At 44.3% G+C, this 60,948-nt stretch overlaps 3 protein-coding genes and 1 non-coding gene across 10 annotated transcripts; 2 read left to right on the top strand and 2 right to left on the bottom strand.

Moving 5' to 3' along the window:
• Positions 1-635: 635 nt before the first annotated feature.
• Positions 636-19,451, bottom strand: LOC127482595 (uncharacterized). Of its 3 annotated transcripts, none has more exons than XM_051835277.3 (4): positions 13,313-19,450; positions 12,691-12,940; positions 10,499-10,625; positions 636-4,960 (listed from the first exon to the last, which is right to left on the bottom strand). In XM_051835277.3, exons 3-4 carry the CDS (start codon positions 10,530-10,532, stop codon positions 3,057-3,059), a joined length of 1,938 nt encoding a protein of 645 aa, XP_051691237.2. In that variant the 5' UTR covers positions 10,533-10,625; positions 12,691-12,940; positions 13,313-19,450; the 3' UTR covers positions 636-3,056. The 3 variants fall into 3 exon arrangements, with proteins under 3 accessions (XP_051691237.2, XP_051691235.2, XP_089176067.1); XM_051835275.3 differs by having other exon boundaries at positions 12,902-12,940; XM_089319941.1 differs by lacking the exon at positions 10,499-10,625 and having other exon boundaries at positions 12,902-12,940; positions 13,313-19,451.
• A 16,690-nt stretch (positions 19,452-36,141) lies between these two features.
• Positions 36,142-36,264, bottom strand: LOC127488026 (U6atac minor spliceosomal RNA). Its single transcript, XR_007917977.2, has one exon. It is a non-coding gene; the product is annotated as a U6atac minor spliceosomal RNA (small nuclear RNA).
• A 7,169-nt stretch (positions 36,265-43,433) lies between these two features.
• On the top strand, positions 43,434-44,375 carry ORYCUNV1R1649 (vomeronasal 1 receptor oryCunV1R1649). The gene has a single exon (NM_001167331.1). It carries the CDS (start codon positions 43,434-43,436, stop codon positions 44,373-44,375), a length of 942 nt encoding a protein of 313 aa, NP_001160803.1.
• Positions 44,376-49,596: 5,221 nt separating this feature from the next.
• ZNF416 (zinc finger protein 416) lies at positions 49,597-57,597 on the top strand. Of its 5 annotated transcripts, none has more exons than XM_089319912.1 (5): positions 49,631-49,873; positions 50,190-50,274; positions 50,429-50,467; positions 53,134-53,260; positions 55,410-57,597. In XM_089319912.1, the coding sequence occupies exons 4-5, from the start codon at positions 53,227-53,229 to the stop codon at positions 56,990-56,992; spliced, it is 1,617 nt and encodes a 538-aa protein (XP_089176038.1). In that variant the 5' UTR covers positions 49,631-49,873; positions 50,190-50,274; positions 50,429-50,467; positions 53,134-53,226; the 3' UTR covers positions 56,993-57,597. The 5 variants fall into 5 exon arrangements, with proteins under 5 accessions (XP_089176037.1, XP_008247213.4, XP_089176038.1 ...); XM_089319913.1 differs by having other exon boundaries at positions 49,734-49,873; positions 53,176-53,260; XM_089319911.1 differs by lacking the exon at positions 50,190-50,274 and having other exon boundaries at positions 49,597-49,873; positions 53,176-53,260.
• The last annotated feature ends 3,351 nt before the right edge of the window (positions 57,598-60,948 follow it).

Genomic DNA, 60,948 nt, shown 5'->3' with positions numbered 1-60,948 from the left:
CACTCCCTAGTTGGCCGCAGTGGTTGGACTGGTGCTGATCCGAAGGCAGGAGCCAGGAGCTTCTTCTGGGTCTCCCACATGGGTACAGGGGCCCAAGGACTTGAGTCATCTTCTACTGCCTTCCCAGGCTACAGCAGAGAGCTGATCAGAAGTGGAGCAACCGGGATTCGAACCGGCACCCATATGGGATGCCAGCGCTGTAGACTGGGGCCTTATAATCCACTGTGCCACAGTGCCAGCCCCTACTGTTATTTTATTTGTATGTAGCTCTACATATGTGCTTGAGTCTACTTCTGGCTACCATTATCAGTGTGGTGGAAATGAAACGCCTTGATGTGCTACTGCACAACTCTTCCCAACTTTATGTTCACTGAAATTATTTTGGCAACTTGGAAATGACCACAGTGGGAATGTTTACACCAGAGATGTTAACAAACACCAAAACCAAGGTTTGTTTTTTGAATGGCTAAAGAACATGATGTAGTATATGTTAGTGCAGACTAACCTTTACATAAAATTATGGTGTCTAGGTACTATGAATATCACAATAGTAAAGCAAATAACTCTTCTAGGATTCAATTATTCCATTTAGCAAGTAAGTGACTCACATGGTGGAAGAATATATTTGCAACATGTTTTGTTGAACATGTTTATTTTTAATGAAAATATTAACCAACCAACTAAAATAGACCAGTAGTAATAGAAATGTTATGAAAATCTTATAAAGGTAGCAAATAGACAGGTGAAAAATGCTCAATATAATGAAACATCAGATAAACACAACCAAAACCACAGTGAGATGACATTACACATTCAACAGTCAAAATTAGAAAGTCAGACTACCAGATATGGACACTGCTGTTGGGACTTCAATGGACACGAGTTTAGATCAGAATTTTGCATTTCTTAAAAAGTGAGACATTCAACTAAAGTATCAGCCACGGAGAAATGAAATATGTTTCCATATAAAGAACTGTATGCCTGTGTTCACTGCAGCTTTATTTGTAACAGCACAATACTGGAAATTATGCAACTGTCTACTAGTAGATGAATGGATAAACAGTTGCACATCCATTGAACAGAATACTACTTAGCAATGAAAAGAATGAAGTATTTACATTTTCAACAATAAGCTTTAAATACTGATCAGGCATGAATATAAATCAGAAAAAAGTACACACATTTATGACTGAATTCATATAAAGTTCTAAAGAATGCAAAATTACACCTGCAGGCCTGAGGAAGGCAGAGTGACTGTAACATGTTCACTGAGATTATGATCGGTTCATGAGTTTATATGCATAAAACTTCAAATTGCATAACTTAAATGCATATACATTATTGCACATCAATTATATAAATTTTAAATGGTTTATTTATTTATTTATTTGAAAGGCAGAATGAGAGATCTTCCATCCACTGGTTCAGTCCCTGAAACCAGGGGCCTGAAACTCCTTATGGGACTCCAACATGGTTGGCAGGGGTCCAAGTACTCGAGTTATGTCATCTACTGCTTTCCCAGGTACATTAGCAGAACTGGCCTGGGAGTGGAGCAGCTGGGACTCAAACTGGAACTCTAATACGAGATTCTGGCATCACAAGTGGCTATTCAACAAGCTGCAGCACAACACTGGCTATGGACAATAAATTTTTGAAGGTGCAAAATAAAAATTCTAGATGCCCCACTTTGTGGAAACCAGGTCTGGCACCCATAGTCACAGTTACCTCCCCCCTCACACCTGGGGAAAGGCAATCCCAAATCAGTGCAATACTGGGGAGCAATAAAGGCTGCTTTGATCGGAGACAACAGACAAACCTGATGGACAAAAATAAAAAAAACTCATCTTTTTGCATGTATAGCATTTAGACTTCAGATGTACATTCCAAAAGACAATGGGAATTCACCAAGCCTTAATATTTTCTGTCAGTGAGCTCAACCATAGGACAAACACAGATTTGGGGGCATAGTGACTGCTCACAGCCATGGTCACTGGGATTTAGTGTACACTGCTATAGGAAGCACAGACCATTTGTTTGGCCGCCAGCTCCTATATTCCGTGTTCACTGCATCTTGTATTTCCCTTTCAATGGCACACACCTAGCTCCAATATTCTAAACACCGTTGCCAGCATCAGGGCATATGGCTCTTTATAAGATCTGATGAAAAGCTTCTCCTCAACAATGCTGGGCATTATGTGTGAATAATGGAACAAATTCGGGCTATTTCAAGTAATACTGAAAATAGTAACAACTGACTCCTCTTTAGGGTGGCCTAAAGTCTTAAAAAAGAAAAAAAAAAAGAGGCATTGAGGACAAAAAAAATCGGACCATAAAGCCCTGCCCTGCTTCCCTGGGTAGTAATGTAAACAAATCACAACAGAACAGACTACTCTGTCATTAATGTGCCCCTACTAAGGCACACAACGTGGAGACCCCATAAAAGCTGCCCAACCTTTCATACAGAGCCCAGTTCTGAATTCCACCTATCCAAAGCTGGTAACAGAGCTCCCTGGTAGAAGATGAGGAGAAAAAAAGAAAAAAATTTATTAGTACACAAATAAGAGCAACGCTACGTAAGAAGTTACCATTCAGTGATTTGGGGTCTGTAAACATCACCTGACCACCTGGGCCCCTGAATCTCCATGAAGGTGAGCCTTCCCATGAGCCTCGACCTGAACTCACATGAGGCCCTCTCAGCCGGAACGCAGACCCGTGGCACCACTCCAAGGGCTCTGGCTACTCAAGATTTCCTCTAAGACATGGAAGAGAACAGACATCTGCCTTGCCTCAGCACATCAGGGTGACCGATGCACGTTGTGCAAGACGCTACAGGAGAGGTGGCTTCTGGTAAAGGCCCAGTCAGCCTAGGGCGTGCAGAGTTCTTCCTGGAGCTCCTGGGACTCAGGAGGAATTTCACCCCCCTGGATCCCTGTAAGTATGAGGTTCATCTTCAGGTCGACGGATTCCCCATAAAGGCTCTCTCTGTGTCATTACAGTAAACAGAGAACACATTTCCTGCAGCTCTAAGGCCTTTCACAAGCGTGGACTTCCTGGTGCTAAACGACATTAGGCCTGGAGTTGAGGGATTTCCCACATCTCCTGCCTTCACAAGGCCTCCCCATGGTGTGACATTTTTGGTGCTGAAAAAAGCTGGAGCGTTGGCTAAAGGACTTCCCACACTTGTTGCATTCATAGGGCCTTTCTCCAGTGTGAACTATCTGATGTTGAATGAGGACAGACTTTTGCCGGAAAGATTTTCCACACTGGTCACACTCATATGGTCTTTCTCCAGTGTGAATTCTACAGTGCTGGATAAGGCTGGTGCTCCGACTAAAAGACTTCCCACATTCACCACAATTGTAAGGCTTTTCTCCAGTGTGAACTCTCTGGTGCTTTATGAAAGCAGCTCTTCGGCTAAAGGATTTCCCACACTGGTCACACTCAAAAGGCCTTGCTCTGGTGTGAATTCTCTGGTGTTCAACGAGGCTGTAGCTTTGCCTAAAGAATTTCCCACACTCACCACACTCATAAGGCCTTTCTCCTGTGTGAGTTCTCTGGTGTCGATCAAGTTTGGATTTGTAGCCAAAGGCTTTCCCACATTCTGCACATTCATAAGGCCTTTCTCCAGTGTGAACCCTCTGGTGTCTAATGAGGGTGGCTCTTTGGCTAAAGGCTTTTCCACACTGGCCACATTCATAAATTTTTGTTGTAGTGTGAATTCTACGGTGTTCAATAAGGCTGAAGTTTTGTCTAAAGAATTTACCACATTCTGTACACTCATAAGGCCTTTCTCCAGTGTGAATTCTCTGATGTCTAATGAGGGTGGCTCTTTGACTAAAGGCTTTGCCACATTCTGCGCACTCATAAGGCCTTTCTCCAGTGTGAATTCTGTAGTGTTCAATAAGGTTGGAGCTTTGACTAAAGGATTTTCCACATACCCCACACTTATATGGCCTTTCTCCAGTGTGAACTCTCTGGTGTATAATTAGAGTGGCTTTTTGACTGAAGGATTTCTCACACTGGCCACAAGCATAAGGCCTTGCTGTAGTGTGAATTCTCTGGTGTTCAACGAGGCTGAAGCTCTGTCTAAAGAATTTCCCACACTCAGCACATGCATAAGGCCTTTCTCCTGTGTGAGTTCTCTGGTGCCGAACAAGGTTGGACTTGCACCCAAAGGCCTTCCCACATTCCCCGCACTCATAAGGCCTTTCTCCACTGTGAGTTCTGCAGTGCTCAATAAGGTTGGAGCTTTGACTAAAAGACTTATCACATTTGTCACATTTATATGGCTTTTCTCCAGTATGAACTCTCTGATGTATGATAAGGGTAGCTTTTTGGCTAAAAGATTTTCCACATTCACTGCACTCATAAGGTCTTCCTCCACTGCGGGCTCTCTGGAATGGAACAAGTGAGTATTTGTCACGGAACGCAGTTCCACATTTGCTTGACTCATAAGTGCTTTCTCCAGAACATACTCTTGGGCGCTGAATAGCAGCATGTGTCTGGCTGGAAGCTTTTCTGCACTCATCTGACTGGTGATGACTATCCCCGCAGTGAAAAGTCTCCCTACAATCAGTGGTCTTGTTTGGCTTTTCCGCTTTGGGAATGGCTGGGGAGTGAAGAAGGCCCCACTTGGTGAGGAAGTCCTTTCCAATCTTTCTACAAAAGGAGGGCTTCTCTGACAAATGGTATATGAAGTTCTTCAGAAGGGAGGCTCTATCCACATGTCTTCTGAGTGAATCCTTCGCACTACAATGCTTCTGGTCCTGGCGAAGGTGTGCATATATTCCAGAAGAGTTCGGTCTCTGCCCAGGTAGATCAGCTAGGTGCAAAACATCTTTCAGGATTGGGACACACATTTCACAAGGGTGGGTAGACAGTCTTTTCTTTAAAGTCCTGACTTGTGACATTCCTTTTGCAGAAATACTCTGTTCTTTATCCTCAGTTCCATGCCAACACACTGAAAGAAGAGAAATATTGATGAGAAGCATGCTATTTATAGTGGGAGAGTCTTGGCCATGTTTGAAAAATTCTTTGTACGATATGATGTTTTGACACCTACAAAAGACATGGCTGGGGGTGGGTGTTTGGCAGATCAGCTAAAGACACCCCTTGGAGCACCTGCTTTCCATATTGGGGTACCTGGGTTTGGGTCCTAGCTTCACTCCTAATGCATGCACTGGGGGTGGGGGGGACGGCCATCCAGAGCCCATATTGCAAACCATGTCCTTGTTGCTTGTACCCTAGAGGCAGTATTCCTCTTCCCTAACCATCCTGTGGCCAGGTAAGGCCAGTCCCCCCTTCCCAAGGCCCACTGAAATTATTCTCACCAGCCAGTCCTGAGCTGTTTACTTGGCACTGCCTTTCCCACAGAAATCCCAATGAAAGGTGTAGCCCAGTGTTTTCCCCTTGCTCTTGTTTCTGCCCCTCATCCACCAGGTGCTTCTCTATGTTACCCTATGTGACATGGTGTGTCCCCTTCTCTTAGATGTGTAACTAATAAATTTTTCTTTGAGTGGCATTTAACTGTCAGTAGCTTTTGGGTATGTCTACAAATTACAGTCCCACAGATACTGCATAAAACTGATGCAGTGAACAGATTTACTCAGTGTTGCACAGCAGGAACATACTCTGGGCTACTCTGTGCCTACCACTTGATTGCACCATCCAACACATTCTCTGATAAATTACTGTTAGGAGTAGGGGCTGGCTCATACCACTTTGGACTGGGTCCCTCTTTTCCTGCTTTGCTTTCTAACTTAAGTTGTAGATTGACCCCAGGTCTTAGCACAGGGAGGTACAATGTATGCCTGTTCTGCTTCTGGGTAAGAGTTGTATGCCTCCAACATGTCTCTAGGCCATGGTATTTCTGGATACCTATGCTAAGAGTTGGATGGCTTTCTGGTGTTGATCCAGAAAGCTAGACTTCTACATGAAAATGTTCAAAAGAAATAGTGAAAAATTTCCCTCTCTAGAATTGAAATGACCACGGATGAGGCTTTTTTTTTTCCTTAAAAAAAGATATTTATTTATTTATTTGAAAGGCAGATAGAAACAGAGGGAAATCTTCCATCTGTTGGCTCAACGCTCAAATGGTCGTGATAGCTGGTGCTGGAACAGGCTGCAGTCTGAAGCCAGGAGCCAGGAACTCCATCTGGGTCTCCCATCTGGGTAGCAGGAACCCAAGTCTCTGAGCCATCATCCCCCACATTCCCAGGCATACTTGCAGGGAGCTGGGTCAGGAGCCAAGCAGCCAGGTCACAAACTGGCATTCTGATATGGGATGCAGGCATCCAAAGCAGTGGCTTAACTTGCTGCACCACAGCACCCACCCTGCAATAGTCTCCTTGCTCTCTGACTAGGCTGACGTCCTAGACTTCATGTAGCACACTTAAGATGGGTAGGCTCACAAAGCTTCCAATCAAGCTAGCCACCAGGGCTATTAACTTCCAGTCTCTTCATCTTTCAGTTCCCAGTATAACCAGAGCTAAAGAGAGAGAGAGAGAGACAGACAGACACGTTGCCCCAAGTTCTCAGTTCAGGGATAGGTCTGATCCACTGAATAGTTGGCACTCACTTGGCAAAGGGTACCATGGAGGGTTGTAGGCTGGACACTGAGCTCCAGGTAGCACATCCCATTGACTCTGCAACATTCTCTGACAGCCAGGGCAAATAAGGTCCTGAATTTATATCCCACCTAGAAACAAGACTGAATGCCTGGGACATTGTACTCCCAGAAGCACAGTCTGCTGGCTTGGTTCTAAATGAACCAGAGGCCAACCCCCATTTATTACCCACCAAGTGCAGGGCACCCTCCCCATGGAAAGTCATGTGACCCAATAAATACAAATGTTTCCAAGGTAAACCTCTTTGTTGCTGCTTGCCTTGGTTAATGCTTGTCTCCCACCTGGAAGCACATAAGGAATTCCATTCTTGGAAAATTGTGGCTCAATGTTTAATAAAGAAAAAGGAGAAGGGACATTTGTCCCAGCTCTTCCTAAGACACTGGAGAAAGGTCTTCAACTTATTAGACTTGTTAGAGATCACCTGATTAATATGTTTGGGCATATTTAAGTGCTGCTGACATGCTAAGAGTCTCCTTCTTCAAATCAAATTTTCACAAAACAGATAATTTAAAAACAAAGCTGAGACCACCACTATTCTCTAGGATGTAGGCACAATCAGGATGATTGGGAAATCCTAGAAAGGAAGGCCTCCATTTACAACAGAGGCCATTCTTCATGACAAGGGACATATCAGGAAAACACCTCACCCGAATACCCTCCCCCACAAAAAAAAGGAGGGGACACCCATCTGTTCTAGCAGTTAAGACCCCCATGTACTATATGGCAGAACCTGGGCTCGATGCTGGGTTCCAGCTCCTAACTCCAGCTGCCTGCATGTGTAGATCCTGGGAGGCGGTGGTGATGGCTCAAGAAACTGTGTTCCTGCCACCCACATGGGCGACCGGGCAGTGCCTCACTCCAGCCCAGTATAGTGTTGCAGGCATTGACTAATGCCTAGGCACAGAAAAACTGGTTAACAGCTGTCTTTTAAGGACTCTTTATATTTCTATCTGTGACATTTCTTACTCTCATAATTAAAAGCTTTCTATTTAGGAAAACTTATGCTCTAATTCCTCAAATTTTCCACTATCACCACCCTATGGTTTCCTTAATACTGCATCAGAGCATCAGAGAACTGATTGTATTAATCTTATTTTAGACTTTTTTTTTAGGGGTGGGTAAATGGCACAGTGCTTCTTGGGATGCCTGAATTCATTCTTGAAGTGTCTAGATTTGAATCCTGGTTCTCTCAACCCCCATTTTCTGCTGATGTGTACCCTCAGGGCCAGCAGGTGATGGCTCAAGTACTTGGGTTCCTGCCACACTTGACGGGGACTCAGACTGAGTTCTTGCTACTGGCTGTGGTTTGGTCCAGCCCTGGCTTTTGCAGGCATTTGGGAAGTGACCCAGCAGGTAGAATATCTCTGTCAGTCTGTCTCTGGCTTTCTAAATAATAAATATTCTGTATGTTATTGACATCTGAAGAAACTTTGAGGAGAGGCTGTTCCCAACTTTAGTCAATTCTTAGGAACAGCAAAGGGCTTGGCCAGGAGCATGCTGGTAAGATGCTAACTAACCAATCTGAGTCCATACTCCAAATGACTTATACTATGTGACAGAATATTCTACTCCAGGAGGAAATACTCCTCTGCACCAACCATCCTGGGGCCAGACATCCAGCAACTAAGCTCAGCTCCTGTGCCTCAGAACGCACCAAATTATCCAATCTCATGGAGTTGACCCTACACCGCTTTTCTGCAGAAACTCCCAATAATGGCCATGGCCTGACGCTTTGCCCCTCATTCCAGCTTCTGCCTCCTGACTGCTGGGCACTTCCCCACATGGCCCTGTGTGGCATGTGTCTTCTCTCAAAAAAGTAAATAAAAAATTGTTCTTTCAATCTCATTAGCATCTTCTTACCATGTTGGCATTCAGTGGACTCCATAATTTAAAGTATATGTATGGGCATATTTTATTTATTTTCATCTACTTGATAAGCAAAGCAAGAGATATAGGGACATATATATATATATATATATAGAGAGAGAGAGAGAGAGAGAGAAACGTAGACATATAAGACAGACATGGTGATTTTTCTCTCTATCGATTCATTTCCCAAATGCCTGCAACAGCGGGGACTGGGCCAGGCTGAGGTCAGGAGCCCAGAACTCCATCTGGGTCTCCCACATAGGAGGCAAGGGCCCAAGCACTTGGGCCATTATCTACTGCCTTCCCAGGTGCATTAGCAGGAAACTGGATTGAAAGCAGAGGAGTGGGATCTCAAACTGGCATCCAGATATGATATGGGTACTCCAAGGGGCAGCTTAACCTACTGTACACAAAGCCTTCCTTGTAGGGGTATATTTTAAAACACTGAAAAAGAAGTTCTGTCATACAGACAAGAGACCATATTTTGTTCTGAGGATAAGGGAACTGGAGGCAGCTGGAAAAGGGGCTACATGGCAGCACTGGCCTCCTAAGGCCACAGAGTAGGAGAGGCCTCACAGATGAAGGACATAAGGATGCAGCTTCCAGTGGGAGGAAAGGAAGGTCTCAATTTATTCTACTGCAAACACTCGTCAGCGGGACCTTGACAGCTGGTGACATGTACATGCTGTGCGGAAGGTTGCTTCAGTACAGGCACAGGAAAATCCAATTGGAATTGAGTAGGAAGGTTTCAAAACTGTTCAATGGCGACATGCAATTGATACATTAGTATGGGTCAGTGGTGGAGAACATTGCAGAGGGGCCCTCTGAGACACAAGTGATGCATGCAGACCACAAAATCTAGGGGAGCCATGAACCAGAAGTCACAGATAAAATGACAAATTGACCAAGTGCCAGGAATAAAAAGCCAAAGCCCTACTGCATACAAAGCCCTATTGGATACACTGAAGGTTCCTGGTGTGATTTGAACATAGCCCTTACTTCATGTCTCCCCCCAGCTTTCACACACCAGGGCCAGCCTTCTTTGGAGATCACTGTGCATGTCTACCCTATGAAGTAACCAGGACTATCACCATAGCCCCAGTTGTTCAGCTACATGGGACCTGAATGATGCAAGTCCTCAGAAAATACAGGGAAGCTAAGTGGTGAGCAGTGGCTCAAAGCAGTTCAGTATTTAATAGATCAAGAGAAAAAAAATAGTATCAAAAAAAATTTTGGAAGAACAGTCTGGAAAAACAGTCCATCCTCTCCATAAAAACCAAGCATGGCAATACTTGCAATTCTTAACAGGTAGCTATGTTGAAATGTTAGCAAGAAGAGAAAGAACTAGGGGCAAAAGATATCATGGACCTGGACATAGTCACCCAACCAGGGAGAGGACACAGAAGGTGAGAGCCAGTAGGCTGATAAGACACGCGCCATTAAGATCTTTCTCTGAATGCTTTAAAGAGCAGTAGATGTTATGGCTAATAACAGAGAGGGCTGCTCACAGCAATAGACAGGTACCCACAGAACACAAGTCAATAAAATAGGGATGCCAGCACTGCAGCTCACTAGGCCAATCTTCTGCCTGTGGCGCCGGCACCCCGGGTTCTAGTCCTGGTCGGGGCACTGGATTCTGTCTCGGTTGTTCCTCTTCCAGTCCAGTTCTCTGCTGTGGCCCGGGAGGGCAGTGGAGGATGGCCCAAGTGCTTGGGTCCTGCACCCGCATGGGAGACCAGGAGGAAGCACCTGGCTCCTGATCAGTACAGTGCGCTGGCCATAGTGGCCTTTTGGAGGGTGAACCAACAGAAGAAAGACCTTTCTCTCTGTCTCTCTCTCTCACTGTCTAACTCTGCCTGTCAAGAAATTAAAAATAAAGAAATTAATTAAATAAAATAAAATAGGGAAGTTCGTAGAGTCCGTGGTCTGGCTGTGGAAGTGGCAGAGCTGCCAAGGAAGAAAAGAGGACACACAAAAACCAAGAGTTGGTGTGAGGGCCTTACCCAGTGAGGTTAAAAGTGCAAAGTTCTCCAGCATCACATGCAGGTATAGGAGTCTCTGAGCCTCATCCAGGAGATCCCATTCCTCCTGGGAGAAGTAAATGGCCACGTCTTCAAAGGTCACACAGCCCTGTCATGATGGGGACAGATCATTCAAGGATTAACTTCCCTCCTGGGATTATAAATTCTTCCTCTCACATACACTTCCCCTGTTCACTCTCTTTCCCATCTCACCACCTCTGAAAAGATACCAGGCCACAGTCCCACTGATCACCATGGCTTCCCCCAGCATCAACAGACAGCTGGACCCTCTTGTCAGATAATTAGCCCCAGATTCCCTTGGTTGCATCTCCTGGACACAATTAAACAGAGGCTTGTCTTTCATCCTTATGTCTTGAATGCCACTGACCTAGAGCCGTAAGTTCACACTCCCTTTCTGTATATATATTTCTCTTTGGATTACATCTTCCTCACACAGTCTCACTCCTACAGCTACTTCGCCTCCCCTGCTCCACACTACAGGCATTCCTTTGGTCTCCCAGCAATACTTGGTACAGCACATCCAGAGAGAGCTTGGAAAAGAGATAGGATCAAACGCTAGCCAGACATCTGATGGTTCCTACTAGCATCCTGCTCTAGAAGTCCTCCTTATCTGACTCTATTCCTTGCTTCAGCCTTAGCCATCGAGAACCACCCAAGTGGTTACAGACTCCCTCTCTCCAGCTAACTATCACTCAACACCTAGCCCTAGAGGTCCTCCACTCCGGAACTGGCGACTCTCCCAAGTGAACACTTGTTCCCTTGAGCTAATACACCAGTCTGAAACTCCCCCAGACACACCCAGGGTCACTTCTAGATCACAGTGAGTTAAAAGCCTGGTGAACAGGGACTACAACTGGCTGCAGCGTCATCTTGATTCAATTAATATGTTTCTGCATAACTCAGAAAACTTGGCCATCTACAAGATCATCCACTTTCTTTAAAAAATAAAATAAAATTTATTTGTTTATTTGAAAGGCAGAGTTTCAGAGAGGCAGAGGCAGAGAGAGTTCCATCTGCTGGTTCACTCCCCAGATGGCCACAATGGCAGGAGCTGGGCCGATCCAAAGCCAGCAGCCAGGAGCTTCTTCCGGGTCTCCCACGCAGGCACAGGAGTCCAAGGACTTAGACCATCTTCTACTGCTTTCCCAGGCCATAGCAGAGAGCTGGATCAGAAGTGGAGCAGCCAAGACTCGAACTGGTGTCCACATGGGATGCCAGCACTGCAGTGAGGCCACAGTGCCGGCCCCACTTTCTCATACCATTCTGACAGCTACTTCACTCCCTTGGCTATGTTTGTGGTATTCATAAACTCTACCCAGATGCCCAAGCATGAGACTCAGTTCTGTATCCCGACCTTACTTTTCTGGGATTCTAATAGCATTACAATCAAGAGCAAGATTCCCCTTACTATGTGTGAATCAAGTTATACCCCAAGGCAGACATCATTCACCAACTTTTGGATGCCTTCATTTTCAATCCCTCTCCAGAGTTCCATATCTTTGTGGCTAGCTACCAGATATCTCCACTACTGCTCTCTAACACATCTCACTCTTCAAAAAGTCAAAAACAAAACTCCTTATATCCCCAATGAAAATTAATCCTACTACCAACTTTAACATCCCAGTTAATGGAGCGTCCATCCTTCTGGGTGCTAAAAATCAAAAATGCTGAGGTCATCCAACTACTCTCTCACTCTCAAAATGCAAAATCCTATGCACACCTAATGAACAATCAATCCAGAATCCAACCGTTTGGCCACTGCCTGCTCTAGTCACATCAACCTTCATCAGGACTATGCAGTAGCCGCCTTCCTTGACTTTTTTCCACCTCCAGGAGGCTTTTATTTAAGGAACACAAACTTCGTACATTCCATAATTACAACTTGAGGAACATGCTGATTCTTCCCACCCTCTCTTGGCTTCCCATCACCTCATTCACACCATAGGCTGTTCTTGCTGCAGGCACAGGGTGTCTGATAAGACTTATGTCAGATCACCTCATCTTTTGCTTCAACCTCCCGTTTCTCCCACCATCTCCAGAACAGACATTCAACATTCCAGCCCTGACTTCTGCCCTCTGCTTTAATTTTCCATGAGAAAGGAAACATTGGGTTCTTGAGTTAACTCCAAGAACCCACACATTTGGGGACTTACGTATCTCTTATCCCACTGGTTGCCAAGAGTCGCACTAGAAACCACTCCACATAACCGATACACTTTATGGATTTATGCTCCATGATGGGCGGTTTCTGCAGGGTTCCCAGGCCCAAGGTGTCAAAGAATGGCAGACAAAGCGTACTAGGACATGGCTCCAGAGGAAAGAGTGGGGTGACACCAGCGAGGCCCTGGAACATCATCCGCTCACCTGAGTGCAGTCCATAAGCGCCTTTGCAGTCACGGGAATCTGCAGAAAGAAAGTTGTGAGGAGCAGGTAACCCTGGTGGCGGCTTTGTGGACTCAGGCATGCCTGCTAGCCTGCCCAGCCCTGGGGCTGCGCGACTTCGGATGCCCGAATGATCTCTGTGCTGACTCTTTCTTGTGCAGTGTTGTTATCCCCCTTTCCAGGCTGTTCTAATTGACGCAGCTGTGGGGAATCTGCCACGCCTAACTCCATACACCCACCCCTCTCCCTGTCAAATCCTCCCGCACAGGCTATCAGAAACAGGGACCCCGCCCTCGAGAACGTGACCGTTCTGGACCCCAGCGCCTGCGCCGCAGGGACCTGAGCAGGCACTCAGGGAGTCAGAGTGTGGGTGAGAGTGAGGGCAAGGCTTACCTGAGCAAGGTCCCTCAGCGCGGCCGCCGCCATCGGACTCCGGGCGGAGAGGCACCGGAGGCTGAGGGAGACTTAGCGGGAGATAGGGGCAAGGAAGGCGGAGAGGGAAAGCAGCGGGAGAGGCGTGAGGACCGTTAGCACAGTCGTTCCCGCCGCCGTGCGATGGCGACGGGTTTCCCTCGCGCCTTCCCACCCTCGTCACCTTGACCCGGCGTTCGCGCTCTGCAACACCTGCCGGCGGAGACGCACTCCAGCGCAGCTACACTGACAGCCCTAGCCGCGGTGACGGCGTCCTGACAGGACTTCCGGTCCAAACACGGAAACGACCCTTTCCCGAGCGCTCATTGGCTTAGCGTCTTGCCACTCGACTCGAGGCATTGTGGGTAATGTGGTTTCCACGGCGATGGGCGCTCCACGGCCGGATCGCTGAGTCCCAGAGGCTGCAGCTGGGGCTGCTTTGGCCGGCTGCATCCTGCCTGCGGGCCGGGTCCAGACTGGCAGGTGCGTGGGAGACGGGTCAGGGGACGATCCCCACCGGGGTCCGCGCACAGAGGGGCAGGCTGGCCCTCACCGGCGCCAACTGACGGGGGTCGTCGTGGCCAGTCTGGAGCTGGAGTCCAAAAGCGCAGCGGCGAAATGTCCTGAGCCCCCTCCCAGTACCTCGCCCCGGGGCCGAAAGCCCAGCCTTCGCCTTCTGAGTCTCCTCCCTGAGCAGGGTCTGCACGAGCTTCGCCTCCCGGCAGGGGCGAGTCGGGGGCTCCCCTCCTGCCTAGAGAGCCCGGGTGTCTCCGTGCGACCCGCGACGGCTTCCGACGCTGAGAAGGAGAGGGAGACCCGCTCCCAGGGAGTGTCCTCAGACTGGAGATGCAGGCGCGTTCCCTGGACCTGGCGCTCCACTGCCCCACCGCCTGAGCCAGCTTCAGACCTGGGCATTGTGAGGTCTGCAGTTCCCTCCAAGGTCTCTCTCCACCCCATTCCCCTTCGCACCCAGCCGGTGCTGTCCCTTCCAAGTGCAACTTCGGGGCATACGTGGTCCCACTGAATGGAAGTGCTTTGGTGCGTGGAGGAAAATAGCTCACCAGGGTTACCTTGGAAGACAGAAGCGACGAGAGCTCGGAGCGCCTATGTTTCTTTATACAGGAAAAAGATCATGGAGACACTGCCCCAGAACATGCATCCCAAATAGGAAATCGGTTGTGAAGAATAGAAATAAAACTAGAAGCTTTGCAGATCTAACTGGATTGAGCAATGAACGCTGTCCATAATTTGTTTTCATACTAAAGTTTTTGCTGTACCTTGATAGGAACAAACATAATTACAGAGAGATGCAAGACTCAGGAGAAAAAAACCAACACAGGCTAACACACTCGGGGATTTTAAGTTGCATTCGCATCGAGAAAATGGTGCAAAGCTTAATGGCAAGGAAGCCACTCACTGAGGAGGCAGGGGGAAATGGCCGCTCTGAAAATGGAAATTTGCATCAGCCTCACCAGGAAATATTTTGACCTTCAAACTGCCTCTGTGTGAAGTATCCCATTGGAGAAAAACTTCAAAGAGTTGGCTGAGACCGGTTGATTGAGAGCAACATCTGAGTCTCATATTGTGTCCAGTTAGGAAGGTGAAGTTGTGAAGACAAAGGACAGAATTTTCAGGGATCTTACTCCCAGCTGAGTGAGGAAGAGAATCCTGTTTCCAACTTGGCAAAAGCCATCATATCAATATCCACCAGAGCAAAGAAACTGATTAATTCCTTAGTGGATTGGAGTCAAAGGAATGGTAGTTTAACAAACAGAAATAGAAGTGACCATTACCAAGCTTAGTAACCTGCAATGCTAAACCTAACACATACTGCCTTAGTTTAAATGTACAGTGAGTATGTATGCTTTTGGGTGTTGAACGTTCTTGAGTGCTGTTCTTGAACATTCTACTTGGAGACAGTTTTACATGTCTATCTTTGTGAACTGATGAGAGATTTATGATCCATATGCATAGCAAGTTTTCCAAATCTGTTAATAGAGTCAGAAGGTTGTCTACGTACTAGTTACCAAGTTGATGAATTCTGAACTGAAAAGCCGGATATACAACTGTATAGGCTATGCTAATTTTTTCCAACTGTGGCAGAATAAAAATACAGGCATATGACATATACAGAATGGAGCAGAAGTCAAACTAGTCACTTAAGAAAAAAACTTATGTGGTTTTGTTATAGAAATGTTAGTATTTTATTTAACCGAGTCAAATTAAAATCAAGTGTATAAAAACACAAAATTCAAATGTTAAACCTGATAGAATATCCAATTTGAATCCTCTGTGTGGAAAGGATATATATACTTCAACTAAAATGAAACTGCAAAATTTTGACTTTATGTATGTTTACACACACACACCCCCATGTGTATATATCAAGGTAAAACTACTTGCAAAGATCTTAAAATATGTGTATTTATTGATCTATATGGTGTGCTATTTTTGAAGCAAATATATAAATATAAATGGAAAACAGTGTTTAGATGTAAGTAAAAGTAAATGCAAATATAAAACTAAAGAGTTTGACTAAAACTCTAAAACCTACATTTGATGAGAATAACCATTTTGAATTCAAAGAGTATTTCCTTTTTTATTTTATTTTTATTATTATTTTTTGACAGGCAGAGTGGACAGTGAGAGAGAGAGACAGAGAGAAAGGTCTTCCTTTTCCATTGGTTTACCCCCCAATGGCCGCTGCAGCCAGCGCACCGCGCTGATCCGAAGCCAGGTGCTTCCTCCTGGTCTCCCATGCGGGTGCAGGACCCAAGGACTTGGGCCATCCTCCACTGAATTCCCCAGGCCACAGCAGAGAGTTGGACTGGAAGAGGAGCAACCGAGACAGAATCCGGCGCCCCAACTGGGACTAGAACCTGGGGTGCCGGCACCGCAGGCAGAGGATTAGCCTATTGAGCTGCAGCGCCGGCCCAAGTATTTCCTTTTAAAACATACGTGCATCTCCTTTCTCCATATTGCAAAAAAACAAAAAACAAAAACAAAACAATTATGAAAACCATTAAACAGAGTCTTAATATAGTTTCTCAGTATAATGATGTAGAGTGTCTTGAAGAAACACACACACACTAAACAGCTGATTCCAGGTTAGGGAGGGGAACTTTCCAAGTGTGGCAATGGGCCCATGCTCATGGAACTCACTGGTATTACAATGTAACCTACCATCCTAAAGCAGCTAGCCTGATATAGTGGTGATGGCTTTTTGAAAATGACACCAGATAAGTAGCAGTACATTCCAGGTCCTGGGCAAGGTTCTCAAGAAGACTGTGTATGCTGGTAATCAGCATATGACATATAACTTGGTCTTTCATAGCCAGGTTCTCAAATCCATTAAACAAAAAGTGGAAAGAGAGAGTGGCACCACTCAATATTATCCTAGTGGTCCACTAGCAACAGTTTCTCTGCTTGTTCCTGTGTCTTTATTATCCGCTGTCACAGAGGTCTTAGATCCAGAGTATTTGTCATGAGTATTTCTTCCTTGTTTTGTCTTGAGTATGTGTGTGTGTGTGTGTGTGCGATTATAGCAAATATCTTTGTTTCCCCCTTCTCTTATTCCCTTGCTATCTAGTAAGAAGAGGTATTGACTTTATATCATATTGATTTTAAGTATTATTAATTTTACAGTATAATACTTACGATATGGGCTATCAAAAAGAGGAACCATCACTCAAGGATTTTACTTCTTTTTCTAGGGGAGAAGTTCATGCATTTTTCCTTGTATCTTGTTAACTGCAATTACTACCTTACTATTGTCCTTGTTTTGGTATAAGAATTGCTTAAGGAGATGAGTATGGGTGCCAATTTAGCAATGATTGGATTTTTTTTTTTTTTTTTGACAGGCAGAGTGGATAGTGAGAGAGAGAGAGAAAGGTCTTCCTTTTGCCGTTGGTTCACCCTCCAATGGCCACCATGGCTGGCGCGCTGCGGCCAGTGCACTGCGCTGATCCGAAGGCAGGAGCCAGGTGCTTCTCCTGGTCTCCCATGTGGGTGCAGGGCTGCCACTCCCTTGCCTGCAAAGGAACGACACTGTTCGCAGCTTATCGGTCTTCAGCAGACTTTTAATGGGAAAATAACAGGGACAGAGAAAGAATGAAAGGAGGAGAGTGGACAGGAAAGCCCCCTCCTTCCTCAGCACACAGCTTATATACAAAATCCGGCCAATTGCAAGTGGGCTCAAGTCCATGCACGGAACACTCCAATCTGCTGTCTGTTCACGCAGTGTGCACGCGTCCTCGGGCCAATCAGATGAGGTGTCACGCAGCAGGCAGGCTCACCGCGCGGTCCTCGGCGCCATCTTGTTGTTTACAACATTCTCAACTCCTCTGGAAAGTCCCGACTGTGGGAAAGCATTGCCCTAACCGAAACTAGCAACATTCGCCTTGTGATAAAGACACAGCAACAGCTATCAGACCGACCTTGACGTGGGGGCTCCATGGCTGCGCATCCCATGGAGCCCCACATCTCCCCCTTCTTTATTATTTAAATGGCATGGAAACGTGCCTGTCTTAGGTACCCAATGGCGCGCTACCTGCTTACCCGTCATGGAGGTAATAGGAAGCCTGTCCTACCCTCTGTCTTAGGTTGCTAGGAGCGCCCATCAGTGTTTACCCGTCTTTGACTACCGCTCCATCACGCTAAGCCATACTTCTTTATTGGGGTGAGATCGCAAGGTGGCCAGCATAGCCTGCTGGATTATCAAGTCGGTATTCTGCTGACGGAGTGCTAAGGCTCTGATCCATCTGGCTATGAAGGCAAGGCCCAGTAGTATCATGACACACAAGCAACCGATAGCGACCCATTCTTTAACTTGAGCCCTGTCTTAGGTAGGTACAGGATGTGGAGTGTCTTACCCGTTTTTGAGTACCATTTTAGCCCAACATTAGGTGAGAGATGAAACATACAGCCAAATATTAATTATTTTTGATTACAAAGGAGGTTTGGTACAAAGTTTTAAGTGATGAATGTCAGTCCATACAGACTGTAAGAAGATAGCACAAATTGTAGAACACATGGAAAACATCCCATACAAAGTATGAAAAGCAGTAACAATCCAGCCCGCATTAATAACCAATGAATCCATTGAAACCCTTCAAATGTTAGTGGGTTAGTAATAAACACATGTTGCATTTTACTCTTAAGTTTATCCATAACAGACTCTATATATGGCATTGTTAGTAATGTTAAAACAACATTCCCCTGGAACAGATTTACAGCTTACATGATCTTTTAACAGCAAATAATCGATAGCTGCTCGGTTTAAGAGTACTCCTGAACGAACTTGATCCAATTTTTTAGCTATATTGGATAGCGCAGTAGCAGTACAATTGATTGTTTTGGTCACCAAACATGTAAGCCTTTGTAGTCCACAATTATTTCCATAAGCCAATCCAGGAACTCCCACTAGCTGTATAGCCATGGTGAAAGCAGGTCTCCAATTAAGATGACACCATCATCACAGTTCTCAGGTAATGAGCATCACTGTTGTGCCTTTGGAAATACAGATGTTAGCATTGGGGCCACACGGCCCAATGAGCAGTTGTGAAAATCATTAGGGGCTAACAATGTAAAAGCAAATTGGTTGCATAAAAATACCCATCCCTTAAGAGTCCATGTCCCATACCAGTACTGGATCAGGTCCATTCCATTGATTGGTGATAGGATCCTTTCATTTTACCATTGTTCTTACCCCAGCTGTTTGTGGATGCCACTGTTGATCGGCTGCAAAACGACCATCTTTATCCAATGTGAAAAAATTTAAAATGAATAAAGCATGTGAGAGCCATTTGTTAGGAGAATGGGCAAGAACCCTAAACTCCCCCTTTTGTTTATATCATTAAAATATTGTTTTAAAGTGTGATGTGTACATATAATAATGTCTTGACCCTGAGGATTATAAGGAATGTCAGTAACATGAGATAGAAAGTTACACAAAAATTTCTGAAAGAGGCAGAAATATAAGCAGGTCCATTATCCATTTTAATCTGCTTTGGAGTTCCTAGGGAAGCAAAAGCTTGTAAGCAACGGGCAATAACATGTCTTGTAGCTTTACGTGTATGTAAGGAAGCAAAAATAAATTTAAAACAAGCATCAATAGACACATGTATATATGTTTGTTTACCAAATTCCATGAAGTGGGTGATATCCATTTGCCATAGTTGATTGGGGGAATAAATTACGAGGAATAATGTGAAAGTGAGGTACTGGTAACTGGATGGAGCAAGTAGAACAGAATTTTACAATTTGTCGAGCTTGTTCTTGAGTAATATTATGTTTTAAGCATAATGTATGAGCATTTAAATGATGTAAAACGTGATCTTTTGTTGCTGTAGCAATAGAATATATGCATAGAGCAGAAGCTGCCAAATGATTACCCTCTACCAATGGTCCAGGAAGGTTGGAATGTGCTCGAATATGACCTATAAAGAAAGGGCAGGTATGCTGTCGAATGACAGTGCAAATGCGAGAAACCAGAGGAGAAGCAGCTGAGGATCCAGGAAGGAATGAACAAGTGTCCAATTGAGGCACTGATAGGAACACATATTTGCTATTGGTGTATATGTTAACCGCTACATCCAAAGTAGACCGCAATGTAAGTGCAACAGCAACTAATTCAACTAGCTGTAGAGATGAAAAAGAGGTGTTAATAACTGTATGGTGACCATCACAAATTACAGAAGCTTGACCTCCTTTTAGGATATTGAATAAAGGTTTAAGGTCTCCTGTTGTGAGGTGGAGATGTGCAGAAAGCAAATTAATATTCCCTAGAAGTTTTTGAAACTTATTTAAAGTCTGTAAAGAATCCAATTGTAAGGAGACTTTTTGTGGAAGTATTTTTCATGGGTACAATTGGAAGCCTAGATATTGATAAGGATATTGAAGTTGCATTTTCTCAGGGGCTATGATAAGACCAAAAGTAGATGATTGCTCTTTCATTACTGTCAGACATTGTATCACCAAAAATTCCTTGGGTCCAGCTATTAAAATATCATTTATATAGTGTATAATATATAAATTGCTATATTTTTTGCAAATTTTTTGAAGAGCAGCATCAATGAATTGTTGGCACAAAGTAGGGCTATTAGCCATTTTTTGAGGTAAGATCCTCCATTGGCATCTTTGCATAGGTTCTTTTTTTTTTTTTAATCTTTTATTTAATGAATATAAATTTCCAAAGTACGACTCATGGGTTACAATGGCTTCCCCCCCCATACCGTCCCTCCCACCAACAACCCTCCCCTTTCCCACTCCCTCTCCCCTTCCATTCACATCAAGATTCGTTTTCGATTATCTTAATATACAGAAGATCAGCTTAGTATACCTTAAGTAAGTATTTCAACAGTTTGCTCCCACACAGAAACATAAAGTGAAAAATAATAGATGATTTTTTTTAAATGATGATGAAATCAGATCAGACCTATTGTCATGTTTAATCCCAGTGAGAGTCAAGTTGGGAATTGAAAATTTCTTTCTTTTTTTTTTTTTTTTTTTTTTTTTTTTACAGAAGATCAGTTTAGTGTACATTAAGTAAAGATTTCAGTCGTTTGCACCCCCATAGAAACACAAAGTGAAATATACTGTTTGAGTACTCGTTATAGCATTAAGCCTCAGTGTACAGCACGTTAAGGACCGAGATCCTACATGAGGAGTAAGTGCACAGTGACTCCTGTTGTTGACTTTACCAATTGACACTCCTGTTTATGGCATCAGTAATCTCCCTATGCACCAGTTATGAGTTTCCAAGGCTATGGAAGCCCCTTGAGTTCTCCGACTCTTATCTTGTTTAGACACGGTCATAGTCAAAGTGGAGGTTCTCTCCTCCCTTCAGAGAAAGGCACCTCCCTCTTTGAAGACCTGTTCTTTCCACTGGGATCTCACTCACAGAGATCTTTTTGCCAGAGTGTCTTGGCTTTCCATGCCTGAAATACTCTCATGGGCTTTTCAGCCAGATCCGAGTGCCTTTAGGGCTGATTCTGAGGCCAGAGTGCTATTTAGGACATCCGCCATTCTATGAGTCTGCTGAGTATCTCACTTCCCATGTTGGATCACTCTCCCCTTTATTTATTCTATCGGTTGGTGTTAGCAGATACTAGACTTGTTTATGTGCTCCCTTTGACTCTTAGTCCTTTCATTATGATCAATTGTGAACTGAAATTGATCACTTGGAGTAGTGAGATGGCATTGGCACATGCCACCTTGATGGGATTGAATTGGAATCCCCTGGTATGTTTCCAACTCTACCAATTGGGGCAAGTCAGCCCGAGCATGTCCCAAATTATACATCTCTTCCCTCTCTTATTCCCACTCTTATGTTTAACAGGGATCACATTTCGGTTAATTTTCAACACTTAAGAATAACTGTGTGATAATTACAGAATTAAACCAGTCATATTAAGTAGAACAGACAAAAAAAAATACTATGAGGGATAATGTATTAAGTTGTCCATTAGCAGTCAGAGCTATGCTGATCAAGTCACCATTTCTCATAGTGTCCATTTCACTTCAGGAGGTTTCCTTTTTGGTGTTGAGTCAGTTGTCATCGATCAGGGAGAACATATGGTATTTGTCCCTTTGGGACTGGCTTACTTCACTCAGCATGATGTGTTCCAGATTCCTCCATTTTGTTGCAAATGACTGGATTTCGTTGTTTCTTACTGCGGTATAGTATTCTAAAGAATACATATCCCATAATTTCTTTATCCAGTCTACCATTGATGGGCATTTAGGTTGGTTCCAGGTCTTGGCTATTGTGAATTGTGCTGCAATAAACATTAGGGTGCAGACCGCTTTTTTCTTTATCAATTTAAACTCCTTTGGGTAAATTCCAAGGAGTGGGATGGCTGGGTCGAACGGTAGGGTTATATTCAGGTTTCTGAGGAATCTCCAGACTGATTTCCATAGTGGCTTGACCAGTTTGCATTCCCACCAACAGTGGGTTAGTGTCCCTTTTTCCCCACATCCTCGCCAGCATCTGTTGTTGGTAGATTTCTGTATGTGAGCCATTCTAACCGGGGTGAGGTGAAACCTCATTGTGGTTTTGATTTGCATTTCCCTGATTGCTAGTGACCTTGAACATTTTTTCATGTGCCTGTTGGCCATTTGGATGTCCTCTTTTGAAAAATGTCTATTGAAGTCCTTGGCCCATCTCTTAAGTGGGTTGTTGGTTTTGTTTTTGTGGAGTTTCTTGATCTCTTTGTAGATTCTGGTTATGAACCCTTTATCTGTTGCATAGTTTGCAAATATTTTTTCCCATTCTGTCGGTTGTCTCTTCACTCTCCTGACTGTTTCTTTTGCAGTACAGAAACTTCTCAATTTGATGCAATCCCAATAGTTGATTTTGGCTTTGACTGCCTGTGCCTCCCGGGTCTTTTCCAGAAATTCTTTGCCTGTGCCAATATCTTGAAGGGTTTCTCCAATGTTCTCTAATAACTTAATGGTGTCAGGACGAAGATTTAGGTCTTTAATCCACGTTGAGTGGATTTTTGTGTAAGGTGTAAGGTAGGGGTCTTGCTTCATGATTCTGCACGTGGAAATCCAGTTTTCCCAGCACCATTTATTGAATAGACTGTCCTTGCTCCAGGAATTAGTTTTAGATCCTTGATCAAATATAAGTTGGCTGTAGATGTTTGGGTTGATTTCTGGTGTTTCAATTCTGTTCCATTGGTCTATCCATCTGTTTCTGTACCAGTACCATGCTGTTTTGATTACAACTGCCCTGTAGTATGTCCTGAAGTCTGGTATTGTGATGCCTCCGGCTTTGTTTTTGTTGTACAAGATTGCTTTAGCTATTCGAGGTCTCTTGTGCCTCCATATGAATTTCAGCATCATTTTTTCTAGATCTGCGAAGAATGTCTTTGGTATCTTGATTGGGATTGCATTGAATCTATAAATTGCTTTTGGGAGAATGGACATTTTGATGATGTTGATTCTTCCAATCCATGAGCATGGAAGATTTTTCCATTTTTTGGTATCCTCTTCTATTTCTTTCTTTAAGGTTTTGTAATTTTCATCGTAGAGATCTTTAACGTCCTTGGTTAAGTTTATTCCAAGGTATTTGATTGTTTTTGTAGCTATTGTGAATGGGATTGACCTTAGCAGCTCTTTCTCAGTCATGGCATTGCTTGTGTATACAAAGGCTGTTGATTTTTGTGCATTGATTTTATATCCTGCCACTTTGCCAAACTCCTCTATGAGTTCCAATAGTCTCTTAGTAGAGTTCTTTGGATCCTCTAAGTACAGAATCATATCGTCTGCAAAGAGGGATAGTTTGACTTCTTCCTTCTTGATTTGTATTCCTTTGATTTCTTTTTCTTGTCTGATGGCTCTGGCTAAAACTTCCAGAACTATGTTAAATAGCAGTGGTGAGAGTGGGCATCCCTGCCTGGTGCCAGATTTCAGTGGAAATGCTTCCAACTTTTCCCCATTCAATAGGATGCTGGCTGTGGGTTTTTTATAAATTGCTTTGATTATATTGAGGAATGTTCCTTCTATACCCAATTTGCTTAGAGTTTTCATCATGAAAGGGTGTTGAATTTTATCAAATGCTTTCTCTGCATCAATTGAGATAATCATATGGTTTTTCTTCTGCAGTCTGTTAATGTGGTGAATCACATTGATTGATTTGCGAATGTTGAACCATCCCTGCATACCAGGGATGAATCCCACTTGGTCTGGGTGGATAATTTTCCTGATGTGTTGTTGTATTCTATTGGCCAGAATTTTATTGAGGATTTTTGCGTCTATGTTCATCAGGGATATTGGTCTGTAATTCTCTTTCAGTGCTGCATCTTTCTCTGGCTTAGGGATTAAGGTGATGCTGGCTTCATAGAAAGAATTTGGGAGGATTCCCTCTTTTTCGATTGTTCTGAATAGTTTGAGAAGAAATGGGAGTAGTTCTTCTTTAAATGTCTGGTAGAATTCAGCGGTGAATCCATCTGGTCCTGGGCTTTTCTTTGTTGGGAGGGCCTTTATTACTGTTTCAATTTCTGTTTCAGTTATGGGTCTATTTAGGTTTTCGATGTCTTCATGGTTCAATTTAGGTAGGTTGCATGTGTCCAGGAATCTATCCATTTCTGATAGGTTTTCCTGTTTGCTGGCGTACAGGTCCTTGTAGTAATTTCTGATGATTCTTTTTATTTCTGTGGTGTCTGTTGTTACGTTTCCTTTTTCATCTCTGATTTTATTGATTTGGGTCTTTTCTTTTTTTAGTTAGTTGGGCCAATGGGGTGTCAATTTTGTTTATTTTTTCAAAAAACCAGCTTCTCGCTTGGCTGATTTTTTGTAATGTTTTTTTGGATTCAATCCTATTAATTTCTTCTCTGGTTTTAATTATTTCTCTTCTCCTACTAGATTTGGGTTTGGTTTGCTGCAGTTTTTCTAGGTCCTTGAGGTGCGCTGAAAGCTCATTTATTTGGTACCTTTCCAATTTCTTGGTATAGGCACCTATTGCTATAAATTTGCCTCTCAATACTGCTTTTGCTGTATCCCATAAGTTTTGATATGTTGTGTTGTTGTCTTCATTTACTTCCAGAAAGTTTTTGATTTCTCTTTTGATTTCTTGAATGACCCAGTGTTCATTCAGGAGCATGTTGTTCAGTCTCCATGTGTTTGCATACTTTCTGGGGTTTCCTGAGTTGCTAATTTCCAGCTTCATCCCGCTGTGGTCTGAGAAGCTGCATGGTATGATTCTAATTCTTTTAAATTTGCTGAGACTTGCTTTATGGCCTAGTATGTGGTCAATCCTAGAGAAGGTTCCATGCGCTGCTGAGAAGAATGTGAAGTCTGTAGATGTAGGGTTGAAAGTTCTGTATATATCTGTTAGATCCATTTGGGCTATAGTGTCATTTAAATCTGCTGTTTCCTTGTTGATCTTCTGTCCGGATGATCTGTCTATTTCTGAGAGTGGAGTATTGAAGTCCCCCAGTACTATTGTATTGGAATCTAAATCTCCCTTTAAGTCCCTTAACATATCTTTTAAATAGACCGGTGCCCTGTAATTAGGTGCATATACATTTATAATAGTTACATCTTCCTGTTGAATTGAACCCTTAATCATTATATAGTGTCCCTCTTTGTCTCTCTTAACAGTTTTTGTATTAAAGTTTATTTTGTCTGATATTAATATGGCTACACCTGCTTTTTTTTGGTTTCTGTTGGCATGGAATATCTTTTTCCAACCTTTCACTTTCAGTCTGCATGCCTCTTTGTTAGAGAGATGTGTTTCTTGTAGGCAACAAATAGTTGGGTTGTGTTCTGTGAGCCAGTCAGCTAAACGGTGTCTTTTAACTGAAGAATTCAGACCATTAATGTTCAATGTGACTATTGATATGTAGTGACTTTGCCCTGCCATTTTCCCGGAAATATTTTCTAGTATATGCTTTGAGCTTCCCATGCTCTTTTACTGGTAGGTGTTCTTCCTTTCCCTTCTTTCATATTGATGGCCGTGTTTCTGTGTTTCTGAGTGTAGCACATCTTTAAGTATCTTTTGCAGGGCCGGACGAGTGGCCACAAAGTCTTTCAATTTCTGTTTGCTATGAAAGGTCTTTATTTTACCTTCATTCACAAATGAGAGCTTGGCAGGATATAATATTCTGGGCTGGCAATTTTTCTCTCTTAGCACCTGTGCTATGTCTCGCCATTCCCTCCTAGCTTGTAGGGTTTCTGATGAGAAGTCAGCTGTGAGTCTGATTGGAGATCCTCTGAGAGTAATCTGACGTTTCTCTCTTGCACATTTTAGGATCTTTTCTTTATGTTTCACCGTGGTAAGTTTAATTACCACGTGTCGTGGTGAGGATCTCTTTTGGTCATGTTTATTGGGGGTTCTATGAGCTTCCTGTACTAGGATATCTCTGTCCTTCTCCAAACCTGGAAAGTTCTCTGCTAGTATCTCACTAAAAAGGCCTTCCAATCCTTTCTCTCTCTCCATGCCTTCAGGAACTCCTAGAACTCGAATGTTGGTTTTTTTGATAGTATCCTGTAGATTCCCAACAATATTTTTTAGGTTTCTAATTTCCTCTTCTTTTCTTTGGTTTGACTGTATGTTTTCCTGTGCTCTATCTTCTAAGTCCGATATTCTCTCTTCTGCTTCACCCATTCTGTTTTTAAGGCTTTCTAATGTGTTTGTCATTTGATCTATTGAGCTCTTCATTTCATTTTGATTTCTCTTCACTATAACACTTTCCTGTTCTACTAGTTTCTGAGTTTCATTTTGACTCTTCCTTAAAATTTCGTTTTCACGAGAGAGATTTTCAATCTTGTCCATTAAGGATTTCTGTAGTTCAAGGATTTGCTTTTGAAAACTTCTAAATGTTCTTATCATAAATTTTTTGAAATCCGTATCTTGCATTTCTTCTATCTCATCATCTTCATACTCTTGGCTTGGGGTGTTTTGCTTATTTGGAGGCATCATAGTGTCATCGTTGATCTTGCTCCCTCTATTTCTGTGTTTGTTACTCGGCATAGTTAATTCTTCTTGCGTCACTGTGCGTTTTTTTTTCTTTTTTTTTTTTTTATTTATACTGTGTCCATGTTAAGTGGACTGCCTGCTGTTGGAGGAGCCTTGGAGGCTTGAGATGGGTGCGGCCTGAGAGCTCTGCCTGGTTCTTCCAGGTTAAGGGTGTGCAAAGGTGACACCCTCAGGTTATGCGTGGTAAATCTCTCTCTTTTTATTTATTTATTTATTTTATTTATTCAGGGGGTAAGTAACACCGCAGGGCATGGCTGTGCAGAATTGATGGTATTTAGCTTCCAGTCTTTGGCTCCTCTGGACTCCCACTGGGTTGCCTAGGCTACTGAATTGTAGTGACTCAGTTCCTTAGCTCTCCCCCATTGATATGTAAATCCAGAGCGCAGGCCTGCTCTTTGTCTCTTGGGAATTCTAGCCTTGCAGCCTTGTAACCTTTGCAAGGTTAGGGGGAAGAGAAACCCCGAAGCTTTTTTTTTTCCTTCTTTCCGGTAGTGAGTTTGCTGCACTTTCCGGCCCCCCTCTAGATTCTGACCCCCGTTTCCCCACCAATGTCTCGGGTTATTGAGCTCACCTCCCCTTCCAGCGCCGATGTGTGGAGCGTCCCAAGTCTCCCCACTGTTGTCTGTGTGGCATGCACTCCCCTTGGAGCACTGGGGCTTCTGCGGCTCCGTCCCGCGACTTGGCTTCCGCGCAGTGGGCGACCTTGTTCTCCCAGTAGGTCCTCGGATTCACGATTCCCGTGCAATTTTTTCCTGGTTCTTTTTTCTGCGGCTACCGTAACTCCCCTTTTATTAAACTAAATTTTCCCAGACTATCGGTGCGCGCCGTCACTATTCCGCCATCTTGGCTCCACCCCCTTTGCATAGGTTCTTTAAAATTTACTGATGGAACACTGAAAGCAAATCAGGGACAATCTTCTGGATGTAAAGGTATAGTATAAAAATAATCTTTTAAATCTATTATTGTAATATAAGAGTCCTTTGGAATTGCAATAGGCAATGGTAAACTTGGTTGTAAAGCCCCCATAATTTCCACAGTAGCATTAACAGGCCTAAGGCCTTGAAGCAATTGCTATCTCCCAGATTTTTTTCTGATAACAAAAATAGGACTATTCCAAAGAGAATTAGAAGGAACTATATGTCCTGTTGTTAATTGTTCTTCCACCAATATCTGTGCAGCATTTATCTTTTCCTGCAGTAAAGGCCACTGATCCACCCACACGGGATTATCTGATTTTTATTTTATTTTATTTTTTGCATGAGGCACAGGCTGACCAGTAGCCATCAAGGGAAACCCAAGCCTCTCTGGTCATGATTGACAGTTAAAGTAACTGGAGATGTGATGCTTTGTTGTTGTTTGTCTAAACCCTTACCTGGCAAATGACCTTGTTGAAGTATGTTAATGGTAACAATCTTACTTGGACTATGTATGAAAGCCCCCATTTGAGTTAGAATATCACGTCTCCATAGATTAACAAGTAATGCAGCCAAAATATAGGGGCGACAGGCTCCAGCATTACCTGATTCATCCTCCCATTGCAGCAATTTGGAACTTTGTGTTAATCTTTGACTCCAACCAATACCTTGCAATTGAGTTATGGTAATTTTCTTTTTTTCCAATTTGTGGGCCAGCTTGCTGCTGAAATAACAGAGGCACCAGCTCCAGTATCTAAAAGGCCACTGAATAACTTTTTATTTAATTTTAAGAAAATTTTGGGTTGGTCCTTAGTTATGGGTTGTATTCAATAAGCATTAGAAGATCCAAAACCGTTATTTTCGCCTTTATTTAAAAAAGACCTACCAATTGAAGAGAAGGGGAACAGAATCAAGTGAGCAATGCATTGTCCTGGAGGTGAAGTTACATTATTGGCTTGAGTCATAATTTTTATCTCACCAGTAAAGTCAGTGTTTATAACTCCAGGAAAAACCTGTAACCCTTTCATAGTTATACTACTTCTGCCCAGTAGGAGACCAAAAATCCCAGTTGGCAAAGGACCAAAAATCCCAGTAGGGAGGCCTTGTGGGCCCATCTCAGGGGTCAATACTGTATAGGAGGTGGCACTGAGGTCCAGTCCTGCACTACCCTCTGTGACTCCATGGAGGAAATTGACGGATTTAGGGTGTTCTGTTGAGGAACAAATGTCATGGCCCCCAAAATTTGTTGGGATGGGGCCTGGGGCCAGCCCCGCTTTTAGTTTTCTGAACTGTATTTATTTAAGGAATTATCGTTTTTATCAGTTTTGGAGTGACATTTATTGGTCCAATGCCTTTCCCTTTAGCACCAGGGGCAAATCCCAGGAGGAGGGGCTTTTTTGATGTTTGACTTTTGGACAATATTTGTACATGTCCCTGTTGCCCACATTGATAGCACCCTCATTATCAGGCATAGTCCTCCTTGTTGATTTTTGTAATGACATACCAAGCAGAGTGGCAGGTCCTGAATGTTCTGCTTTTTAAATTAATTTATTTTGTTAATTTTTTATTAAAGGGACTGTTACAGAACACCTCAGCCACAATAGCCAATCGATTCATATCTGCGTTGTACTTATGTTTTGTAGAATTTACAGTACTATGGGCATTACTAAGCAATTTTTACACAGCACCAGAAAATGATCCATACTGAGAATTAAACATCATTAGTAGTCATCACCCGCATGTTCAACGTCCAGCATGACTGCGTGTTCCCCCGGGATGGAACAGCAGCAGCAGAGGCTTGCTCCGGCTCTCCCTTAAAGCCCCCAAGGACAAGGGTGGCTCATTGCCAAGATCTTAGGCAAGCAGTGCGTCCCATCCCGGATCTTGGCCAGAGAGCCGAGACACGAAGCATGCCCACCTGTTTATCAGAAAACATTCCTTTATCCCCTCCCCGGGGGCTGGCCAGGCTCCCAGGGAGCAGGAGAAGGTTATCTGGCAGACAAGTTACTTGTTTATCAGAGCCAAAGACACAAGCCTCTCCATCCCAAAAATCTGTCCTTACATTTGGCCCTAGAGTTGCACCAAGGTATAGGCATAATTAATACATCATACAAATATAATACAAATTTTCTATACAAATATACATCCAGCAATAAAACACAATAATATTCAATATGTTTTAAGGATAAATTGAAACATATCTGAGGGAACTAGCCTCTTATTATCTGTAATTATTACATTGCTGTAGGTGTGTGGAATCTTAACTACTTGCGGCATATTTTGACTTACATTTTTTTTTGTAAAGCAAACCAAGCATAATCTGCTCAAGCATTCCTATCAATAATAGGGGTAGAGTTAGTACATAAAACAAAAACAAAATGGGTAGTCCGGACACTTTGTCACCACAATTTCTCATTGCACATAGTAATATTAACTTTATAACAGAGAACATTTACTTCAAATGAAATATTTAAATGCAAGGTGAGGGCTGTCCAGTGTACACTGATCTATATTTTTTACTCCCAGTGTTTCTTATTCACAACACCCTCTTCAGCAAACCAAGGACTAATTGTTTCAACAGCACTGATAAGCTGCTCTACGGTTTGTTTCTTTAACCCTATTCTCTATATCTGCAACAAAGTTTTCACAGCCTTTGTCACAGCTTGCTTTGTTTCTTTAAATGCACATTTAAGTTTTTTCTGAGGAAATCCCAATGTTGCTTATTCACGACTCCTTTTGCGAACCAAGGACTGATTATTTTTATAGCATTAATGAACTGTTCTATGGCTCGCCTTGTTTAACCCTATTCCCTGTATCTGTAATGGAGTCTTTATAGCTTTTTTTTTTTTTTTTCCCTAGGGGCCAATTTAGGGAGAGTCAATGGATGATACCGCGGCGGCGGTTCATCCTCTAAGGAGAAATTTGCTAGCCTAGTCAAACTGGGATATAAATGAGATGGTCCCCTCGAGTGCAGGGGTGCACTCGATGGGGGATGGTCCTTCACTGAATTTTTCTCTGTCTCATCCGGTGGCTGGTCCCTACAGGGACCTTTGTCTGTCTGTTTCCTGTCCCACTGACTACCACAGTCACTAGACTGACCATCATGCCGAGACTCCTCCTGAACCTTCTCTAGGAGCTCGCATCCTTCATCAAGTAAAAGCCCTATGCTCTCAGTGGGGTCCTGAAGTGTCTGGTCAGTGAGTTGCCATAATCTAAGTATTTCTGCCGGCTCTCCAGCTGCTCTCAACTGTCCCCCTACTCTCCACCACTGTTGCTCATCTAATTGGCCACCTTCCACAAACCGTGGTGACGTCTTGGCAACAGCCCTAGTTAATGCACATACTGTGGCCGCCTTAACGGGCGTCCCCGCAGCTTTTAACAAGCAGCTCAACAGCATGCTCAACCTAGCGGTGGACGGAGAATAGTCCATTTGGAGGTAAAAAGGAAGTTTCTGAGTATTGTCCATTTCGAGGTAAAAAGGAAGTTTCCGCCTATTTCCTGGCGTTTCTTAACACTTTCTACTCCCGCCTTTTAAGGGATTCCTTTACCCTTTTTTCTGGCGCTTAATTTCCCCGTCTTTCCTCGACGGAACCGCGGTTTCTATTCTTTCCCCAGCTGGATTTCCGTGCACTCGCACGCTTACCTTTTGTTCCTTACCTATTCCTGCATGGAGAAAGTGGTCCGGATCCGAGTCACGGCACCACTTGCCACTCCCTTGTCCGCAAAGGAACGACACTGTTCGCAGCTTATCGGTCTTCAGCAGACTTTTAATGGGAAAATAACAGGGACAGAGAAAGAATGAAAGGAGGAGAGTGGACAGGAAAGCCCCCTCCTTCCTCAGCACACAGCTTATATACAAAATCCGGCCAATTGCAAGTGGGCTCAAGTCCATGCACGGAACACTCCAATCCGCTGTCTGTTCACGCAGTGTGCACGCGTCCTCGGGCCAATCAGATGAGGTGTCACGCAGCAGGCAGGCTCACCGCGCGGTCCTCGGCACCATCTTGTTGTTTACAACATTCTCAACTCCTCTGGAAAGTCCCGACTGTGGGAAAGCATTGCCCTAACCGAAACTAGCAACATTCGCCTTGTGATAAAGACACAGCAACAGCTATCAGACCGACCTTGACGTGGGGGCTCCATGGCTGCGCATCCCATGGAGCCCCACACAGGGCCCAAGCACTTGGGCCATCCTCCACTGCACTCCCGGGCCATAGCAGAGAGCTGGCCTGGAAGAGGGGCAACTGGGGCAGAATCTGGCGCCCCAACCGGGACTAGAACCTGGTGTGCCATGGCCGCTAGGTGGAGGATTAGCCTATTGAGCCACGGTGCTGGCAATGATTGGATTTGTGATGGTTAACTTTATGTGTCAACTGGTAAAATCGCTGCCTTCCATGCCAACATCCCATATAGGCACCTGTATGAGTCCCAGCTGCTCCACTTTTAATCCCGCTCCCTGCTGATGGCCTAGAAAAAGCAGCAGAAGATGGCCCCAGCATTTGGGCCCCTGAAACCCACATGGGAAACCCAGATGAAGCTCCTGGATCCTAGCGTCAGCCTGGCCTAGCCCTGGTCGTTGCTGTCATTTGGGGAGTGAACTAGCAGATGGAAGATTGATCCCTCTTTCTTTCTCTCCGTAACTCTTTCAAATAAATAAATCTTAAAAAAAATAAAAATAAAAAATAAAAATTAAGTCAAATATTTTGGGTGTCTTTGAGGGTGTTTCTGGATGAGATTAACATTTGAATCAGTAGATAGTATAAAGCAGAATGCCCTCACTAATATTCAGTCAGTTGAAGACTAGAATAGAACAGAAAAGGCTGTTCCTCCCTTGAGAGACAGGACAACTTTGAACTAGCACCTTGATTTCTACCTTCCTATGAACTCAAATTGAAACAATAGCTCTTTCTGGTTCTTAAGCCTACTGGCCTTTAGAATGGACTTTTTCCATTGGCCCACATGCCATCAGCTGTTCTTGAGACATGTTACCTTCCATAGTTGCATTAACCAATTCCTCATAAGAAATAAATAAGCATTTACACACACATGTATAAACACAAACACACTATTGATTTATTTCTTTGGGAATCCCTGCCTAATAAGTACACTGGCTTTTTTTTTTTTTATTTTGACAGGCAGAGTTCAGAGTTAGAGAGAAAGAGAGACAGAGAGAAAGGTCTTCCTTCATTGGTTCACCCCCCAAAATGGCCGCTACGGGCTGCACTGCGCTGATCCGAAGCCAGGAGCCAGGTGCTTCCTCCTGGCCTCCCATGCAGGGCTCAAGCACTTGGGCCATCCTTCACTGCCTTCCTGGGCTATAGCAGAGAGCTGGACTGGAAGAGGAGCAACCAGGACTAGAATCTGGGGTGCTCGCGCCGCAGGCAGAGGAGTAACCTAGTGAGCCGTGGTGGCAGTCAATACACTGGCTTTTTTTTTTTTTTTTTTTTGAACAGGCAGAGTGGACAGTGAGAGAGAGACAGAGAGAAAGGTCTTCCTCCCATTGGTTCACCCTCCAATGGCCGCTGCGCTGATCTGAAGGCAGGAGCCAGGCGCTTCTCCTGGTCTTTCATGGGGTGCAGGGCCCAAACACTTGGGCCATCCTCCACTGCACTCCCGGGCCACAGCAGAGAGCTGGCCTGGAAGAGGGGCAACCGGGACAGAATCCGGTGCCTGGACCGGGACTAGAACGCGGTGTGCCAGCGCCGCAAGGCGGAGGATTAGCCTATTGAGCCACGGCACCAGCCCAATACACTGGCTTTTATACATGCCTTTATCATTATCTTTTCTCCCCAAAGTAAAACAGATTCTGAAACTATTAAATATTTTGAATGATCTGTGTGCATTTCTTAATGTTATTTCCTAATGAGACAGGAAAATAGGAGCTTTAAAGTGTACAAACCCAGAAAATACCTGTTTGAACAATGAATTAAGATTAATAGCACTAGTAATAAGATGTCAACCTCATGCCTCCTTAAAGTGATACACTTGGAAGGTGACATTACTTCTGGACTATTCTTTCCAAATATGAATAACCACAAACAATTCATGAGCAAATGTATATCCCAGTTGCAGGGATGTTCTACAAGTTACCTGAACAGTACTTTTCAAAAGCTTTAAAGACAATTTAAGGTTCCTAAAAGTCAGTGAAAAACAGAAACTGTCACAGATTTGAGAGACTACAGAGACATGAACACTAAATCCTACAACATTATTGGATTTTGAAACAGACAGAAAGAGAACATCAGTGAAAACCTGGGACAATAGATTATGAGTGCCAAATAGAAAGACCAGAAATAGACCCATGCACATATATTCATGGACTTTTTGTAAAAGCCAAGTAATTTCTATGAAAACATGCTAAAATAATCCACATATGGAAAAAGGTTTTTTCTATAACAAAGTAGAAGAATTTTAGACTTAATGCAATAGTTAAAACTTTAAGACATCCCAAGAAAAAAAATAGTAGAAATCTTTTTCTGTAATTTTGGCTAGGTAATTATTTTCTAAAACCTTCACTATAACATAAAATATAGCTATGCAAGATAGCATCAAAAATTTAAAGTTTGATTGTGGGCACTATGACATAGTGGGTTAAGCCACTGCCTGGGATACCCACATCCATATTGGAATACCAGCTCTGGTCCCAGCTACTCTGCTTCCAATCTGGCTCATGAGAAACACCAGATGATGGCTCAAATTTCTGCCCCCATTTGGGAGACGTGACTCAGCTCCAGCTGTTGCAGCTATTTGGGGAGTGAACCACTGGATGGAAGACAGATTTCTCTCTCTCTCTCTCTCTCTCTCTCTCGTGGGGAGCAACTCGGACTATACTGTTACTGGAATTAAGACTTATTCTATACATCTGCTCTCCCACAATATGGTGCTGGGAGAGGAGCAAACAGCTTCTACCCAGCTGCCTCTCACCAACTTGACAAGCTGCAGGAGCTGCTCCTGATTGGAGGAGAGCAGCGTGCTCAGCGTGTGGGTAGCAGAGCACGGATTAGTGGAGAGGACTATATAGGAGGAGAGAGACGGCATGGTGGTGTGGGTTGGTTGGAGAGTGCATTGGAGAGTTCGCGGGGAAGTTCGTTGCTTTGTTCTTTCTCATTTCTTTCTACTCATTCTTGCTTTGGGAGTTCGCTGTTTACTTATTCTTACTTTACTATAGAAAGGACTTGTAAAAAAGGGGAACAACAAGCGTCCGGTCCAGTGCGGCTCCTCCGCGTGCAGAGGAGCAGCAAATGGTGCCGTGACTCGGATAGGAAACCTAGGCAGGGTTTAGTGTCGTTCCTCCACGAAGAGGTGGAGCGACATAATGGTGCAGTGACTCGGATCGGAAACCTAGGAGGGAAGAAGTGGGAAGAAGTGGGAAAATACTGGAGAGAGAGACAACATGCACGGGGAACATCTATCTGAAGGAACACCTGTGCAGCCCCCGAGAGAGCCGGCCGGCGGTGTGCCGCTCCCCCGCGGAAGTGGGGAAAGTGGCAGGGGGAACCGCCCTTCCACGGAGGTGGAAGGGTCAGTAGCCAACCCGGGAAGAACCAGCAGCAAACCTGGGAAGGGCCGAGCAGACAGAAGAACAGCGCAGGGTCCTGTGTTGTTCCTCCACGAAGAGGGGGAGCGACATAATGGTGCCGTGACTCGGATAGGAAACCTAGGCAGGGTTTAGTGTCGTTCCTCCACGAAGAGGGGGAGCGACACTCTCTCTCTCTCTCTCTCATTCTTCCTTTCAAATAAAGAAATAAGTGTTTTTTTTTTGTTTTTGTTTTTTTTTTTTTTTTGGACAGGCAGAGTGGATAGTGAGAGAGACAGAGAGAAAGGTTTTCCTTTTGCCGTTGGTTCACCCTCCAATGGCCGCCACGGCTGGCGCACTGCGGCCGGTGCACTGCGCTGATCCGAAGGCAGGAGCCAGGTGCAGGGCCCAAACACTTGGGCCATCCTCCACTGCACTCCCGGGCCACAGCAGAGAGCTGGCCTGGAAGAGGGGCAACTGAGACAGAATCTGGCGCCCGGACCAGGACTAGAACCCGGTGTGCCGGCACCGCTAGGTGGAGGATTAGCCTAATGAGCCACGGTGCCAGCCGAAATAAGTGTTTTTTTTAAAATTTAGTAGCTTGCTTTTCCAAAGAAATTCTTTTTTTTTTTTTTTTTTTTTTTTTTTTTTTTTGGTGGGATGCCGGCACTGCAGGCTGTGGTTTTACCCACTATGCCACAGCGCCGGCCCCCCAAAGAAATTCTTAATCAGAAACTAACCCAAGCCTGCAAAAAAAAGAGTTTCCCTATCTGATAGTCTAGTTTATCCAGACTATATAAAGAACATATACACACATTAGGTAATTTAAAAGTTGCAAAAGATTTGAAATGGTACTTCACAATAGAACATATTCATATATATTATTTTCCTTTTTTTAAAAAAACAGTGGTTAGATGCCACGAAGTAAGTGGCAATGCATTAATCATATGTGTGTTGTTAGGAATGAGGGCCTCGTCCATCCTCGTCAAGAGGATTGTTAACCTTCTCTTTCATACAACACATAAAATATATTCTTACATATTCAAATGGCACTAAGTACATCAATATATGCTCCACATACTTATTTTATTTAACACATGGCTTCAGATACTCTTTAAAAATTTATTTATTCAAAAGGCAGAGTTACAGAGAGAGGGGGAGAGAGACAAAGAGAGAGCTCTTCCTTCTACTGGTTCACTCCACAAATGGCCACAATGGTCAGAGCTGGGGTTGGTCCAAAGCCAAGAGCCAGGAGCTTCTTCCTGGTCTCCCACATGGGTGCAGGGGTCCAAGCTCTTGGGCTGTCCTTTGCTATTTTCCCAGTCACATTAGCAGGGAGCTGGATGGGAAGTGGGGCAGCCAGGACTTGAACAGGTGCCCATATAAGATGCTGGCATTGCAGGCTATGCCACAATTATTAACCTGCTATGCCACAAAGCCAGCCTCCACATAATTATTCACTAGAAATAATACATATTTGGGTGACAGGGGGCAAAAAGAGTTTTTTATTTTTTAAAGATTTATTTGAAAGGCACAGTTAGAGAGAGAGAGAGAGAGAGAGAGAGAGAGAGAAACTTCAATCCACTGATTCACTCTCCAAAGGCCACAATGGATCTGAAGCCAGGAATCGAGAGCCTCTTCCTACTCTCCCATGTGGGTGTAGGGGCCAATCTCCACTGCTTTCCCAGGCACATTAGCAGGGAGCTGGATCAGAAGTACTTGAACTGGCGGCCATTTGAGATGCTGGCTTTACCCACTATGCCATAGTGCTGCCCTGACAATGTCTTTATGTAGGTACACTGGTTATAATAAATGTACCACTTTGGTGGCAGATGTTGATAGCAGGGAAATTGTGTGTGGCTGGAGGGAGGGGTATTTGTAAAATTGTATCTTCTGCTCAATTTTGCTGTGAATCTAAAACTAAAACGTAAATAATAATTGACCAGCATTCTTCAAAACATTCAAAGATAGAACATCAAATAAAGGGAAGGTAGGTAAAGGAGATGGAGGGGAGGGAAGTACGAAGATATAATCCATTTAAAGTACACCCTCCATTTTCTTTTTTTGCATCTTTTCTTAAAGTTTAAAATTGCATCAAGATGAGGTTGCAGTGCAACCCATACATTTCAGTACTTTAGCTGAAACACCACAAAAAATTTCCTACAGAGGTTTTAAAATATTTGAGTATAATTTCATTTCATCCTGAAGAAAAAATGCTAGGAAAAGGAAGAATTGCCCAAAAGTAAATATTATCTACAAAAACCTATATGAGATCATATCCAGTAACCTAATACTATAATATTTGTCTTGTAAGAAGGGCAAAAGGCAGATTTGCATTCTTTTCACTATTTATCACTATCATTATCATGTAATTATAGATATAAGATGTATCACGAGATGGGGATATTTCTTTTTTCTTTTTTCTTGACAGGCAGAGTGGAGAGTGAGAGAGAGAGAGAGACAGAGAGAAAGGTCTTCCTTTGCCATTGGTTCACCCTCCAATGGCCGCCGTGGCCGGCGTGCTGCAGCCAGCGCACTGCGCTAATCCGATGGCAGGAGCCAGGTACTTATCCTGGTCTCCCATGGGGTGCAGGGCCCAAGCACTTGGGCCATCCTCCACTGCCTTCCCGGGCCACAGCAGAGAGCTGCCCTGGAAGAGGGGCAACCAGGACAGAATCTGGCACCCCGACCGGGAATAGAACCCGGTGTGCTGGCACCACAAGGCAGAGGATTAGCCTAGTGAGCCATGGCACCGGCCGAGATGGGGATATTTCAGAAAGTTCACAGAAATGTAATATATGTTTATTCTGGTGAAAAATAAGAAATACACACATCATTTTTTTCCTAATATGTATCCATGAACTTTTCGAATAACCCTTGTAATGCTAGGAAAAATATGAATATTGAAAGTTTTAAGAGGAAAAATCAATCATACCTTCCATCTCAGATCTTTAAAATGTTTGCCTAAGTGTCATTTTCCCTATGACTCTTCTGTATATCCTACTTAATGTTGCTAACTTTCCTTGTCTCATGAACTTGTAGTCAATGATGTTTAACTTTTCTGGTACACCAAATAATTTAATAAGGTGGTTTTAATATATTTTTCTCTTCCCCCAACTAGGAGTTAGGTTCCATGTTTTATACATCAGTGGTGTAATGTAGCTACCAAAGTGCCCCACCGACATAAGGACCTCCATGAAATGTTTTGGAGCATACTTAATGAGAGTGACAGCACAGATTTCTGTTCATTTGAGACACCCAAATGTTGTTGCTTACTGATCTCCCTTCAATTTCAATGCCCTCTGTGAACCCAGGGATAGAAAGGAATCCTATTTTAAGATGAATTTTAAAAGATTAATAATCCTGGATAAGAGTGTGCTCAGTCATTATCCTCACTAGTTAGATCACAATGTTTTTCTTACTGGCTCAGTATTCCTCCAAAATTTATTTTTCATTGTGTCTCAGATGAGTTCTTCCCCTGCTGCTTCTGCAATTGATAGAAAATTTATAATTCATTATTAATTGATTTCAGTAATTTGCTTGATGTATAAGTGTTTTTCTCAACTCCCTAGGCAGATAGTGTCACTTTACTTACAGGTGAAATGATAATCACTTTCCCAAAAGGACATGAGCTCATAGAATCACAAACTTATATCTCAGACTCACATGCCCACATTCCACATCTACACCTACCACCCACTGTCCCCACCACAAGTGCCACTTGGTAAGTGTCCATTTATTTTCTGATATGTGTCAGATTTACAGAGAATTATATAACTAGCTGTATGTAATATGTTATGAATAGGTTTTCTGAAACTCACTACAAACATATTTCTGCATATAATGAGGAATGATTCTTTCTGAGAACAGCAGATACATACTAAACTCTTTCTGTGCTCTATGGCTGTCTCACTGCTCTACTCTCTCTTCACAGTTACGGCTTCTGGCATAACTTGCTATACCACAATGCCAGCTCCCGATTTTTTTTTTTTTGACAGGCAGAGTTAGACAGTGAGAGAGAGAGAGACAGAGATAAAGGTCTTCCTTCCATTGGTTCACCCCCCAAATGGTCGCTACTGCCAGAACTGCGCTGATCCGAAGCCAGGAGCCAGGTGCCAGGTGCTTCCTCCTGGTCTCCCATGCGGGTGCAGGGCCCAAGCACTTGGGCCATCCTCCATTGCCTTCCCGGGCCACAGCAGAGAGCTGGACTGGAAGAGAAGCAACCAGGACAGAACCAGCGCCCCAACCGGGACTAGAACCCAGGGTGCCGGCGCCGCAGGCAAAGGATTAGCCAAGTCAGCCATGGCACCACCCGATCATATTGTTTTTACAAGGTGTTTTACTCAATGTTAAATTACATGAGCTTTCTGGAAAACAAGATTGGAAAAGATATACAAATTATATATATTTGGCTCTCTAAATTGTTTTTAAAAAACTATTAATTTGGGGCCGGCACTATGGCATAGCTGGTAAAGCTGCTGCCTGCAGTGCCGGAATCCAATGTGGGCACTGGTCCAAGTCCCAGCTGCTCCACTTCCGATCTAGCTCTCTGCTACGGCCTGGAAAAGCAGTGGAAGATGACCCAAGTCCTTGGGCCCCTGCACCCATGTGGGAAACCCGGAAGAAGTCCTGGCTCTTGGCTTCAGGTTGGCCAGCTCTGGCCATTGCAGCCATCTGGGGAGTGAACCAGTGGGTGGAAGACCTCTCTCTCTCTCTCTCTCTCTCTCCCTCTCCCTCTCCCTCTCCCTCTCCCTCTCCCTCTCCCTCTCCCTCTCTCCCTCTGCCTCTCTGTAACTCTGCCTTTCAAATAATAAAATAAATAAATCTTTTAAAAGAAACTATTAAGTTGCAGGTGCTTTGTATTTTGTTTCACAGTCTGGTCATTCAGATGCAGCCACAAGACAGCACACAGGTGGTGTCACAAGTTCATTATACCCAGTGGTCCTAGAGAGACAAAATGGCAATATCCCATAAGGAGATCACTGGGAAGGGAGCCAAAGTACCCAAAAGGGGGCTAAATCAAGCAGGTAGGGAGGAGCTGGGGGAGGCAAAAGACAAACACACAGAAAGGGAGAGAGAGAGAGGTGGAAAGAGAAAGAAAAAGAGAGTGGGGGGGGGAAGAATTTTTAATTAAAAGTTTTATAAATACAAATAAACAAAAATATTTTGAGATCATATTTTGAGGCCTCAGATTTGATACATACTTAGTAATACTTCACTCAGGCAAAATCATGAAAAATACCCTGCAGTATTTTTTTTTTTTTTTTTGAGAGGTAGAGTTACAGACAGAGAGAGGGAGAGACAGAGAGAAAGTTCTGTCCGTTGGTTCACTCCCCAATGGCCGCAACAGCCGGAGCTGCGATGATCCGAAGCCAGGATTTGGGCCATCTTCTACTGCATTTCCAGGCCATAGCAGAGAGGTGGATAGGAAGTGCAGCGGCCGGGACTCAAACCAGCACCCATATGGGATGCCGGCACAGCAGGTGGAGGATTAACCTGTGCCACAGCGCTGGCCCCACCCTGCAGTATTTTTATGCAAGAAATTTGACATTCCTTATGTTTACAACAAATGTTTATTTCCTTTTTTCTATGACTAAAGCTATAAATGTACTTCTAAAGTATTAACTAAATCTCCACATATTTTAAGACTATATTAAATAAATCCTTTTTCCCAATTAATTTGTAGTTCACAGCTACAATTTCTGATAAACTTTGATGCAAATATCTACAAAAATAGATCATGTTCAAGCTCCTTGCCTTATTCCAATTTTTTAAAAGATTTTATTTTATTTTATTTGAAAGGCAGAGTTACAAAGAGGCAGAGGTAGAGAGAGGGAGAGAGGGAGAGAGAGATAGAAAGAGGTATTCTATTGCTGGTTTGCTCTCCAGATGGCCACAGTGGTTGGAGCTGCGCCGATCCAAAGCCAGGAGCCAGGAGCTTTTTCCTGATCTCCCATGTGGGTGCAGGGGCTAAAGGACTTGGGCCATCTTCTACTGCTTTCCCAGGCCACAGCAGAGAGCTGGATCGAAGTGGAGCAGCTGGGACTCGAACCAGAGTCCAGACGGGATGCTGGCACTGCAGGCGGTGGGTTTACCTGCTACACTGGTCCCTATTGCATTTTTTTAAATAACAAATTGTAGTTGTGATTATATTTTACAAAAGGTATGGTAAATTCTTTTCATTAAACTGGATTTTCAAGAAATATATTAGTTTTGATATTAGAGGAACTTCAGGAATGTTAACATTTTCATTGGAATTTTATTCAATAATATACCTATCAGTTTGCATTGGATTGTTAATACTGGGAAATTTTTCATCTAGGACAACAGCTTTCTTTGCTATTATTTAAAATGAACCCCATTAGTTTCCTTTTATTACTTAATTGTAATGTTTCCCAAATTTCACTTATTTTTCAGTAAATTACTTAAGCAGACTATTGTCTATATAAAGGAAAAACATGGATGTCTTGATTTGTGACTATTCTAAACTACATTATTGATTCCAATAACATTTCCTATGTTTTCCAGGGTGTTTCTCAAGTGCATTTCAGTTCTCAATCAGAGACATTGCAATCAATCTCACATCTTCATCCATCTTGTTGAAATGACCCTGCCAAGCAGTTGACGACTCAACAGGCTGCTGTCCTGTGCAAGTTTTGTTCTTTCCTAACTTGAAAACACCTTCGCATCCTTCATCATCCAATACTGAAACATCAGTGCATATGAAAGACGGAGTTGTTACCGTGAGATTTCCTATGTCATTGGATTTGTTGTTTCATTATTTTATTTTGTATCTCGCATCCTTACTCAGGATAGACAATTGTTTTATGTGACTTCTCCAGGTTATCATCAAAACAGACCAGCTTTTGTGCTTGCACAGAGTTTCTTGCCGATAAATACAATCTGTACAGCCAGTGGTAGGAGAAATGTTTGGTATTTTCCCTGTATCAGTTTTCATCTTGATGAGCTGTTTTCTAACATTAATTGTTCATCATTAACCTTAGCAGCTATTTTTTATCACTTCCTCACATACATTTGATTTATCTGTGTCAATCTTTTGGAATTATCATTGCACCAAAATTGGGCAAAGGTAATTTCTTCAGGTGGAATCCTGTGATCCCACAACATCTGAAAGTCAACACAGCACTCCAACACTTTCCTTGCTTCCTTTATTTGATCAGATGTTTCCAAAGAATCTTGGAAATGTCCTGCTCCAGATCTGAAACAAGCTTTAAAAAAAAAATCTCCCTCCAGCCCAGGGTAATCTACACTCTTATACTGAGAAACTGTCAAAAGAATAACAAAACTGGGTATTAGAATTAGACATTCTTAAATGGTGGTCCATAGTTTTTAGTTTTTTAATATAAAGAGAAAGAAAAAATATATATGCACTTACAATTAAATACTATGAGTTAATATTGACTACTGTTATCAAATAAAGCTTTAGATTAGAATTATTTAGTTTTATATTTGCACTTAATTTCTGTTAAATAACAAGTCTTATTATCCACTTACATGAATACATTTGCTTCAAAAACACCACATCAATACTTTTAGTAAAATACATAAGTGAAGTTTAAGATTTCTTTACAGAGTTTTCTTCTGATATATTCCACTAGGATTATAGTAAATAATAAAATTATTATTTTTCATTCAATTGAAGTATTTAATTTTCTTAGGAGACTACCACCTAGTATTTATCTTTGTAACCTTTGAGTTTTACATTTGTAAACTATTTAATTTGGTTTACTATTATTTAAGAATTATGCTAAATATTTACATTTGTAAAAATAAAGCTACTATAACAAGATTCCATTCTAAAAGTCTATAGTACATATATTCAGTTCATATATATTTTACTCTTCCATGTACTTAGACAACTTCAGCATATTCTATACACAATCTGTAACTGGCTTTTCATGTCAGAAAACGTCCAGCTGGTAATTGTGTATCAGTGTAGAGATCTTCCTCACTCAATTACAGGTACAGAAAACTATTTTGGGCATATATACAATAAGGCATTCTCCAAGTTTCTGTAGATTCCTACCTGTAAAAACACATACTAAAGATCTATGTAAATGAAAAATTATATGTTAGGTTTAGTAATAGAAATATATTCCTTTTTTTGTTTGCTGAACTACTAATTCTTTTGGCTCCAATTAAAATTAATATCCCAAACGTATTCATGTGATGGCTTCTGCCAAGCTGCAAGTAGGAATTATCTTCCTTACACAGATGGGAGTGGGAATCATTGGAAACTCCTCCCTCCTTTGTCTCTATACCTTCATTTTGCTCACTGGGCATAAGGTGAGGCCTACAGACAGCATTCTCAACCACCTGGTCTTAGCCAATTCCTTTGTGCTTTTTGCTAGAGGGATCCCTCAGGCAATGGCAGCTTTTGGGCTGAACTATTTCCTAGATGAGGCTGCATGTAAACTTCTCTTTTATTTACACAGGGTGGCTAGAGGGGTTTCCCTCAGCACTACCTGTCTCCTGGGTGGCTTCCAGGCCACCAAGCTTTGCCCCAATTTCTCTAGGTGGCTAGAGCTCAGAATGAGATCCCCAAAGTTCATTAGCTACTGTTGTTTCCTCTTCTGGATCCTTCATCTGTTGCTAAATATCTTTGTTCCTATCAAAATGATTGGTCCAATGAATAGCAAAAATTTAAGTGTAAAAATAAATTATGGATACTGTTCCTCCCTCAGCCCAGACAGATATCTAAAGTTTCTAGTTGTATTCCTGTTCCTCACAATAGACTTTCTGTGTTTGGGACTCATGGTGTGGGCTAGTGGCTCTATGGTTATTGTCCTATACAGGCACAAGCAGCAAGTTCAATACATTCACAACAGCCTCTCCCCCAGACCCTCCCATGAGGCCAGAGCCACACGCACCATTTTGATCCTTGTGAGCTCTTTTTGTTCCTTTTATTCGCTCTCTTCCGTTTTGCACATGTGGATGACTGTATTTGTAATTCCAGGTCAGTGGCTGGTGGACACCTCCATGATTTTATCCTCATGCTTCCCTGCCTTCAGCCCCTTCGTGCTCTTTTGCAATGAGACTCGTTTCTCCGAGTTTCACTTGGCCTGTCGCGTAAGGAAAGGACGTTTTCCTAGTTTGGTGGTAACGATGTGACTCTGTTCTCTACAGATAATTCCACCATCTCTTGCATCATCTGTTAATGTTACTACTCATTTCAGACTCTTGACAGGAATGTGTCATTCCTAGAACTGTCCTTCTAGGCCAGGTAGGGCCTACAATTCCAAAGTCCTAGAAGAGGCCTAATATAAGTATTATGCATGTTATACAAAACTACTTTGTTTCAGCTTTAACAAAAAGGTTCATGAAATTTTAAAATACAATAGGGCAAGTATTTTGAGCTTGGGGATTAAGAGAAAAGTCTCCCACTTTTGATATTTTTGATATGTAGTGGTAAATTATATGTAACATAAAATTTGCTATTTTAAACATTTTCAAGTGTACAATTCAGTACCGTTACATAAACTCATTCTGTTTATCACAACTATCTATTCCTGGAACTTTTATTAACCCTAATAGAAATTGTGTACACACAATTGGTAAAGTCAACAACAGGAGTCATTGTGCACTTACTCCTCATGTAGGATCTCTGTCCTTTATGTGCTGTGCATTGAGATTTAATGCTATAACGAGTACTCAAACAATATATTTCACTTTGTGTTTCTATGGGGGTGCAAACTGTTGAAATCTTTACTTAATGCATACTAAACTGATCTTCTGTAAAAAAAAAAAAAAGAAATTATCAATTCCCAACTTGACTCTCACTGGGATTAAACATGACAATAGGTCTGATCTGATTTCATCATCATTTAAAAAAATCATCTATTATTTTTCACTTTATGTTTCTGTGTGGGAGCAAACTGTTGAAATCCTTACTTAATGTATACTAAGCTGATCTTCTGTATATTAAGATAATCAAAAATGAATCTTGATGTGAATGGAAGGGGAGAGGGAGTGGGAAAGGGGAGGGCTGTGGGTGGGAGGGACGGTATGGGGGGGAAGCCATTGTAATCCATAAGTCGTACTTTGGAAATTTATATTCATTAAATAAAAGTTAAAAAAAAGAAATTGTGTACACATTAAATAGTAATTTCACATTCCCTTATCTCTCCAGTCCCTCATAACCTCTAACCTTCTCTGTGTTCCTATGAGTTTTCCTATTATAGATATTTAATAACAGTAAAGCACATATTTATCATTTTGCATATGGCTTATATAAACTTTGTAGTTTTCCAGATTCATTCTTGCTTTGGCATATATCATTACTTTTTCTTTTTATTTCCGGATAATATTCCAATATATGAATGTATCACATTTTTATGACCACATTGAGGTTATCTGTTTAAAATTGATAACTCAATCTATACATATATAGTATTGTACAAATTATAAGTGGATTAACAATTATATTAACACTACAACTCACAAGGATTTACATAAACCTACTGCTGTAGCTTTTGATGTGTTTTGTGACACAAACTTTAGTAAACAGAGCAAGCATGTAAGATTCTGCTCAATTCATGACAACTGCTTAAAAAACCCATTTAAATATGTCATCTCATAGAATGCTTAATAAATTAAACCCAGAAAAAGCAACAAACTCACTAAGGAATTCTTTAAAAGAAACTGTGATTAAAAAAATCTGGTTAAAATATTATTTCATTTTAGTGATGGGTGCAGAAGTTTGGCCTAGCAGTTAAGATGCTAGTGAAGATGCCCAGTTCTAGCCCTAGATCCCAGCATTATGCTAATGCACACTCCAGGAAATAGTAGTGGTGGCTCAAACATTTGGGTCTCTACCACTCACATGGTGTTCCCAGAACTCCCCTTTGTACTGGCTCAGCCCCAGCCATTGAAGTCATTTGAGAAGTGAACCAGTGGATAGGAGTTCTCTCTGTATCTCTCTGCCTTGCACACACACACATATGTACACACATATATTTTTATATATACATATATATTTATATATATTTAAATTTAGCAACTGGAGTTAGGAACAAGAAAGTGAATGTATATTAGGAATTTTAAGAAAAGATCCCTTTGTTCTACTTCACAACTACTACTACATTCCAAAAGAATAATTCTGGGTTGCTATAATGTCTTCTCTGCTAGTATGTATCATTGTCTCAAAGTCTCAAGAATAAGGTGATAATTTATGTAAACAGTGTTTCAAAATAATATTCTCCCCACTCAAAATAAACCAATATGATCTCCATAAAGTTACAAAGAAGTTTTATGAAAATGTTAGCCAGATAAAGAAGCCGGATCACTATTCACCTTCGCTGACTGCCTGAGTGTGGAGCACGTGTCACCTACAAGGAAGGGTGTGCGTATGTGGGTAGAACCTGGCTCTCTCCTGGCTTGTAGAGTAGGGGTGGACAAAAGCCCTTCAATTTCCCTTGGGTTTTCTCACGTCTGGAATTCAGGGAGGTAGGAGTATGGTTTTCAACTAAAAGTCAGTTTGAGAGCCCCTTCTGAAGAAGATATTTGGGATAGCAAGAGAAATGCATTTAAAAACAGGTGGGAGTAGGTATTTGGCCTGGCAGTTAAGACACATGATATCCCACATGATACTGCCTGGTTACAATTCCTTGCTCCAGCTCTGGACTCCAGCTTTTTTTCTTTCATATTTTTTCTTTTCTTTTTAAAAAGATTTTATTTATTTGAGAGGCAGAATTAGAGAGAGAGAGAAGGAGAGACACTGAGAAAGGTCTTCCACCCACTGGTTCACTCCATAAATGGCTGCAACAGCCGAGCTGGGATCTGGGAGCTGGGCCAGAACTAGGCTGAACCAAAACCAGGAGGTCCTTCTGGGTCTCTGATGTGGGTGCAGGGGCCCAGGGACTGGGGCCATCCTCCATTGCTTTCCCAGGCCACAGCAGAGAGCTGGATCAGAAGAGGAGCAGTTGGGACTCGAACTGGCACCCATATGGGATGCCAACACTGCCGGTGGTGGCTCTACCTGCTATGCCACGGCACTGACCCCCTAGACTCTAGCTTTTCTGTCAAGACAGTAGTAATGACTCAAGTTGTTGTCTGGGACCCCACTACCCACGAGAGCCCCAGATTGGGTTCCAGGCCCCTAGCTTCCTGAGGCCGGCCAGTGGGGCTGGGAGTCTGTGGGCCCCTTCAGACATAGGTAGGATGTCCTTCACAAGCTGTCAGCTGTGGCTGGAAAGCCTGTCTCCAGACCAACTGGCATCTCCCCTAATAGCTTCTTGTGCTGCATGTGTGACCTTGCAGCTTAAATCACACCTTCGGGGCTGACGCTGTAGCATAACAGGTAAAGCCGCCGCCTGTAGTGCCAGCATCCCACATGGGAGCTTGTTCAAGTCCCAGCTGCTCCACTTGTGATCCAGCTCTCTGCTATGGCCTGGGAAAGCAGTGGAAGATGGCCCAAGTCCTTGGGCCCCTGCGTCCGCGTGGGAGACCCGGAAGAAACTCCTGGCTCCTGGCTTCGGATTGGCACAGCTCCAGCTATTGTGGCCATTGGGGAGTGAACCAGCAGACAGAGGACCTCTCTCTCTCTCTCTGCCTTTCCTCTCTCTGTGTAACTCTTTCAAATAAATCTTTTATAAAAAATAAATCACACTTTCCAGGTGTGTGCAATCTTTCTCCCACAGCTGGCAGGGGAAGGGGCTGAGCCTCTGGGGGGAGTCCGACTGGCTCTAGGAGATCCAGACTACCTTGTGTGACCCTGCAGTTTTAAACCATGCCTTCAAGTTAGTTGCAATCTTCCACCCAGAGCTAGCACAGGAGGGGGCTGAGGCAGTCTCCAAGAGACCCCCCCCCATCTCCATGAGCCCCAAGCCAATGAACATAGGTATGTGAAACTCCTGTCCAATGGGCACCCCCAATGGGGTAACCCAACGAACAGATACCGATGCCTTTAAAACCCAGGACACTTCCTCAATGCCAGTGTCCCACTCGGGCACTCTGCCCGAGTCTTAAACCAGACGCTTTCCCTGTCACTTGCCAACTGAATAAAGTTTCTGCCTCTTTGTAACTTGTTTCCCGGCTTTTTATTTCTATAATAAGCTGAGGAAAAGAACCCAGGATACTCGGTCCGACAACAGCCCTGCCCTCCGTGACTGGTAACACATCCATCCCAGCCCCCACACAGATGTCACAGGTAGCTGGGGAGTGAATCAGTGGATGGGAGCCCTCTCTAGCCCAACGTTGGGGGATCAAGAGCCCTGGCTGGGCTAGGAGAGACTTGATCCCGGTCCTTCTCTTCGCGTGTGTAAGACTACAACCCGGAGATATAGGTAGAGGTGGACAGAGAGCAGGATTTATTCAAAGGCAAGCCATACACACTCAGACCAGAGTGAACACAGTGATGACTTTCTGAAAGTGTTAGCGTGTGTGCGTGTGTGCTTACGATGAGCACTCCGATTCCATCTCGAACAGCTTCTCCCTTCTCTTCAGATACTCCAGAGTTTAAGAAACACCATATGGTGCCTGGTTCCAACACCAACTTTCACACCTGCCCTACTCAGGCTTATCTCTAGGAAGTTCTTTTATCTTCACTACTGCGGAAGGTGTTACGGCGCCGGTGGCCAGGCTGGGCTGCAGCTTCCTCTCATTCACAGCTTGCACGATGGCCTAAACCACCACCCCCATCTCGGGCCAGTGTCAGGACACCTCAGCCTCTCTCCATGGACACGCCAGGCGCACGCACCTGCCACGATGGCTAAAATCCGTTCATCTGCACCTCCTCCGTGAACTTGACGGACGCCGCTCAGGGCTGGGTCCCCCTTTTCTCCTCAGGGTCCAAATGCCGACTCTCAGTCGCGGTGTCCAGAGGGGGAGCCCACGCAGGTAGCACGGAGGGGCGGGAGCCTCGAGCTCAGGGAGGGCCCCGCCGGTGCTGAGGGCCCTCGGTCTCCTCAGCGAACCGCCGGCGCGCCAGAAGGGAAGACGCCGCGCCAGGCACCACTGAGCGCCCGCGGCGGCCTCTAACGCCCCGACTCCGGTACGTGACGAACCACAGATGCTGGCGACGCGCCCCTGCGTGGGCCGGACGCCCCGGGCGTCTGAATGACCTCCTGGGGTCTCGTTTCCACTGGGGTCCGTCTTTGCCCCGAGAGCTCGTTAAGTCAGAAATGTTTCTCAAGTTACAGTCAACACCACACGGATCAGCCTGAGGAGTTAAGCCCTCCCTCGCCCCCGGACGTCGACGACGCGTTTTCCCAGAGCCCCGCGCGGAGCGTCTTTGTTCCCAGGGACTCTCAGAGCGCGACCTGCGCGTGGGAGCCGTAAGAACTACGATACCCATAATGCAGCGCGTCAACTGGCCGGGAAACCAAATCAGTGGACGCTCTGGATTGGGCGTTTCTGTCTTTTTCGTTAGGTCAGGGCGGGACTTCCGGGATCGCTCCCAGGACAGTCATTTTGGTTGCTCTCTAGATCTGTCCCCACTGTCGGTGTTGAGTCGCGCTCCTGAGCACAGATCGTCCCCACTAAACAGCGGCGGAAGAGCCAGCAGTTGGGTGATGGCTGTGTCCGGGCCCCTACCCTGCTTGCCAGCTCTTCCTGGACCCCTCCGTCCACTGAGCCCTACGGCAGCGGCCGCGCTGAGGGATCCGGCACAGGTAAGTACATTGCTTTCTCCAGCCCCTCGCTGGACGCCGTCCGAAAGCCCCGACTGAAGGGCGCCTAGAGTAGAAAGCACTGTGTGCAGAACCGGGGGTTGCACGGGAGTGGGAGCCCCGTTTCCAAAGCTGGTGTCAAGGAGTGCAGGACGGTGTGACAAGCAGGGGGACCGGTTTCTGTAAGTCATGTTGGAACGGTTGGGCCGGCTGCATTCACGCCTGGAATGGCAGGGCGAGAGGGGTTCATTCCGAGGATACTGAGAGCAATTAAAGATTGTGCACAGAAGAGCCTCATGGGCTGACTTGAGTTTTTCAGTTTTCCATAGCCGCTCGGAGATAACAGACTGGAAGGGAATGATTCTGAGGCCCAGGAAGGTTGGATCCTTGTACCAGTTTGCACGGTAGGGAACGGTTAGCACTGGAGACTGGGGAACTGGACAGTGGTAGGGTATGCAGGCAGAGGCTACCTGCATGGCTGGCCAGGGGCAGAAGAAGGTCCAAGCACACGGAGCCCACTGTAGTCCCCTGCCTCTAAAAACCTTCCTCTTCCTGCAGATTCCTGTGACTAAGGAAACGCGCACGGACTTCGCACAGGTGAGTGGAGGGTGTTCCAGGGCCTCACAGGTGCATTGCCCTCCCTCTTTGTCCCTGTGGTAGCGTTCTGGGCTTCGGGCACTCTTCCAGTCCTTCGGCCTGAAGATCCTGGACAGACACCAAGCCCACAGTCACACATTTAGACTGGGACTATATAGAGCCGTTCCTGTTGCTGGAAGCCAGTGCAATGAGATATGGAAGGTTGCTCCAGCCTTAGGGTCCCAATGCCCAGATGCTTGAGGGTGAGGCTGATCTAGTATAGGGAAGTACAGATGTCCTTTCTCATGAGGATTGAAAGCAAGGGTGCAGAAGGCATACGCGGGTGGCTCTCTCAGATGTTTGGTGTGTCTTCTAGAGTGAGGCAAGCCATGGGAATTTGGGGGCAGAAGAAGGAGGTGGTCAGACCCAGATCTCATGGGGCGCTCCAGGACTACAGCACCAGAGCCAGACTGTAGGTGTGAGGGAGCAGCTAGGAAGAATGAGCAGAAGCCTACTGTAGTGGTTTGGGTGAGTGTGGATGGTGGCTGAGGTGGCTATGGATGTGGTAGAAATGCTGGATCCAATACTAGACAGAAGTGGAGCAGCCAGGTCTCGAACCGGAAGGCACAGTTCTGGAGCCTGAGACGTCGGAGACCGAGGCACAGGCAAGCAGCGAGGGCCTTCTGACTTCTAGATCAATTTTTTAAAGTAGAGAAGCCTGAATTTTCAAATATTGAGGATGAGAGATAAAAAAAATGGGAGACAGAGATGACAAGCTGTTTAGGGGTAGCATCTGGCAATATGGGAGCTCCAGTAACTGAGATAAGATTGGTAATAGTGGTATTGGGGGGGATATCAGAACTTTTGTTAGGGGATGTCTTTAGAATCTGAAATGTTTTTAAAAAAAGTTAGTTTAGATGTCAAGTGGATAGTTGACCACATAGAACTACAACCATGGGAATCAGTTTAAGATGGAGACATCCAAAAGGTGGTGGCCAGTGTTTGCCCTCGGGTATCGCTTGGCTGACAATTAGGAAGGGGAAACCTGCCTGTGCTGCTAATGCTGTTGGTGGTGTGGAGGTGGGGGAGTGGAGGTGTCAGTACTCAGTCTTATGCTTGGCCTTATTCAGCACCAGGTAGTTCACACTGGAGAAAGGCCTTATGAGTGTGGGAAATGTGGGAAATCATTTACACAACATTCTGGCCTCATTCTCCACCGAAATTGGGTCGACATGTGGGAATCACCCAGAAAGATGTGGGGGAGAAGAAGCCCTGGAGACAGTGTGAAAGATTTGGCAAGTGGACATGGCTCTGAGGGTTGAGTGAACACGAGTTCAGTGTGAAGACCTGGGAATAATTGAGACACCAAAGCTACAACTAGTATTTACGTGGCATGCTTTAGAAGCATCAGCATTTTGTAGCCTTTGATGTATCTGGGGATTTTCCAGGTACTAAGTTTAGAGGCGCAGATGTGCCTCTGGTGGAGTCGTGGCCCCAGGAGGAGGGCCACTGGAACATAAGCTTTGAATGACGGCTAGGTGGAGAGAAAGGCTGTGAGCAGTCAGGGAATCTGCAGTGTAGCCCAAGCAGAAGAGAGCTATGGGTATCTGAGAGATGCAGGCTGTCCTGGGTGACTGAATCACCAGACAGAGGCTGCTATGGTTTGGATGTTGAGTGTCCCCAAACCTTCATGTGCTGAAAGTTAATCCCCTGTGGGGTGTTAAGAGGGTGGAAGCTTAATCCTTGTTGTTTAGACGTGAGCCTTTGGGAAGTGATTAGGACTAGATAAAGTCATTAGGGTAGAACTCCCATGATTGAATCTGGTGACTTTGTAAGAAGAGGGAGAGAGACCATGTCCACACTCTCTGTCTCCCCTTCCCTCCTCCCCTTCCTTCCCTGTCTCTTACTGTGTGGTACTCTGTGTCACCTCAGGATTCTGCCAGCAAGAAAGCTATCATCACATGAGGCCCCTAGACATCACACATAGAGCCCTGAGCCAAAATAAACCTCTCTTCAGTACAGAGCAGCCTGTCTCTGGTATTTTGTTATAGTAACACAAATTACACTAGTACCAGAGGCATTCAAAGCAGAATGGGGGCTGCCTCTTGCAGTGGGGACCATCAGAGGTTTGGGTAGTAACTGAGTCCTTTTGCAGTTTTTAAGTACTCTCTGGATGTCATGTTCTGAGTAACATGTGGAGAGAGCAGGGAGATGCCTGTGGTGTGAGGCGGGGAGTGGGCAGGGGATGGAGGTAGCTCTAGTTGTAAGGCTGTATAAGAGGTATGATGCAAAGAATAAAATCCACCTGGAGGGGAAATGCTAGCTAAAGGACCTGTGGCTGTGGCACTGAAGATAGAGGAATGATGAGTGGACCCACATTTGGTTGTGTCTGGGGGGGTACCATCTTGGAAATCCCTAGAACATTGCCTGACAAGTGAGGATCCAGCCCTACTTGCTGGATCCAGAAGTTTGATGGCGTCTCCCAGCCCATCTGTCTGTTGGTGCTGTGGGAGGACCCAGGGATCAGCAGAACTGAGAGAAGAGCAAGAATCAGTGCCAGGTGCTGTCTTCTCAGACAGGGATGAGGGGAGAGGACAGGGACGCAAGGGATGCATAGAGGGGTGAACTTGGAGGGGGTGGGCCAGGGAGGAAATCTAATCATGGAAAGATCTACCCCATCACGGCAGGGCTGTGCGACCTTTGAGGACGTGGCCGTTTACTTCTCCCAGGACGAGTGGCGGCTTCTGGATGAGACTCAGAGGTTGCTGTATCTCGATGTGATGCTGGAGAACTTTGCACTTGTAACCTCACTGGGTAAGGCCTCTAGCCGTCCATCGACTTGAGCTGCTCTCCGTTCATCCACTTTTCCTGTAGAGGTGGCTCTGTTCTTCCCAGAGCCTACCTTGGACTCTACGGCTTCACCACTGTCTTGGCATGTGTGCTGTGGTCTCAGGGGTGAGCTCTTTACACGGTACTGAGCAGCCCCCACCCCTGCTTCCCCAAAGCATGCCGGGAAGGATCTGCCCATCTAGTGAGTTGACTAACTAATAGATCTCATTTTAAAAACTTACTGTTTGGGTTACTATGTCAAGATCTACAGTATGAAAAGCAAGTTCCGCTTCCTTCTAGATAGCATTTCCTTGAGGCAGCCTGTGTTGGGTATTGCAGTCCTTTTCCTGATCATGGACCACGATTACATGGACTATGGAGGAGTGCTTGCCAGAGCCTCCTTCAAGAATCTGTAGTATTTTCTCTCCTGTGGTCTCTAAGTGTGCTGACTTGCTTGGGCAAGGGCTGACCACTTACCTATGGTGTCTTCCTTTTAGGACTTACTTTAATACGTCCCATGGTACAGCTAGAGGTACTAGGAGAGCCCTGGCTGCTTCACAGGATGCATGTGGAGGCATGGTCTTAGAGGATGCCTGGCCCTCATGAATAACCCAGGAGGACATGGCATCTAGCCTGTTTTCTGATCAGACCATCAACCTGTCCTGTGTCCACCCGAGTTTCTGTGTGAATGCCATGGACTCTCCACATTTCTCTCCTTAAATCATCTTACTTGACAGTTTGCTGTTTCATCTGTGACTTCTGACCTCACACCACCCCCATCTTCTGTCCTCCACTTATCACCTATTTCTCTCCACAATGTTTTCCAACACTGACCCGTGTGCAATGCATTGTGAGGCATGCACGAGTCATAAATACTCGAGTTGGAATCTCCTACTCAGTTCTAGTTGGATTTTCCTGTTCCTCAGCACAACACATGTATGTCACCAGCTTGCAGGGCCGTGCTGAAGGCTGTTGACAGAGGAGCGAGCTGTAGACCGTGCCCCTTTGCTTTCTGCACCCTAACCTTGTATGCTTTGTTTCTCCCCCATTTCCTGATCTTTAGAGCCCCTTCTCTCTGTTGCCAAACTGCCCCTTCCCTTCCCTTCCCTGCTTCTAGTTCTGTAGTCTTCAGAACCATACTGTGGACTCCTTCCTTGGTGTGTGTATGATGGGGCTTCCTTTTTCCTGTTGTAAGATGCACCTGTAGCATTTTAGTTTATGGAGATGACTGATTGCCAACATGTGCAGTAACAGAAGAATCTGTTATTTTGAATGGTAAGTGAGCACCGTGCCACATGGGACAACATTAGGAAGCCTGATGGCTGGGGGACAGCATAAGAAAGAAGGGAAGATATTAAGTCCCAGAGCATTTGTTGGGCTTTACACAGGAAAGGCAGGGTACGGCAAACAGTGTAGGATTGGATAGTTTGAATAATTTTAGTGGGTTCGGGGGCAGAGGAGCTGGCTGGCTGTAGTTGTCTGTGACTTGACCTTCAGGAATATTATCTCCTAAAGTGTCCCAAGTGACATAGATAATAGGGTTTGTAATAGGGGCTCTGGATTGATGAATTTACATCTGAGTGATGTGCTCCCAGCTAAGCCTTTTGGTGTCTCTTAATTGGCCAACTCTGGGAGCAACAATATTTCCTCAGCCAACAAAGTTTTTTAAGATGTCAAAAATTTCTACAGGCCGGCACTGTGGCTCACTAGGCTAATCCTCTGCCTGCAGCGCTGGTGCCCCAGGTTCTAGTCCTGGTTGGGGCGCCGGATTCTGTCCCGGTTGCTCCTCTTCCAGGCCAGCTCTCTGCTGTGGCCCGGGAGTGCAGTGGAGGATGGCCCAGGTCCTTGGGCCCTGCACCCGCATGGGAGACCAGGAGAAGCACCTGGCTCCTGGTTTAGGATCGGCGCAGCATGCAGGCTGCAACGCGCCGGCCGTAGCAGCCACTTAGGGGGTAAACCAACGGAAAAAGGAAGACCTTTCTCTCTCTCTCTTTCTCTCACCGTCTAACTGCCTGTCAAAAAAAAATTTTTTTTAATTAAAAAAAAATAAAAAATTTCTACAGAATATATAAAATATGATTAATACATTTCATCATAGTCAACATGCATCTCATCACCGGTTCTCTGCTTGTAGTGTGCGGATGTGGACTGGAACGTGAAGAGACACCTCCTGAGAAGAGGGCTTTTGTAGCAGAAGTGTCACAGGCCGGGATGTCAAAGGTTGGTCCATCCACCCAGGAGACTCACCCCTGTGAACTGTGTGTCCCAGTCCTAAAAGACATCTTGCACCTGGCTGATCTGCCTGTGCAGAAAATGTGTTTGACTGGTGTGTGTGCAAACCTTCACCAGCACCAGAAGCATCGTAGTGCGGAGAAGCCCTTGAAGAGTGACATGAGCAAGGCATTGCTTATGAAGAGCTGCACATTCCATACATCAGGGAAGCCTGTCACCTGTGAGGTGGCTGGAAAGGACTTCCCAGCCACGCTGGGCCTTTTCCAGCCCCAGGACATTCCCAACTGTGAGAAGCCAAACAAAGTCACTGAGGGTAGGGAGGCCTTTCATGTCGGAATAAGCCATTACAAGTGGGGGGAGTACAGGAAAGCTAGCCACAAACATGCTCTTTTTCACCACCCAAGAGTCCACACTGGAAAAAAGCGTCATGAATCTACAAAATGTGGAAAACCCTACCGCTGCAGGTACTCACTTATTCAGCTCCAGAAGGTCCATCCTGGAGAAAGGCCTTACGAATGCAGTGAATGTGGGAAATGTTTCAGCCAAACTTCACACCTGAATGACCATCAGAGAATCCATACTGGAGAAAGGCCGTACGAGTGTGGGCAGTGTGGGAAATCATTTAGCCAAAGAGCCACCCTCATCAAACATCACAGAGTCCACACTGGAGAAAGGCCTTATGAGTGTGGTGAGTGTGGGAAATCCTTTAGCCAAAGTTCCAATCTCATTGAACACTGTAGAATTCACACTGGAGAGAGACCTTATGAGTGTGATGAATGTGGGAAAGCCTTTGGTTCCAAATCCACTCTTGTTCGGCACCAAAGAATTCACACAGGGGAAAAGCCTTATGAATGTGTTGAATGTGGAAAATTCTTTACACAAAGTCACAGTCTGCTTGAACACCGGATAATTCATACCGGAGCAAGGCCCTATGAGTGTGGCCAATGTGGGAAGTCCTTTAGTCTAAAATATGGTCTCATTCAGCACCAGTTAATTCACAGTGGAGCCAGGCCTTTTGAGTGTGACCACTGTGGAAAGTCTTTTAGCCAAAGAGCCACCCTCAATAAGCACTACAAAGTTCACACTGCAGAAAGGCCTTACGAGTGTGAGGAGTGTGGGAAAGCTTTCATGTTCAAATCCAAACTTGTTCGACACCACAGAACTCACACTGGAGAAAGGCCTTTTGAGTGCAGTGAGTGTGGGAAATTTTTTAGGCAAAGCTATACCCTTGTTGAGCACCAGAAAATTCACACCGGATTAAGGCCTTATGAATGTGGCCAGTGTGGGAAATGCTTTATTCAAAAGTCTGGCCTTATTCAACACCAGGTAGTTCACACTGGAGAAAGGCCTTATGAGTGTGGGAAATGTGGGAAATCCTTTACACAACATTCTGGCCTCATTCTCCACCGAAAATCTCACAGCATGGAGAGGCCACGGGGAAGCAAATGTGGAAAAGCCTTCAGCCCAAGGTCTAGCATTGTTTAGCTCCTGAAAGTCCATCCTTGAGGAAAGCATAGGCCTGCAGGGTGTTTGCCATTTCTTTATATTACTATTATTATGACACAAATAACCTTTCTGAGCTAGCCATCTGCCTGAAGTTGAACCTCACACTTCCAAACGTGCAAAAGGACACAATCAATTCTCCATTGATATCAGGCATTTGGTGAGGCTTTGAGGAGCTGCTGTGCGTATTCTAAACTGCCCAGAGTCCTTGCCAGAATTACCACTTCCAGTTATCATTGGTAGAAGCCGTCTTCCCTGTCACCTTGCATAGTGTGCAAGAATCGCCTGGCGTGCTAAAGGAAGGCAGGCATTTGTGTGCTTTACCTGGAGGAAGTCTTGAGCAGTCTGAGCCTTTTGGAAGACTTGTTTTCCTTTTCTGAAGGATTAAAGCCTAGATCTGACCCAGTTTTGCTCAGGAGGAATCCATCTGCATTCTGCTGGAAGCGTCCATGAATGGCTTACCTTTTTCATGAAGATTATTGGTTTTACATGCCACTTGTGGTTGATTTTTTTTCCAGCCTTCCAGCCATTGATAACTGCCGACACTTCTGGTTTTTGCACTAATAAATGCTTTATTGTTGAATCCACCTGAAGTCTTGGGTCTTCATTTTGTAGTTTTGCAGGGGGTAGGGGGATAAACTTAGGCCCTGTATAAAGGAGTTGGGAATTCCTTCATGGTATCCCCCTTTGGAATTAGGACATAAAGAGTTTTCATTCCTGGCCTAAATTGCCTTGCTGCTCAGGACTTCTCAGGAAACCCTACGAAGCCTTCATGCTTCCATTTTTGGTGAAATGGAAGTTTATATCTGGCAGAGTCAGTTAAGACAGACTGTATCTAGGTAGTGCAGTCAGTGTAGTCATTTCTCACAGACTATAACATAGTGCCCAGCAGTGTTGGAAGGAAGTCCTTCCCCAGTTTCTACAGAGAAGAGATGTGTTGGCATGTCTATAATTCTGTAAGTGGTGTCACTCATGCATGAGCTACAACTGGAACAGAAATACTGAGTGTGATTAATAGGGAGTGGAGGATCCTGCAGCAAAACAAATGGAATGTGCCTGTTGTAAAAGAACTTCCACAAACCTAGTCCCTGTTTCTGTTTTAACTTACTTCCACGACACAGTCACAGTCTCCATGTAGATGGGACAGGGCAGTCATAGCTTGGCAACCCCACCATTCTGCAGGCATGATGGTGAGTTAATACAGATCACAGCAGGAAGCCAGGTGTGCACCTTGGCATGACCTGGAGGCTCACATAGGAAGGTTCAGTAGGAGTGCAGAAGGACATGTTGAGAGAGAAATCAGACCGTGTGGAGAGTAGAAGCCTGCCATCCATGTGCAAAACCTAGATGAGCTCCTGATTCCTGGCTTCAGCTTGAACCAGCTCCAACTCTTTGAGCCATTTGGGGAGTGAACCAACACATGGAAAATCAATAACTCACTATCTCTGTCACTGTCTTTCACATAAAAAAACTTTAAATTTTGTGTTAAGATATTTTATGTTGGCTGGTGCTGCGGCTAATCCTCCACCTGCGGCGCCGGCACCCCAGGTTCTAGTCCCGGTTCTAGGCGCCGGATTCTGTCCCAGTTGCCCCTCTTCCAGGCCAGCTCTCTGCTGTGGCCCGGGAGGGCAGTGGAGGATGGCCCAAGTGCTTGGACCCTGCACCCGCATGGGAGACCAGGAGAAGCACCTGGCTCCTGGCTTCGGATAAGCGTGGTGTGCCAGCCACAGTGGCCATTGAGGGGTGAACCAACAGTAAAGGAAGACCTTTCTCTCTGTCTCTCTCACTGTCCACTCTGCCTGTCCAAAAAAAAAAAAAAAAGATATTTTATGTTTATATAGAACAAGTTTCTAAATCAGTTGTTGAAAGAATTATCTTGTAAACGGGTCTTTAGTTCTCACATATCTTTAGTCTTTTCTCCCCAAACAATTATAGTGTTGGAATTTCTCTGCTCTCCAGTCAATTTTCCTTTATCTAAATTCATTTCATTGGTGATCTTACCCAGTGTTATCATTTTTTTTTATTTATTTTATTTATTTGAAAGAGTTACAGAGAGACGTAGAAACAGTGAGAGGTCTTCCATCCACTGGTTCATTCCCCAGATGGCCGCAACAGCTGGAGCCATGCCAATCCGAAGGCAGGAGCCAGGAGCTTCTTCCAGGTCTCCCATGTGGGTGCAGGGGCCCAAGGACTTGGGCCATCCTCCACTGCTTTCCCAGGCCATAGCAGAGAGCTAGATCAGAAGTGGAGCAGCCGGGTCTTGAAATGGTGCCCAGATGGGATGCTGGCACTTTAGGCCAGGGTGTTAACCTGCTGCACTACAGCATTGACCCCCCAAAATTATTCTCATTCTAAATAAGTTCAACAACTTTTTTATGATGAATTTATTACATAATTTTTCTTAACATTAGGTCAATTTATTTCTCTTATTTTACTTTATCAATCTAATTTTACATTATTATTCTAATTACTCTTTCTGTTCACATTTATATATCATACAAATTCATTACATTAACTGAGAAATTTTATTTATAAATTTTTATACCTATCATGTTGCATAGCCTCTTCTCTTCTGAACCCCTTATTCTATATGCTGACTGAAGGCGTTTTGAATAATGAGTGTGGATTCTCCCAGAATGATTTTCAAACAAACTGTAAGACCTAACAACAAACAAGTCCTCTGTTTGATCTAACTCTGGAATTAATTTCTTCAAGCTCTCATGAGTTTCTCAATCTGACATAAGTCCATGAAATGAAAAGCTTCTCTCAGCTATTAGAATATGCTGTTCCCCATTGGGCATGTTGTAGTTAGCCTGTCAAGGCTGTATTAATTGATATTTTATAAATGTATTGGGGCTGGCGCCATGGCACAGTAGTTTAATCCTCCGCCTGCCATGCAGGCATCCCATATGGGCTCTGGTTCTAGTCCCGGCTGCTCCACTTCCGATCCAGCTCTCTGCTATGGCCTGGGAAAGCAGTGGAAGTGCACCCACGTGGGAGACCCAGAAGAAGCTCCTGGCTCCTGGCTTTGGATTGGCACAACTCTGGCCGTTGCAGCCATTTGGGGAGTGAACCAATGGAAGGAAGACCTTTCTCTCTGTCTCTCCCTCTCACTGTCTGTAACTCTACCTCTCAAATAAAATAAATAAAATCTTAAAAAAAAAATGTATTGGGGCCGGCACTGTGGCATAGCAGGTAAAGCTGCTGTCTGCAGTGCTTGCATCCCATATGGGCTCTGGTTCTAGTCCCAGCCGCTCCACTTCCAGCTCTCTGCTATGGCCTGGGAAAGCAGTGGAGGATGGCCCAAGTCCTTGGACCCCTGCACCCACATGGCAGACCTGGAAGAAGCTCCTGGCTCCTGGCTTCGGATTGGCACAGCTCCGACTGTTGTGGCCAATTGAAGTGTGAACCAGCAAATAGAAGACCTCTCTCTCTCTCTGCCTCTGCTTCTCTCTGTGTGTAACTCCAACTTTCAAATAAATAAATAAATCTTTTTAAAAAAGAAATTATTAAATATGGGTAGGGATCCCTTCAGATTCTCACTTCATTAAAGGATACTGCTTCCCCTCCCCGCTTTGGGGATCTTACTGTTGTTTTAATCAGACATGCACAGGGATGACATTTAAGGCTTTTCCAGGGATCACGTCTGCCCATACAGTTTTTTTTTTAACTTTTATTTAATGAATATAGATTTCCAAAGTACAGCTTATGGACTACATTGGCTCCCCCCCCCCCGCCCTGATGACTTCCCTCCCACCTGCAACCCTCCCCTTTCCCGCTCTCTCTCCCCTTCCATTCATATCAAGATTCATTTTCAATTTTATATATATATATATATATATATACAGATCAGTTTAGTATACATTAAGTAAAGATTTCAACAGTTTGCACCCACATAGAAACACAAAGTGAAAAATACTGTTTGAGTACTCGTTATA

Source organism: Oryctolagus cuniculus, chromosome 18, assembly GCF_051225735.1.
Source record: "Oryctolagus cuniculus isolate XC-2025 breed Fujian yellow rabbit chromosome 18, ASM5122573v1, whole genome shotgun sequence".
NCBI classification, from domain to species: Eukaryota; Metazoa; Chordata; class Mammalia; order Lagomorpha; family Leporidae; genus Oryctolagus; species Oryctolagus cuniculus.
The sequence above is the reverse complement of the archived record's forward strand: the minus strand, read 5'-3'. Positions and strand labels throughout refer to the sequence as shown.

Excerpts from the sequence above, each read along its gene's own strand:
- ORYCUNV1R1649 (NM_001167331.1), top strand. The coding sequence starts at position 43,434 with ATGGCTTCTGCCAAGCTGCAAGTAGGAATTATCTTCCTTACACAGATG.
- LOC127482595 (XM_051835275.3), bottom strand. The coding sequence starts at position 13,345 with ATGGCGGCGGCCGCGCTGAGGGACCTTGCTCAG. Across the intron at positions 12,941-13,312 it reads CGCTGAGGGACCTTGCTCAG|ATTCCCGTGACTGCAAAGGC; the intron begins GTAAGCCTTGCC and ends TTCTTTCTGCAG. Across the intron at positions 10,626-12,901 it reads CGCTTATGGACTGCACTCAG|GGCTGTGTGACCTTTGAAGA; the intron begins GTGAGCGGATGA and ends CCATCATGACAG.
- ZNF416 (XM_008248991.5), top strand. The coding sequence starts at position 49,775 with ATGGCTGTGTCCGGGCCCCTACCCTGCTTGCCAGCTCTTCCTGGACCC. Across the intron at positions 49,874-50,428 it reads CGCTGAGGGATCCGGCACAG|ATTCCTGTGACTAAGGAAAC; the intron begins GTAAGTACATTG and ends CTCTTCCTGCAG. Across the intron at positions 53,261-55,409 it reads TGCACTTGTAACCTCACTGG|TGTGCGGATGTGGACTGGAA; the intron begins GTAAGGCCTCTA and ends CTCTGCTTGTAG.